Here is a 72089-nt window from a genome sequence, read left to right on the forward strand (position 1 = left end):
TTCAGAGCAACAGGAACCAGAAAGAAAACAAAAGGAAAGAAGGCAGCTTCCTGAATCTGATTATCTAAGTGAACTGACAATGGAATAGAAAAGAACAAACCTGACTCCATACTAGACCTGTTCCTTTGACTTCAACTCTGTGCCCTGCTTCCTAGGCTCAGACTTGCCGGTTCTGCACCTTTTGTAAAACAATGTTGCCAACAGCCTGAAATAGACAGCAGAGCCTGTTCCCAAGGCTCTGACCTTTAAGGATATTTACACTTTTCCATTCATATAAAGGTAACAAGTTGCAATATAGAAAACATTTGTTTTGTTGGAGGTTTACAGGGACACCATGATCTCACCCACGTGGACAGCTGCCAAGAACACAGGATTCCAAGAACAAAGAATTCCTACATTAAGAAGTTTCCAACAACCAAGCATTCCCCCTCCTCTTTTTAGTATAAAAGGAGCCTGAATTCTAACTTGGAGAAGATGGTGCTCTAGGACATCAGTCTGCCACCTTCTGGGTCAGCCAGCTTTCTGAATAAAGTCATTGTTCTTTGCCCTAACACCTCATCTCCTGATTTACTGGCCTGTCACGTGGTGAGTAGAATGAGTTTGGATTCAGTAACAATAACCAACAATATAATTAATGAGCAAATACTGAAAGTTTTCTTTGAAATGAACCAGATGCCAGCTTTCACCTCTTCTAGTCAATACTGTACTGAAGACACTGTCAGAATAATAATGTAGTAACAACAACAACAAAACAGGAGGCATAAAGATCACATTTTAAGTGAGAAAACTGTCATTGTGTGTGCACGGCATTATTACATGCATGGAAAACCCACCATAATACAAAGACATTCATGATTAGGAAGTGAATTAGGGCATGGTTACTGGAGTGAGGATCAGTGTATAAAATCAACTGGATTATTCTGCATGAGTAAGAAAGAAACAAAATTAACCTGCAAACACCAGACCAGCAAACAAGTATCCACAGGAAAAAGAACCTATACAAGATAAACTTACACAACATGAAAAAAAAAATGCTTCAGCCCACCCCGCAGGGGCTGTGAGGTCTCCCCAGCCAGGCTGGGTCCAGCCCGGGCTGCGGGGTGCTGTGCACAGGCTGGCAGGGGCCCAACATTGGCCTCCCTGTGCAGCTGGTGCTCTCACCACGCTGGCCCTGGTCAGATGTCCAGTGCCTCTGAGCCCAGGGGCTCTGGGTGATAGAAATTTTAAAAACAATCAATGTAAGAAAAACACAAAAATCCAACAGGAAAGTGAGCAGGAAATATGAAGAAAAGTAAGCCGAGGAGGTTGACAGACCTTCTAAAAGGTAACTCCCCTGATGCAGGTCCAGGTGAGAGGATCCCAGCAGGACCCAGGCCAGGAGGCCAGGAGGCAGGACCACCAGGGAGGTGACAGTGCCCCCTGCTGTGGGAGGGTCCGGGTCCAGGACTTCCAGTGGGGACTCCAGGTCTTCTGCCTCAGTCTTGGCCTCCACTGCATCGCCAAGCACAGCCTCACGTCACCACCCCCAAGCTGGGGGGGATTCTGATTGGCCAGGTCAGAGAAAGTCATATAAAATGTGGTTGTCACACAGAATTCAAACAGGGCACTGTCAGACTGTCACACAAGAGACAGGACTCAACTGTCATCAAAGCACTTCTAAAGAAGAAAGCTTAATTTCGCCCTCTAACCAGGCAAGAGGTTGCAAAATGCTCAAACGAACAAGTATCAGACTCACATATTCATCGACCGGTCACCAACGCTGGGAGAAAAAATGATCCTGTGCTGCTGAGCTGGCCCATCAGCGTGATCCCAGGGCACGGACAGGCTGATGGTTGTCTCTCCAAAGACTCAGATTCCTCGGTCTACTGCGTGGTCGTAAATAAATCAACGCAATAGAGTCAGTGGCCTGTCTGTGAGCAGGTGGACATGGGGTGGAGGGAGGGGTATAACAGACCTGTAAGCAGGTCAGTGTCACTGCATCCAGAGGTTTCACCACTCTCTGGGGTGTTTCCTCCCCTGTGATATAATCCGCATCTCCTACTTTTCTCATGTGGACCCCTCAACAGTAGGAAGTGCTCCATTCAGAGCTATGGTTACGTGCTGAGCTTTTCGGGACAGGGACTGGGTTGGAGCCTAAATGTACAGACTGGGAGAGAACAGGATTTTAACTACTCCGACCATTTCCTGCTGAATGAAACACAGGCTGAGCCCTCACATTTCAAAAGTGCCCAGTTGGTGAGAAGACCCACTGCAGGGAGGAGAAGGGAAGAAACTTCTCCTTAACCCAGGTCCCAGATGAGGAAACAGCCCAGTGACACTCGGCCCAGTGACACTCACTCAGCCCAGAGGGCCCTCAGACTGAATGTGCACGTGGGAACCCGGGCAGAAGTGGGCTCCAGGCGTCCCCTCACCTGCGCAAGGTGGCAGCGGCTCTCAGCACCCACCTCAGCACCCACCTGCCCAGCCTTCCTCACTGAGTCACAAGGGAACTGGGTGGGAAGGATTTCAGCCTCATGTGTTTGGCCCCGCGTGGGGCTGGGATTCTGCCTCCATCCGAGTGGAGTGCAGTGATGTTCATGGAATAGGGTGTGTCTGGAACCAGCTGCTCCAAGTGCGCCGTGGGGGTGTTCCCTGGCACCACAACCTGGAGGGGAGGACATGCCAAATTCTGTCTGGTAACAACCCAAATGCTTATTTACTCTTTTGTTAGCATAATAATGTTTATAGTGAAGGACTGAGCCCAGACTCAGCAGAAGCCAACCTCTGTGCTACTTCGTGACATCTCCCCGGGCCACAGCATTACATGCACTTTTCCCTCAGAAATTCCCTCTCCATTAAATCTGAGTACACACTTGACCCTTAGCAACCTCGACAACCTCCCATTTAGGTTCCTGGGGAAGGTTCTCAAATACAACATCCAGGGCTTACGATAGTGACCCCAAAGCACCCCGAATGTTAGAGACACTTCTCAGGGAAAGGTTTTTCTATTAAAATGGAGCTACTCCATGTGATGGACAAGGGCAGTGCTGTCTGAACATGTCCTGCCACACACAAGGGTGCAAATCAACACTTGGACAGGCTCAACTTGTGTTTATCTTTGTCCATGGTCCCTGCTTCTTTTTGTAAAGTCTCATAAATTTACTTTCCCTCAGGTGTTCTGACACTCTCCCTACTCAAATTAGTCATTTCTGCTCTCTCTGTTATTAATCTACTTAGAGAATGGAATAGTACTAAGCCAGATTGGGCAGTCTATTAAGAGCCAATGAAGGCAAACTTTTAGGTAGGGTCCTAACAAAGAAGTGTGTGTTACAATGAAAGTCCATATTGACAAGGTGTATCAACGACTTGCATTTACTACTGGGGTTTTTAACTCATATAGCTAATTTGCTTTTTCCCCAAATTTGCTTTTGCTTACTAACCCTACAGTTCATACCGTTACAATTTAATTCATCAAAAGCAATCACTTAATAAGCATTGTACATGGGCATGTTTGTGACCTGTGTTCTCACAGGCTGCCAAGCATGACACAAATATGAGACTAAGTTCATCAGGAAATGAGTGTGCCTGTGACCCAGGGCCACACCAACTGACCTACTGTCCTGCACCAGCAACTACAGCAGGAGGCACCGTAAAATCTACAAAATTCTTCTGCCAGCTCTAAGGTTACAACAGTACTTACAAGTTCCGGGGGCCTCGTGCTAGCCAGGGGAGCGCACACAACGCGGTACTGCGGCACTGGCCAGGGGCGGGGTCGAGATCGTCCCAGCTGTTTGGGGTCGGACTGTACACTTGGACATCTCTGGCCAGTCTTCTCACCACTGAGGAAAGAAAAGCCAACATGTATTTCTTACATCTATTTATACATGTCAAGCTTTTGTTATCACTTCCCCCAAACTTCCACTTTGTAGCAGGATAAAATACTGACCTCTTTAGACTTTGAATTATCTGCATTCAAAAGCAGATGAAAACTCTCCAAATCCACATTTAGCCAAACTTAGCCAACTAGGGCCTTGGTCTCTATGGAAGCTAAGTTGTTGCCAATAAAAACAAGGGAGTACAAGTAGTAGTACTGGGCTGGCCATAAAAGGACAAGGGACAAGGAGCAAGAGCGAGAAATTGGAAAAGAAGCTTCAGTTTTCCAGCACAGGTCATGGAGAGAGAGACAAGAGGATTCTACCATCTCCGCCTCTAAATGAGAACTGATAACACCGAGGACACCCATCTAACTGTGGCAGCTAGGTTAGCTGGTTTCAATCATTCATTTCTTATCATTCAACAGACACTGAATGTCTTCTGTGAGTCAAAGGAAAGGCAAATATAGGGAGAAATCAAAGATAACTCAGTTCTCAATTAACTGCCCCTACAGGGACTTAGAAAAACATGCAAATTAAATCCATATATTATCCCCAAACTCCACTTTACCAATAACATCATTTTTCTAGGTCACTAATCTTTTGCCAAAAGAAGTCATCCACATTTGCTTTCTTTTAGCCATCAACACATATATTTTTAAGCCAAATAAAATATTTAGAGGTATGCACCATAGACTTAAAACAATACTACAAAGAATTGTAAAACCACTATAAACTGGTTTCCCAAGATGTTAATAGCAAATGAAAGCAGAGATTTTCAATGCCAAAAAGCACTTCATCAGCAGAGAAATGTGCTATCAAGTAACGTGACCAACAGATTTCAACAACTGCCACTCAAAGCCAGTGACAAAACGCTGCTTCATACAAATTTATCGAGCACAAAGCAAAGCTCATGAACTTTTGTCAGTGACAGAGAATACTGGTAACTGTATACACATTTATATATCCTAAAGTTCTCATTTCAGAGGAATGTCATTTTTATTTCATACACTAAAATATTAACAATTGGTGGGGGTTGGGAGGTAAACTATGTGTAACTGTTACATTTTTATTCCATCATTATGAATTTCCCAAATTTTCTTTATATGTTAAACTTTACGCCACACTAAAAAGCAAAATGCATCATGAAAACGCTAAATTTGTCTGCCTTCTTACTTCCACATCCTTCCAGTGTCTGGTGTACACCCTCCATCGCCCTCAGGATAAAGGGGAACCATTGTAACGGTGTCTGGGGCATCTGGCTGCAGATTCCTATGAACGGCATCATTGGTATTCACAGGGATTGGCACCTGAAGATTTTAATAAAATGTTAAGTACTTGATTTGAAAACCTTGTACAAGAAATAATACTTTGAACAATCACTCAAAATATTAACTGAAGACCAAGTCAAGAAGCAGGTTCCGTAGTATTGGGACCTAAGGATATGCCCCCATATGAACTGTTGTTAAGAGTTGATGAAGGCCTCTCTGCACACAGCCAGCTCCTTCTTGAAAAGCCCCTAGAATGATTTGATCCCCCAGCCCCAGTCCCCCAAATGTTCCCATCACCCAGGCACTGAGGCCCCAACCAACTACCCTCCAGCAAGTTCTACAGAAGAAACATGAACTCCTTCAGTGCTACGGTACACTAGATAACTCTTGATCTCCACTTTGCAGTCTACAGCTGAAACTAACACACTTTTCCCTACAGGAAATAGTGACCAGTTCCTACAGACCACCTGCTGTGGGTGCATAAAAGAGCTTCTACTGGTGAGGATTTCACTCTGTGTGCTCCCAGCGAACGTGCAAAGTGCTGGTGGAAGGGTCATACACTGAGGTTCCTCGCGGTATTCAAAGGTTCTGAAATGCACAGAAAGCACATCACTGTGACTCTAACAACCCAGCACACACGAAGCCCAGGTTTACTGATGAGTCCTGGGAACCCTAGAACACAGGATCCCTTTAGTAGGCACCCCGCAAATACCTGTTGAAGTAGTGAATAAAGGAAAAAAGGTCTGTGATTATCGGGTACATGTCTCATCCCTCCACAAGGTACTGTGGCCTCAGAGCATAGTTTGTTTGTGTTATCCTAGAAGGTAATAAACACCTTTCTCCAAGACCAGAGACAGATAACTCCAGTAAGGATATTAAAAACAATTTAGATCTTTGGGGGAGGGTATAGCTCATGGGTAGAGTGTATGCTTAGTGTGCACAAGGTCCTGGGTTCAATCCCCAGTACGTCCATTAAAAAATAAATAAAACCTAATTACTCTCCATTCCCAACAGAGACCAAAAAAAAAAAAAAAAAAAACAAAGATTAACATGCAATCTTAAAAGTTTAGCAAAACTCTGTGTCACCCCAGTGTTTCCAGTGGAAGATGTGATTTCATCCCCATGATGGTTTACTAAAAAAGCCACAGGAGTCCAGATTCACTTACTGGTCTCGCCTCTTCCCGTCATGCAACCTCCTTCCGTATCAGGATACAGGGAGGACAGGGTGATGGTGTAAGGAGTGTCAGGCTTCAGCTTCTGCAGGACCACACTGTTCTGCTGTCCGCCTATCCTGGTCTGGAGTAAAACAGGGATTGCCAGCTTCGCTCCCTCCAGCTCACTCATCTGCTAGGAAAAGCTCTTTCTCTGTTTGAGACCTTTGTCAAGATCTGGAAACATACTCCACCGTGAAAGTTTAAAATATATCCTAGGGTAACATTTTAAATGTAAACTAGGCCCCTTAAATCATAAAAAGGATTTTAAGCCTTAAACTAGTGATCTTAAAAAGATATTTCAACTATCAAGCGGCCAGCACTGCAAAGTTCCATCCAAAACATGTCTCACAGATCTCTTCTCCAAAAAGGCATTAGTCCTAAGTGAGCTGCAAAGGACCTTGAAAAGACAGCAAAGGTCTGCATAATAGTAGAGGCCATTCAGTATTATTCTCACCTTTTTACAGATGGTTTTTACTTGATTTAGAAGCACATTAAAAAAATTCAGCAAAAGATCTAAAGCTTTTTGGTTTCCCCCTCCAAAACTTCTCCATGGCCAGTGTTACCCATGCAGACTACATGACAGGACCCCCTGCCAGGCCACAGTCAGGCAGGGCTTCCCAGTCCTCTCCCTGACTCCAGCCTGCTGGTATGAAGAGTTTTCAATATCCTCCAATTATGGAGTTTGAAGGGTTTTTTTTTTTTTAATTCACTGTTTAGGGCCATCTAGCTACCCTGTTGAATGAATATTCAGCTGTCTTGTTAACAGTCTACTGAATTCAGAGGTTTATGCCATACCAATTAAAATCGCATGAAAATGGCAGGCTGCCCGCAGTGGGTGCACATGCGGAGGGTTGGATGCACTAGCACAGTCCAGGTGTTTCCCACTGAGTACCATCCACTCAAAGAGTCAGTTTCAGAGAAAACCTCAGTGGATCACTGGACTCATCCTCATGATGAGCAAAATGAGCTACAGCAGCGAATTTGGACAACTTTAGTAAATTTGGGAGTTTGAGATTTGCAAATGTTAAAAACAGAATAAAAAAGAAATTTTTCTGTATAGCACAGGAAACTATATTCAATAATCTTGTAGTAACCTTTAATGGAAAAGACTATGAAAATGAATATATGTATATATAAGCATGACTGGGACATTATGCTGTACACCAGAAATTGACACATTGTAACTGACCATACTTTAATAAAAAAATAGAAAAAATCAGTATGTGAGGTTGTAAGAGCAAAGCATCAACATGACATTTTTGTTACTTGACGATCTGAAAGCATCCACTTAGTAGAACCAGCCTCATAAGGAAGCAGGAGGGTGTGTGCCCACTTCTCCCATCCAACTCTCCAAAATCATTCCAGCACCAGGGAGTCATCAATTTGATTATTTCTTGGACTAGCATTAAAATGCAAATATGCCAAAGAATAACAAATCTTAAGGGATTATCAGCTAACATGCTACACGGGATAAGTTTATGAGCTGTCTTCTAATTATGAGAAACAGCTGAGAGACAGTAAGAGAGACTCAGAGCAGCAGTTGGAGAGTCAGTATCACCAACAACAAAAATGCTAAGCTTTGCCTAAATCTGGCCTGACAAAGACAAAAGTTCTGTTTCTGCCATTGAAATACTAATCCATCAAATGTGTCTTTTACACATAAGACAGTTGATGGCCACTGGTTATTTAGTTTATTATTGATAAGCTATAGGACAGATTCTCAACCCAAGTGTCTCATACTAAGTTTAGTTCTTTGGAAACTGCAACAGGGCAACTCACAAGTCACACTGGGGACAGGAGAGTCTCTGATTCAGCTAAACCCACTTACTGTGCAGTACAGAGACCTGTAACCACTGCCAACATCCACCTCTGCTAACACCTCGAACATGGTAACAGGTATGACCTACTTGCTGGAGCTCAGCAAGTCAGATGAGTAAAAGGGGAAAACTCACCTCTCTCTCAGGCTAATCGAGGAAATACGGCAGCCCCCAAAACATCAACAAAATGCTAGCCCTCATCAAAAGAGGTATTTGGAGTAGATCAGAAAGCATATCCCTGTTTTTGGTGTTTTTTTTTACACTAAGTGCCTGCCATGACTCTTAATAAAGTATCACTAGAGAAACAAGCAAGTGGATGAACTGAAGACTCACAGGTGCTGTCTGGTTGCTTTTAAGAGCCCACAGAACCCCTGCTGCCCTGGGTACCGGTTTCCTTTCCAGGCTGGCCACCATGCCTCACTCTCAGAGGCTGTGCAGTGATGGCCCCACATCCTTCAGATTTACTTCCTAAACTTCCCTCAAAGGCGAGTACCATTCTTGGCTCCAAAGAAATGCCATGTTCCTCACCGGGAAACTTACTCCTGAGAGAGGGGTGGGGTCCTGACTTCCTGAGCCCACTAAGAGCCCACCTCCAAGCAGAGAGTGGGCCCACCACAGCCAGATCCTAAAAGTGGGCCAGGCTGGCTCTCCAGAGAAATCACTGTGCAGCTGTCCTGGGAGGCCAGATGGCACAGGCCACAGAAGTTGTCCTAATCAGACTAGTGAGCTCAACTCCTTGGAGACCCTCCAAGAAAGAGCCTTCAAGAACACACACAGTCCACCCAAGCAGGAGAAACCATCAGCACCGAGTCTGGAGACGTGTTCCCTGAGAGTCACCTAACTGAAGCCCCTCGTGGGAAGTGTGGGAACAGCCAGAAATAGGCTGAGAGTGAGGGACCCCTCGAGGGACTGCCTGACCGACTCTCTTATCACAGGTGAGGCCAGCGCACAGACCACACAGTAAAAAGAGCTGGCTTTGCACGTGGACTCCCACTGCCTTTCCCAGGAGAGCAACATCGACTCAGACCTGTTGTTTGCAGCTGGTGTTAAGCCCTGGAAGGGGCACATGCAGTAAACGCAACAGCCCTTCTAACAGCAGGCGCAGGAGATAAAGAGGAGTCTGCAGCCCTGCACCCCCACCATCCACCCCGAGGCCCACAGCTTAGCTCCCAGAAACCAGAGCGTTTGTCGTGAATAAACATGAAATCACCCAGAACAGGCTTTGTGACCAAAGACAACAACACCTACTTGAAAACTTGGCGATCAGATGGGAAGATGGTTATTGAGTAAAAATGACTTATATGTAAACCTGTGGTTGATCAGAATGATTAACCAGAGAATACTTTGCCTGCTAACTTCGTATTTGGTGGCCCCGTAATTCTTTTATAACTGACATGTGGCAATGCTTGAAATATGACTTCCATCTGGCCAAATGATGAATCAGTTACTTTTATTGTGTCCAGTGAATGACTATAGCATATCCATTCCAAGGGTCAATAAATAACACATTTGATTAATTTCCCTTTAAAAATCTATGATCAACATGTATATCATTCAACTCCTTGAGTAACCAAGAAACCATGAAGTTTACCTCAAATAGAAAAGGATTACAGCATTTATTCAATTTCATCGTGCAGGCACAGGATGAGAGACACTCTGTCAAAACCACAGAAAACAAATCCTATAACAAATTTAAAATACGAGAATTTAGTTTCAGAACTGGTTGGATTCTGGGTGTTCAGAATCCTATGTGACTCAAATTTGGCAAAGTTCTTTTTTCCTTTTAATATTTAATGTGAAATTTCCACCAACTTCAAAAATGAAGTAGACAAAAATAAGAGAAGCAACAGATTGCCGTAGGAAGACATTTACATCGCTGAGAAGAAATCATGCAAAGTAATCTGAACTACATAAAAATAAACACTTTGTTATTAATTCATTTACAACTCAGGAAACCCAAAGCTCACAAAAACATTGCTAAATAAACCCATGTTTATTTCTGTCTCCAGCAGCACCACTTAGGACAGCTATACTGTAAGTGCAAAGCTCTTTGGAAGGAAAGGGAGAAAATGATTAACAGCATTGAAAGTTAACTTAGACGTCATATTTCAGAAAGTATCTTTGTGGTGAGAAACCTCCAATTACGTCATCACTTTGTATGATCTGATAAAGAATTCACTGTGCTCTTAAAGCTAACCCTGATCACTGGGATAATTTATTCAACACTTATGGACTTCTTAACCAAGAGCAGAGAAAATTAGTGAGGGGAGGCCACAAGGGGGCAGGAGGGGCTCATAGACACAAAGTAGCCTCCCTTGACAGGAGCTCAGGGAGAATAAAGGCAGGCTCCCACTTGTGGAACTCCTGACCTGGGGCGGACCGAGGTGGTGGGGGAAAGGGGCAGTGTGCTCCAGGATGGGAGTGCTTCATGCTGTTCCTGTTCAGTGGGTCCACAGACCTCCCAGCCCAGATGTGCCTGGGCAGAATACTCCCCACAGCCTGCTGGTCATGTTGCCAGATGTGGGGTGAAAAATATTCTAAGTCGTTCCCTTCCAAGCCATGAGAAAGTCACACAGTCTAGAATTACTATCAGAGTCACATCTGTGAGTCACCCAGCTGCCTGCACCAATTTGACTACTGGAAATTCCTGATTAATGACATTTTTTTAAACACCAGAGCAAAAACTTGACCTGCCCCAAATGACCATTTTTTCTTATTTCACCATTTTTTTTGCTTTGGTTACCTATTATTTTCTGCAAAGAACACACAGGAAGTAAAATAAAAATAGTGATTTAATGTACATTAACCTCAAACCTGAATGCTGTTCCTTCCAAGGTGTGGGAAAGGGGAAAGGATTCTGTGGTGGTAGCTTTGAGGGAGTGAAAGACTCCTTTTTCGACGGGACTCTTGGGCTCCTTCAGGCCATGCTGAGACACCAGGGGTTTTTTTAATAACTAATACAATTACTTCACATCTGCAACTAAGAGTCTTCTTGAAGTCACAGATTACCAGGACTGCGAGTTCCAATCAGATACACTGTCCACCAGGAGGCACAGTTACTGTGAGGAAAGCCCAAAGATCCCCCCAGCTGAGGCCCCTCGGTAAAGCCTTGTCTGAAGTTCTCCTCTGATGACAGAAAAAGCAGGTGCCCGTTACATTTCCGGCTCCGAAACCACCCACAGCCTGCACTGGCAGCATTAATCACAGCAAAGAATCCCTGATGGTCACTTTATTTTTACTCCATAGGAGCCAGGTAAGTCCTGAATCCGGAGACCTGCCAAGTAGCCATTCATGGGGGAAGCAACACACTGGTGGCCAGAACACTTTCTAAAGGAGAGCGAGCACCTAGGGAGCCGCTCTTTAGTTTCCAACACAGGTCGCCCCCTGGGGCTTTTTCTAGCCCCTCTCCCTCTGCAAACCCACCGCCCCTGGGATCTGTGCCCTGCCGCCCCTCTCCACCCCCGACTCTTTCCCTGGCCCCCACCGAATCACGTGCACCCCACTCCACGTCTCTCCATGCAGCACGTTCTACAGGGTGGGGGTGCCAGGAACCGGGCACCCACCTGACCCAGCAGGGGGCCACCATGCATGCCGCCCCCACCCCTCGCTGGGAAGACTGTAATAATTACAACTTTCGGCTACCTTTAGCCAACCAGCCCAGAACAACCGCCGCTGCCAGGGGAGACTCCTTACAGAATTCTAAGCCTCGCTCAGGAACTGCCCACAAAAAGCCTCCGTGCTCCCCTTCCACTTGGAGAGCCCAAGGCCACACTCCCGGGGCAGTCTGTCAGCCCCCTGGTCGCCGCGGACGTCACACAAGGCGTGAGTGGCTCCTCCAGCCTCCCCGCTGCGCCCCGCGCCCCTTTCGCGCAGCCCAGGCTCCCGGCGCCTTCCATCCATTCCCAAGAGTGGTTGTCTACCGGTCCCCGCTGGGCGGGGAGAGAGGATGCAGTTTGCTGCAGCCCCCACCCCCTCGCGGTACCTAGCCTGAGCAGGGCGCACAGCCCCTCGGCAGCCGGCGCCCCATCCCGGGTTTCCTCGGGTCCCCCAGCTCGTGGGGCCGAGCGGAGAAAGTCACCTCTCCGTGAAGCCCTGCTTGGTGCTCGCTCCCGCACCCCTGGGAGCCTCGTGAGCCAGGGCCCCGCGCAAGGCTGCCACGGGTGCCCCCGCCACCAGCAGCCCTGCGGTGCCCCAGCTGTCCTTTTCTCCGCACAGCCCTCGCCCCGCCTCCAAAACCCCAATGGCTCCCGCGTCCCCCACCGGGTCCTAGCGCGGCTTTGGGCCGGCAGCTGGCACCTTCCTCAGTGTAGACATTCTTGGGCTCTCCAGTTCAGCAGGTGCCCGTGGACATGGCCTGACCGCACGTCAGCCAGCCCGCCCAGGGATCCTCGCCGCTGCCGCCGCTCTGACCCGCTGGAGCTCCTTGCATGATCGAGCTTTATGGATGGCGCCTGCGCACTGGGCGCCCAGGAGGCGCCACGCATGGCACACAGATGGGAAGGCCAGCAGGAGACATCTGCAGAGGGGCGGGGCTCGCACCTGGGGGAGCACCAGGCTTCAGATCCTTTACTCTTGCACGCGCATTCACGGGCATAGGCAGTATACTCCCACACGTAAGTCCTGGCAATATATTTTTGAACCAGCTCCTGGAGTAATTGAAATAAAAGCAAAAATAAATAAATGGGATCTAATTAAACTTAAAAAACTTTTTTGCACAGATAAGGATACCACCAACAAAATGAAAAAACCACCTACAGAATGGGAGAAAATACTTGCAAATGATGCGACCAAAAAGGGACTAATTTCCAAAATATAGAAACAGCTCACACCTCTTAATATCAAAAAAAAGCAACTCAATCTAAAAACGGGGACAAGACCTAAACAAGCAATTCACCAATGAACACATACAAATGACCAATAGGTACATGAATTGGCTCAACATCACTAATGGTCAGAGAAATGTAGATCAAAACTACAACGAGATATCACCTCACACCAGCCAGAATGGCCATCTTTATAATGTCTACAAATGATAGATGCTGGAGAGGGTGCAGAAAAAAGGAAAACCTCTACACTGTTGGTTGGTTTGTAGACTGGTGCAGCCACTATGGAGGACAATATGGAGGTTCCATGTGATCCAGCAATTCCACTCATGTGCATATACCCAGAGAAAATAAAATTCAAAAACATATGCACCCCAATGTTCACAGCAGCACTACTTACAATAGCCAAGATGTGGAAACAACCCAAATGTCCATCAACAGATGACTGGATAAAGAAGTTGTGAGACTATATACATACATATATATATATATACACACACATACACACACATATACATATAAATACATACATACACACACAGAATGGAATACTACTCAGCCATAAAAAAGAATAAAGTAATGCCATTTGAAGCAACATGGATGGACCTGGAGATCATCATTCTAACTGAGGTAGGCCAGAAAGAGAAAGAAAAATGCCATATATCACTTATATGTGAAATCTAAAAAAAAAAAAGGGGGGGACACAAGTGAACTACTTATTATTTATAACTTTAATGACTGACTTCTTAAATATGTGTAAGCATATTTGGCTGTCCTTTATGATCAGATTACTGCATTTTATTGATTCTTATTTTCTGGTTGGCTTTATTCCTTTGATAACTAAGTTTAAAAAGCTAAAGCTCTAATCTGTTCTTAGAACAATCAATACATATACATAAACTAACAAAATATGTGCAGTATATTGTATATATGTATTTACATGCAATATATTGTCAATTCTACCTAATAAAACTGAAAAAAAGATCTTTTTTGTTTGTTTGTTTCTTTGGGAGGGGGAGGTAATTAGATTTATCTGTTTTACTTTAATGGAGGTATTGGGGATTGAACCCAGGACCTCATGCATGCTAATAAGCATGTGCTCTACCACTGAGCATAGAACTGAATTTCTGAGAACAGTAAAACTAGGGAGGCACGCCTGATAACAGCCTGAACTTAGTGCCAGGAGGCAGTTTCCAAGCCACAGCACAGAGAAGGGGAAACTCAGAGGACAGCAGTCACAGAGTTGAGGGGTAGAGATCAACATTCACGGAGGCCAAGACAGCTAGATTTGGCAGTGCCGCACCCCTGGGAGGAGGGGGCAGCACAGAGGTCCCCTAGAGTCAGGCTGAATTCTGATCCGTGTTAAGAGGAGACTATCTAAATTTTGGGAAAGCAACAAGTTTATACTATACAGCAGAGAACTTTATTCAGTATCTTGTAGTAACTTAGGGTGAAAAAATATAAAAACAAATACATGTATGTTCCTATACGACTGAAGCATTGTGCTGTACACCAGAAATTGGCACAACACTGTAAACTGACTATACTTTAATAAAAATATATTTAAAAAAATAAAGCTGGGGAGACAAGCACCAGAGAACAGTTGGTCTAAGAAGCCCAGAGCTCACACAGGGCCAGGACGAGTTCATGGCTCCACCACCAAGAGTGGAAATGATTCCTAACACACACGGCAGCAGACACAATCCTCAGAAGATCACCACCTTAATAATGGAGCTAAATCATCTCTAAACTAACAGCTGTCCTAGACCCACCCTAACAAAGCCTAAAAACTAGCTACAAAATGATACAACTAAGTCCCAGTAACTTAACTGCATGCCAGAACAAAGTCCAGCACTATTTGAAGGAGTACAACAAAATCTGGCACCCAACAATGTATGTCTGATATCCAAGCAAAAATCATCAGGCAGGCAAAGGAAGAAGAAATTATGACCCATAACCAGCAGAAAAAGCAATCAACAGAAACAGACTCAGACAAGAGATAACGGAATTAGCAGACAAGAGCATTAAACAATATTATACTGGTATAGCTTCTTGCGGAAAAGTTTGGCGATTCCTTAAAAGGTTAAACATAGGGTTATCATACGACCCAGCAACTCCACTCCTAGGTACATACCCAAGAGAAATGAAAAGTTATGTCCACACAAAGGCCTGTACACAAGTGTTCACAGCAGCATCATTCGTAACAGCCAAAAAGGAGAAACAATCCAAATGTCCACCAACTGACAAAATGAGTAAAATGTAGTATATCATACAGTGGAGTATTATTCAGCAATAAAAAGGGATGAAGTACTGAGCATGCTACAGTGTGGATGAACCTTGAAACCACTATGCTAAGTGGGGGAAAAAAAGTAGTCACAAAAGAGCACATATGATCCATTTACATGAGGTGTCCGGAGGAATCAAATCTATAGACAGAAAGATGATTAGTGGTTGCCTGGGCTGGAGAGGAGGACAGAATGGGGAGTGACTGCTAATGGGGACAGAGTTTCTCTGAGGGGTGATGAAAATAATCTAAAATTTAGATTGTGGGTGTGGCTGAACAACTCTGTTACTAAAAGACATTGACTTATACACTTTAAGTGAGTAAATTATATACCTGTATGATTAGGTCTCAACAAAGCTATTATGAAGTTATTATAAATATATTTCATGTAGTAAGAAGGTAAAGCAAAAGGAAGCAGAGAAATGGTAGATACAAAGTAAACAAATCCAGCTGCACTTCTAGCAAAGGAAAGTACAAGTTTGGAAATAAAAAATACACAGGTTAATAGCAGAATAGACATTGCAGAAGATCAGGAAATTTTAAGAAACAACAATAAAAACTGTCCAATATGAAGCACAGAGAGACCAAGAAAGACTGAAACATAAATTAACAAAGTATCAGCGACTGGTGGGACAATATTCAGTTGAATAACACACATGTCATTGGGGTCAAAAATAGGAGAGAGGGAGAGGACAGGAGAAATAATGTTTAAGTAATGACTAAATTTTTTCAAGATGATAAAAACCATAATCCCACAGATTCAAGAAAACTTAACAAATCCTAAGCAGAATAAATATAAAGAAAAACCACATGAAGGTACATCACATCAAAATTAGTGATAAAGAAATGAATTTAAAAATCAGAGGAAAAAACACACTAAAAAGAACACTGACAGAATGAGAGCAAACTGCTTTTCAGAAACGATGTATGACAGGAGACAATGGAGGGGCGTCCTTAACACGAGAGGGGAAGGCTAGCATCCTAGAACTCCACTCCAAGTACAAGTGAAGGTGATGCAATACCACACAAACACAAACTTAGAGGATTCACTGCCAGCAGGGCTGCACTGTGAGACATGTCAAAAGAAAGTTCATCAAGTGAAAAGACAATGACACCATCTAGAGAGAATTTAAAGGAATCGCTGAGCTGGAAATTATCGATACTGGAGTAAATATAAAGATCTTTTCTCACTTTTAGTATTTTTAAAAGATAATGGTGATTTAAAGCACACTAACAATAACGTATTGTGGGGGAACATACATATGAAGAAGTAAAGGAGGACTAAATATGGAGGGAGAAATGGAAGTTTATTGTTTCAAGGACCATACACTCTATGTAAACTGGTGTATTATCTAAAGATCGGCTATAATCAGTTAACGATGTGCAAAGTCTAGAGCAACCATTGTAAAACAACAGAGGCAGAGCTCATAAGCCAGGAGTGCAGATAAAAGGGGTTCATTTAAACAACAATAAAAACTTAACTCAAAAGAGGGCAGGTAAGAGGGGAAAGGACACAAAGAACACACAGGACAAACAGAAAACTAGTCACACTAAGGGCAGCTTGAAATCCAAACAAATCATAATTATATTATATGAAATGGTCTTTTCTAAAAGAATCTCAAATAAAAGGCAGAGATGGGCAGACTGGATCAAACAGCAGCAACAACAACAAAAACAAGACCGAACACTCCATGCTGTCTACACACATACAGACACAGATTCCACAGAGACAGAGACAGGTTAAAAGTACAAGGAAGGAAAAAAGACATCCCACAAAAACACTAATCAAAAGAAAGCTGGGATAACTACATTAATATCAGCTCAAAAAACACTCAGGATGGAGAGAGACATTCCATACTAACAAAGGACTTAAGGGACCAAGAGGACAGGACAACCTTAAATGTCTGTTAGTAGTGAACTTCAAAATACAGGAAGCAAAAACAGAACAGAAGAGACATCCACAATTACAGCTGGACAGCTAAACATTTGTTTCACAATAATTGACAGAACAAGAGGTCACAAAATGAAGCTGACCACCTTGATCTAACGGGCATTTACGGAATACACTACCCCAAACCAGCATATAAACATTCTTTTCACATACACTTAAAACATTCACCACAACAGATCATGTTCTAGGCCATAAAACAACTCAATAAATTTGAAGAGAACTGAAATCATACCAAGTCGTTTCTCTGACCACAAAAAGATTAAGTTAAGACAATAACTGATAAGTCCTCCAAATACTTGGGAACTAAATAATTCACTTCTAAATAAACTCTGAAGGTCAAAGAAGAAATCACAAGATAAAATAAAAAGGGATTTTCAACGGAATGTTAAAAAAAAAGCAGCGTTATATGTAGCTAAAACAGTTGTCTGCAGGAAATTTATTCTTTTTTAATGTTTATATTAGGAAAGAAGAAAAGTCTCAAATAAATGACCGAAGCTTTCATCTTAAGTTACCAGGAGAGGAACAAATTAAACCCACAATAATCAGAAAGAAATGATAAAGAGTAGAAATTATGGAACTAAAAACATAAAAGCAATAGGGAAAAAAATCAGTGATACCAAACATTAACTTTTTAAGGAATCAATGACATCATATGTCTCTAGCCAGACTAATAAAGAAAAAAAGAAATGACAAATTATCAACATTAGGAATAAAAACAAAAACACTACAGATCATACATGTATTAAAAAGAGAATAATAAAACACATTTATGCTCACAAACTTTTGACAACTTAGAGGAAATGGAAAAATTTCTGGAAACACCCAAAATACCAAAACTCACTCAAGAAAAAATAAAAAAGCCAGTAACAAACAGCACTCTGTCTATCAAATGAATTAAATAAGTAGTTAAAAGCTTCTCAAAGAAAACTCCAGGCTCTGCATTCACTGCTGAATTTCACCAAATCTCTGAGAAAGAATACAAATCCTACCAAAAAGCAGAAAAGGGAACACTTTCCAATTCATTTTAAGAGACAACCACTCTTCTAATACCAAAATCAGACAAAGATTTTACCTTAAGAATGCAAGGTTGTAAGTTTAACACTGAAAATCAATCAATGCATTTCATATTAAAAGAAAAACCATAAGATCCTACCAATAAATGTGGAAAAAGCATGAGGTAAAATTCAGTATCTAATCATGACTTTAAAAAAGAAAAAAAAAATTTAACAAACTAGGATTAAAAGGAATTTCCTCTGCGTAATAAAGGGCACACATGAAAAACTTACACCTAACTTCATACTTAACAGTGAAAGAGTGAATGTTTGCCCTTAACACTGAGAATACAGCAAGGACTTCCCACTACTTCTATTCAAAATGGACTAGAGATCCTGGCCAGTGAAAAAAAGCAAAAAAATAAGTAAGTAAATAAGTAAATAAATAAATAAATACACACACACACACACACACACACATAATCATATATATGAATAAAAAAAGGAAGATATAAAACTTTCTTCATTCACAGATATGATTAAAATAGAAAATCTAAGAAATCTACAAAAAATGGTATTAGAATGAATATGCGAATTTAGCAAAGCTGCAAGAAGGTCTGTATAAAAATCAACTATACTCCTATGTGTCAGACATGAACAGTTGGAAGCTATAATTTTGAAAATATCATTTACAATGGTATGAAAATATTAACTACTCAGGAATAAATTCTACAGATACATGTGAAAGAGCTCTACTCTGAAACGTATAAAATAATGCTGGAAGAAATTAAAGAAGACTAGACCTAGAATAGTTCAAACAATTTTGGAAAAAAAACTAAGTTGGAAGACTTATACTGTTTGATTTCAAGACTTACTATAAAGCAAAAGTAATAAACACAGTATGGTATTGGTAAAAAAAAAAAAAGATATGTCCATCAATGTAACAGGAAAAAATGTCCAGAGATAAGCTATGTCAAGATAGATCAATGAATAAATTAACATACTAAAGTTTCTAGGTGAATGAATTGTGGACATCCCCCTCAATGAGCATGTGCATTCCCACCCACCATGTTTTCCTAGGAACAACCCCAGGCTCCTGTCTTGCTTCTAAGCCCTCACTGAAACAAAACCTTTTGGAACGGATGTGAGGATTCACACTTCATTTTTGGGCAAAGGCTCAAGACAGTAATGTCTAAAAATAATCTACTTGCTCAGTTTAATAACTATAAACCATTGCTTTACTGAATGTGAATTACGCTAGGCCAATCTGAAAAACATTAAAGAACTAAGCTCCTAAAACCAATACCACAGAAATACAAAATATCATAACAGAATACTGTGAACAACTATATGGAAACAAACTGGACAACCTAAGAGAAATGGACAAGTTTCTTAAAACATAATCAAGACTGAATAAGAAGAAACAGACCACTTGAATAGACCAATCACTAGAAATGAAAGAGAATTAGCAGTAATTAGCAATTAGCAAAAACCTCCCTCCAAACAAAAGCCCAAGACCAGATGGCTTCACTCAGAAATTCTATGAAACATACAAAGAACTTACACCCATCCTTCTCTAACTCTAAAAAGACTGAAAAGGAATGAGTACTCCTAAACTTATTCTATGAAGCCACCATTACCCTGATACCAAAATCAGAGACACTACCAAAAACTAAAATTACAGGCCAATATCACTGATGAACATACATGTAAAAATCCTCAACAAAATATTAGCAAACAGAATCCAACAACACATAAATCATACACCGTGATCAAGCTGCATTCATCCCCAGGGACACAAGGATTGTTCAAAATACACAAATCAATCAATGTGACATACCACAGCCACAAAATAAAGGACAAAAACCACATAGTTATCTCAACACTATGACAAAAAAGCATGACAAAATTCAGCCATTTATGATAAAAACTCATAACAAAGTGGGCATACAGAGAACATATTTCAACATAATAAAAGCTATTTATGAGAAACCTATAGTCAGCACAATACTCAACAGTGAAAAACTGAAAACTATTCCACTAAAATCTGTAACAAGATAAGAGGCCCACTTTAACCACTTCTATTCAACATGGTCCTGGAAGTCCTAGCCACAGCAATCAGGCAAGAAAAAGAAATGAAAGAGATCCAAACTGGAAGAGATGAGGTATAACTGTCATTACATGTGGATGACATACTGTATATACAGAACCATGAAACCACCACACACACACACACAAAATCTAGATATATTAAAGAATTTAGCAAGGCAGCAACACACAAGATTAACATACACAAATTAGTTACATTTCTTTACAATAACAATGAATCAACAAGAAAAGAAAGTAAAGAAACATTGCCTTTTAAAATTGCTTCCAAAAAATACAATACGGAATAAATGTAACCAAAGATGTGAAAGATGTATATGTGGAAAACTACAAAACACTGACTAAGGAAATTAAAGATGACTTAGAGAAATGGAAAGATACCCTATGACCTTGTATTAGAAGAATTAATATTGTTAAAATGGCCATACCTGCCCAGGGCAATCTATAGACTGAATGCACATCCCTATCAAATCGCCCAGGACAATTTTCACAGAACTAGAACAAATCATCCTAAAATTTATATGGAATCACAAAAGACCCAGAATTACCAAAGCATTACTCAAGAAAAAGAACAAAGCTGGAGGAATATCCCTCCCAGACTTCAGGCAGTACTACAGACCTACAATCTAAACAGCACGATATTGGTACAAAAACAGACATACGGATCAATAGAACAGAAATGAGAGCTCAGAAACAAATCCATAAACTTTTGGTCAATCAATATTTGACAAAGGAGGCAAGAACATACAATGAAGGGAACAGCCTCTTCAGCAAATGCTGTTGGGAAAACTGGGCAGCTGCATGGAAATCAATGAAGTTAGATGACTCCCTCACACCGTACACGAAAATAAATTCAAAATGGCTTAAAGACTTAAACAGAAGTCTAGAATCTACAAACCTCTTAGAAGAAAACATAGGCAAAACATTATCTCACATAAATCTCAGTAACGTTCTCCTAGGGCAGTCTACCCCAGCAACAAAAAGAAAAGCACAAGTAAACAAACAAATGGGACCTAACTGAACTCACAAGCTTCTGCACAGCAAAGGAAACCACAAGCAAAACAAAAAGACAACCGACTGAATGGGAGAAAATACTCGCAAATGATTCGACTGACAGAGGCTTCATTTCCAGACCACATAATCAGCTCATACAACTTAATAACCAAAAAACAAACAACCCAATCCAAAAATGGGCAAAAGACCTGAACACGCATTTCTCCAATGAAGACATACAAATGGCCAACAGGCATATGAAGAAATGCTCAGTATCTCTCATTATCAGATAAGTGCAAATCAAAACTACACACAAGTCAGAAAGGCCATCATTCAACAAAAGCCCACGAAGGAGAAATGCTGGAAAGGCTGTGGAGAAAAGGGGACCGTCCTACACTGTTGGTGACAATGTAGTTTGGCGCAGCCACTGTGAAAAACAGTTTGGAGATTCTTCCAAAGACTGAAACTAGATTTGCCAAAACATTTTAATCTTGGGGGCAGGCCAATGAGTTCCCAAAAGCCCGGGCCTCATCTGTTACTCCAACCTGGAGGGTCCAGGGAGGGCTACAGTTGCCAGGCAGGTGCACCTAAGCAGGAAGGCCATGGCCTGAGGGCCAGTCGGAGGTGCTCCAAGGCCAGTCGGGCGCCCTCCCACCTCCTGGGGCTGCTCCCACTTTCCCAAACCCACGTGTGAGCGGCGATGAAGACACCGGGGTTCAGTAACTACTAATGGCGGGGGCGATCCACCATAAACCAGGGCGGGGCCCTGGACCCCCCTCAGGGTCCTAACAGGCCACGTGGCCCGGGCCTCACCTACGCAGCCCTCCGTACCTGTGCGCCTTCCCAACGCAGCCCAGGCCTCAACCACCGGCTCCCCGATCTGCGCGCCCCCTTTACCTGCCAGGCGACAGCAGCACAGGCGAAGGCACGCGGTGGCCCAGACCTCAGGCCGTGTTCCTCCTCTGGGAGCTGGGCCAGGAGCACTCGGCTCCGGCCCAGCTTCCACACGCTCTGAGCGCGGTCCCGCGTCTTCGCGCTAGCGCCTCCGCGTGCGCGCCCCTCCCCCTGCCGCTGGCAGCACTGATGCTCGGGCTGGGGCTCCCGCACTATGGGACACTGCGAGCGGGGCCAAGAGGAGCCAAGCCCGGCCATGCGAGGCCAGGCCGTGGGGTGGTGGGGCTGGCCCACCCCGTGGCCCAGGACTGGCCAGCTGGGTTCCCAACCCCAATGCCCCCACCCAGACACCAACAGGGTCCCAGCACCCATCACAACCACCACAGGCCCCCGGCCAGGCCGCACGCCACAGTCCCATTCCCTCCACTGGCCGCCACACAACCCCCTCACCCCCCCGTCACGGCCCCCGCACCCCACCCCGGCCAGGCCTGATTCCTGACCTGATCCCCAAGACAGGGCTCCTTCTCCTCATACTGAGGTCCCCCCACACACTATGCCCTACTAGGTTCTAAGCTACAGCCCCTGCAAACAAGCTGACCCCTCATGCCTCACCCCGGGTCCCCTCACCCCTCACCCCAGGATTACCCCCACCCCTCAACCGGGTCCCCCTACTCCGAGCGCCCCTCACCCCAGGACGGCCTCCTCACACTTCAGCCAGGTGACTTCCACTCTGACTGGACCCTCACTCCTCAACCTGGCCCCCCTCACCACGGGATCCCCTCTCACAACGACTGCACCCCTAACCCAAGCTGACTCCTCTCACTCCTCATCCTACCAGGGGTGGGGCAGTCTGCGCTCAGGTCATCATAGTCACAGCCACCAGACAGGGATCCCAAGCAGTGCGGGGACACACGGCCCAGTGTCTGAGGCTCCTCCGGGGCGCCACGGGTGGGGCTGGAGGCTGTGCCAGTTCCTACCAGAGCGCCCTGCACCCCCCAGCACCTCTGTGCCCAGGGCCTCATCTGAGCAAGGGGGTCAGGGTGGTCCCGGGCCGCAGGCCACTCGCCACTGGGCCTTGGGTGGGTGATAGCACACGTGGTGATCCGAACACCAAGGGCGGCAGGCCCTGGGCACAGGGACCTGCCAGGATGAGCATGCGGCCCCAGGGAGGACAGCAGGCAGTGGTGGCATCAGCGCGTGCCCATCCTCCTCTGGCTGGGATGGCAGATCCTAGGTTTGGGTCTCCTGCAATCTGGGACACCCATAAAACTGGCTTTGAGATTCCTCCGTTTGATACAACTCCCTCCTAATGACCTCTCTAACCTGAACCAGATGGGGAAAACTTCACCCACATAATTCTGAATATGCTGACCTTGTCCACATAGTACAAAGTAGAGGTCTAGAAAACCTAATTTGAAGTCCTATTTTCCTTTCCTTAGAGTATGGCAGAGAAAATTCCTTAAACCTTCTGAGGTCACATACTTGTAGCTCTGCAAATCTGTAACATCTCCCTTCCCTGTCTTTTATTCTAAAATAGGTTTGTTCCCTGAGAACTTTCAGTGGCCTCCATTCTCCCAACTTTTTGAGGATGGTCAGCTGGAAGTCCGGCTCCCTGCTTGCATTCTCTGTGTGGCTGGCAAAGTCATTCCTTCCCCTGTGGCCATCCCCACACAATGGCCTCCATCTTTCTATTCATCAGAGTCACATGCTTTACAGCTTAAGGACAACTAACCACCTAAGACCAGAATTCAATCTCTTGTACCTGAAGACCCTTTGGTCTTCTGCTTCCTCATTAACATTCGTGCTGTGAGGGACCCCAAATGGATTTGCTTCCTGAAATTATCTTTTCTTTCAGACTAATGTTGATGAGAAAAAAGTCTTGTTTGCAAAATGGAATCAGAGCTTCTATGTTGATGTTTTCATTTAGATTATTCTGCTCTTATTTCTTGCTTTCTGCTTAATTCAGTATTGGGGACAGTCTGAGGAAAATGTCTTCAGAAATAAACACTGACACAGTCACACCAAAACAGATCAGGAGACTTTCACCTGCTGGTGTGTTGTTTCATTCTGCAGAGCACCTGGGCAATTACTAGAATCAGGGAAGTGTGGCTTTGAAAATAACTGTTACAGCATTTTTCACTAAGCTATACAGCTTTTACCATATAAAGATGAAATGTTTCAAATATGGACTCCAAGAATTGTAAAGAGCATCAGCTCACCTCTGGCTGCAGAATATGACTTTCCCACTCTCTCTGTGATTCTTCTCCACAGGTCTTACAACACACACTTTCCAGAATCTGCCCACATTTCATCACCCACTTTTGCCCTAGTCTCAGCCTCGTCATCTCCTGCCAGGACCTCTAAATAATCTCCTGAGTGGTCAGCTTCCCCTCTCACCTCCTCCCTACAGCCCATGCTTCATACAGCTGCTAAAGTGGTCTTCACAGGGTTTGGCCAACTTTTTCTCATAGGACCAGATAAACGGTATTTCAGGCTTTCAGGCCATATTATCTTTGTTACAACTACTCAACTCTGGTGTCATAGTAAGAAAGTATGAAATCAAGCATGAAACTAGCCACTCACTGAGCATAGCTCAAGGCATGTGCACGGCTGTGCTCCAATAAATTTTATTAACACAAACTGAGGGTAAACCCACTGGGCAGAGTTTGCCAACCCCTATTTTAAAACTATCAGAACCTGTCACTGTTGCTGAGGCCCTCATTCGTCTTCCTGTTCTAGGCAGGATAAAATCTGCACTGCTGGTAAAGGCTTACCTCTCTTGACCTGCTTCTTCACAACCCTAACCAGGCACCCTCCCCACTGTGTCCCTAACAAGATCTAACTCCTCTAACCCTCCAGCTATAACTTGCCATGCTGGGCTCTCTCTGTCTCCTGAGACCTGGTCCACTCCCATCAGCACTTGGCTGGGGTATTTTTGGTTTCATTTTTAATCAGTTGGGTTTTAATTCAAGCTCATTTCTGCTGAAAGCTTTTGACTCTCCTGTGGAAAATACTGTTCACCATCCCTGTGGTAATGACTATTATCTCTTTTACAGACTCACTGTCTTCAGAGTCCTTCATTATTTCAAGTGATCTTATTTTGCGTATTTCTTTGTGTTATACCACTACAAAGAACATCAGCTCTGGGAAGGCATGGATTTTGCTTTCCTGATATCCAGAGGCATCCTTGAATCATAGTTGGTGCACAATTTATTGTTTGCTGAATGAATGAATGAATAGATGAGTGCAGTTTGTTTAGTGTGAGTGCAGATTCTAAGTATTAAGTATTGATAGAGGAAAAAAATAATTCCCTAAAGGCGTGATTGAGCCAAAGTAAGGAAATGATGTGGAATTTTTTTACATCTTACTTGTATGAAACATTAGTAAGTAGAGGTTTAAATTTCTTCAAGTTTTCTGTCAAACCAGTTACGGCTTTAGCAAGCAGCAGAGTTTAGCATACATAGTTTTTTGTAAAATGATAACTTACTAAGGGATTAAGTGGAGTTGCTGAAACAAGTGTATTTTAAGAAATGTCTCTCTCTGGTGTCATGTGTCAGACTCAGACATATCGCTTGAGTTCTGTCTTTCTACAGAGCAGGGCCATACAAAGTAAATGCAACACAAGTCACATGTATAATTTACAATGATTATAACCACATTATAAAAAGTAAAAATAAACAGGAGAAATGACATGTAATAGTATTTTTACTTAACCCAATCTATCTAAAATAATATTTCAACATGTATTAAATACAAAAAGATTAATGAGATCTTTTTGCATTCTTTCTTCTGTACTAAGCCTTTGAAATCCAGTGTGTGTTTTATACTTAATGGAACATCTCAATTTTGTCTAGCCATGTCATGCTTGATGACTAATTGTTACTGTACTGGACCAGGCAAGACTATAGCTGTTTGCCTGTGTGACTATTGTTTAGAAGCTATAACAGGCTACGTCACTTCAGCCGTGTCACTTGAAAACTTCGGGACTCCACCTTTTTAGTGATGTTAGCTTTGCTAATAGAGGAAAATTCTCTTTCTTCACTAATCTGTCTGTGAATCTCCCAATATAAGAAAGATGGTCTGATCATAAAGGGCACATTATGGCTTTTCAGGAAAACATTAATAACAATATCATGTGTTTAACTGTACATTGAACATGCCCCAAGTTATTATTCAAGGCTAAATTTCATGGTACAAACTACCCAGCTTTTATACATCATTCACGGCAAGGTGTTACACATTGAAAAATCCTCACCAGAGAAAAGAACTTCTGTTCACAAGATCATCTTGAGAAAAATCTGACTATGTAGTAGGAAAGCCTCTTTTGTCTTGATACCACTAGACATGTGAAAATGTTCTCCACCAAGAACACTGGCATTTTCCCCTTTATAAGGTTTTTTTCAGTCATTCGTCAGTGTGCTACATATCATTTTTCTAAATAGTATTGTCAAATTATATTGAAAGAGATACATATGGAAAAAACACAGAAACCCATTCTGACAGAAGTGGATTATTATACTTACTTGAGGGTAGGTGGTTTTTAGTTTAATTTCTTATCCCCAATTTCTATATACTATGGTTGTTTTCATGGTATATTCAGAAGGTCTTGAGCTATTTACAGCAACCTAGAAATCAGACCTGGGGACAAGGGAGAATAGCTGGGGAGCTGAAGACAAGTGCATTTCTCCTTGCCACTTGCATGTGGGGCCACTGTGCGTTTGAGAACTGTGAACCACAAACATGCCCGCTAGATAGAAAAGGGCTCCCTTAGCTTCTCAGCCTGGCTTCCTAAGTCCTCTTCTCTTCCTTTCTCTCTGCTCTACCTTATCTGCCCTCCCTCTGCTTTTCTCCACTTGTGAGACCTACAGACATGTAGCAACAGCTGAAGGACAATAGAAGCTAAAGCCAAGTGGGAAATCATAGTGTGTTTGGGCATAAAACATTGAAGGAATTTGCTGTATCACCTCTTCACACACAGAGCCTATATTGTATTTGATATTATTAGCTTGTACTATTTTATTTTCAAAGTAGCTCAGTATCAGAAAGAATTACTCTGGCTATGAAGCAAAGACAATGTGCCAGTCTGTCTCCTTCCTCTCTTCTTCCTTTCCCCATCTTGCCCCTTACCGCCCTCATTCTATGCTCAGTCCCAAAGGACTTTGGTATTTATAATTCAGAATCTATTTGTTTCTACAAACAATAGCCAGGAAACAATGCAAGGATCAAATCTGGCAAGAAAAAAAAACTCTCTGACTGCCATTTAACAACAACAACAACAACAAATCAACAACAACAGAATCCCAAAAATTCTCTAAAAATTGAATTTGAGGACACTTGCAAACAGTTTTTCTATAAGAAAACTCGACAGGATTTTATTTAAATCTGGCCTTTTCTATTAGAATATTTTATAGTCTTTGTTAACTTAATCAAACAGTAGGCAAACAAGCTGTCCAGAACTGTGTGTCTTAATCTCTTCTGTAACAGTTATTAACATGACATCTAAAAAAAAAATGACTTGAACATATATGTAATAAATATTACTTACACTAGAAGCAACCACAAATCTCTTTGAAATACAAAGAAATCCCACATACACTAATACATCAAGGGGAAAAAAATCCTGATTTGGCTTTCAAAATCATCAGTTTTATCCCCAGGAAATAGGTCCAATTTACTGACAGCTATAAGCTGGACAGTAAATTAACTCTATAATATCATCTCTGCTGTTGTTAAACTATGGGTCCCATTCAAGAATCATCGTCCAGCTGTTCCACGAAGCCCACATAAAGATACACCAACCCTGAAAGTAACCTCTTTCCCAGTTTTTGCAAAGGCACAGGATTTATGGGGATCTATTAGGGAAGCCAGGCTAATAAAAACAGGAAAATACCCTAGTGCTCTTGGCAGTGCACTGTGCTTATATAAACCTCTTAGAAGATATAGGCTAAACATTACCTGACATACATCTCAGCAATGTTCTCCTAGGGCAGTCTACCCCAGCAACAGAAAGAAAAGCACAAGTAAACAAACAAATGGGACCTAACTGAACTCACAAGCTTCCGCACAGCAAAGGAAACCATAAGCAAAACAAAAAGACAACCGACTGAATGGGCGAAAATACTCGCAAATGATTCGACTGACAGAGGCTTCATTTCCAGACTACATAATCAGCTCATACAACTTAATAACCAAAAAACAAACAACCCAATCCAAAAATGGGCAGAAGACCTGAACACGCATTTCTCCAATGAAGACATACAAATGGCCAACAGGCACATGAAGAAATGCTCAATATCTCTCATTATCAGATAAATGCAAATCAAAACTACACACTGGTCAGAAAGGCCATCATTCAACAAGTGTTTAAGCTTCTCTGTCCGAGGTGATATTCTTGCTCTTCAGTGAATGAAATTCTAGGGGAAGCTAGCCAATAATGTTCAACAATGCAGTCTATGGAGCGTGACTAGGAATAAATAAATCTGTCCAATGAAAAGTTTGTTTCTAACAAGTCCTATTTTCTCCCATGGTTTTCTCTGCCCTCAAACTGCAAATGTCTATAGTAATGACAGTCATCAAATTCCTCCTAAGAGCAGAGTGATGGGTATGGCAAAACAGGACTGACAGAACATTAGAAATAAAAGCATGTCTTTCCTTCTTACTTTTTAAACCTTTTGTGATGTTCTTTTCTAGAGCCAAATCTTCCATTCCATAAGGAAAAAAAAAAAACTTCTGATATGTAAGTTGCTGAAGTAATTACTTCTTATAGCTATTTTTTGAAGAATTGAGGATTTTAGATAATAAAAAAGATTTTGATCTATTTTTTTCCTTTTTATGATTTCACTATTATTAGGACCCTGAGTAATATAAAACTGCCTCCTCCAAATTCCGCTTTTTAATTTAGGATAGCTAGGCCTCTAGTCTGATGCTTGTTGTAGGCAGTCCTTTCTGAAAAGATTAAGATTAGATGGAAAGACAGTGGAAATCTGTAAAATTCTCAAAACTGAGAACAATGTATGAATCCATTTATTAGCACCCAAAAATGAGAAGGGGTGTAATTCATGCTAAAAAGAATAAAAGGAATAAAAATAATTCTTAGCAAATGTAGTAATTTTTAAGGGTTGATCCAAAGAACGTATACACAAGAAAATTATATAGTTAAAAGACTCATGTTGATTCATAGGTGATTGAATTAAGGCAGGTTATCAAAGGAAAATTGTACAGCATCACAATTCAAAGATAAAGCCCTGAAAATTTAAGAAGTTTAATAAGCTTGGAGATGACTCATTTACAAGTAAAAACCTGACATCTGAAAACATTACAATGATAAAAGGAAAATTTGATTGAAATAATCTTCCAGTAGGGTGACGGCTCTGATATGTTTGGAGGGTTCTAAGTTTTGAAGCCTACCATAGGATTTAAGTACACAGCATCTTAAAATGTCAGAGATGTTAGCAGCTACTAGAAAACCATTTTGTAGCATCAATAATGTGCACACACAGCCACTTCTCAGAAGCAACACCTGGAAGAGGTCCTAAGGATGTTATGGACATCTGTTTGCTTTCATTTGCTTAGAAACCAAGACACAGAGTTAACTCTCAACTTTCCCAGCTTACCCCTTCAAAATAGTTTTTGAATCCTGACTCCTCTCTAGCTAGGTTATCTGGGATACATTTGCTAGTCTCTGCACCTCAGTTTCCTCATTTTAACACAGTATCTACCAATAGGATTGCTAAAAAGATTAAAGCTCTTGAAAGAGGGCCAGGCATGTCGTAGTTTCTCAACATGATGAGAACTTAGCATTTGCTGTGGTGTGGAGGTGGCCTTTCGTTGCTTCACTACCTAGCAGAAAAGATGGTTTGGGAGGGCTGTGTGTCAACGCACCCAACTGGAGGTGCAGAGGGAGGTGAAATTGATAGTTTCACAATCTCTGACTTATTCCCTTGTGTTTCAGACAGTGTGTTGAATTCTCAGGGTCTTATCTAAGACAGAGAGAAAATTTAATAGTAATGATACAGGATGAACATTTTCATGGCAAAAACTGAACCAGAAAAATACACACTGATTCTAATTTTATTGTAGATAAAATTAATTAGGTAAGCAAGAATATAGATTGATAGATGATTGATAGATAAATAGATATAAAGTTATATTTCAGTTATATCACAGGTAGTTCTTGAGATATGGAGTATTTGATCAGTTAATATATATGCATGCACGTTAAAATTGGTAAGCATTAATATAATAAATTCCATCTGCTATAATTACAGTCTTATGTTACAGCAGGGATTACCAACAACCTTATGTTGTACCAACTACAGGTTCTCAATATTAGGAAAAAGAAATAAAAGCTAATACATTTCTCTAAAAAGTTAACTGCCAAACACTGCAAAGCACCTCCTTACAGGGGTAACATTCAAGTTGATTAATACAATATTTTTTCCCACAAGTGGAATCATGTCCCTATAATTCAAGGATCCTGATGAAGTAATGGTAAAGTGAAATTTTTGGCAACTGGCAATATAGCCATATTATATAGATCACTTTTGTTATGATTTGTCAAAGAATCTTAAATTTTCTCCTAACTAAACTTGAACAAGCACAAATTATAGATCTCTTTCCATATTCTCTGCAATAACATTTGCAGTAAATTTAATTTATACTACTGTCCCAGGAATCCAGTGCTATACTGTCATTGAGATTATTGAAATGGTAGTTCTGCTAGATGATCTAGCAATCCAAATGGCAGAACTTGGACCAATCTCGTCTGTATTAAAATTACCTTCTCTGTAAGAAACCTATCTTTCCTTTTCATTCACAATTTTGCCTCTATTTTGAGCTTTATGAATAATTGCTTTTCTACTAATCAAAAACAAATTCTAGTATACTAGATACACTACAATTGATCACTGTAAATACTAATGTACTTATATAGTACTAACGTACTACTGTGGTGGGGCTCCCATGGGCCGCAGGACCACCTGGCCCACAAGGTGCCAGGGACCCAACTCCACTTCCCCTTTGCAATTTACACCTGAGCAATATCCAGCATGACATGTCTGAAGAACTAAAAGAAAGCCAAGACCACTGACATACTGAGTGGAGGAGAGCGGCATGAAGTGGATAGACAAGGAGGCAGGGACCAGATCACACAAGGACTTGTAGGCTGAGGGGAGGAGTTCCATTTTCATTCCAGGTCTGGTGGGAAATGACAGGGTCCAGTTTGCATATTTGAGAGATGCCTCTGGTAGCTCGCTGGGGATGGGCTGGACAGAGGCAAGAGGGGGAGGGGACATCGTGTCAAATTGGACCGAAGGAGGCAGAACTACGGAGAGAGTAAAAAGATTAGTGGTTGCCAGGGGGCTGGAGAGGTGGAAGGGATGAAGAGGTGGAGCACAGAGGATTTTTAGGGCAGTGAAATGAGTCTGTATGACACTACACAATGGCAGCTACAAGTCATCACACACTTGTCAAAACCCATAGGAATGGGTTCAGCGCCATGCGGGAACCCTCCTGTAAACTATGGACTTTGGGTGATGACGTGTCCATGTAGGTTCACCGACTGTAACCAGCGTTCACTAGTGGGGGTTGCTGACAGTGGGGGAGGTGGTGCCAGTAGGGGGAGAAAGGGTACACAGGAAATCTCCGTACTTTGTACTCAATTTTGCAGGGAACCTACCTAAAACTGCTCTAAAACATAGAGTTCATCTGTTAAAAACATTAAATTCACCTGTTTCTGTTCACTTGTAAAAAATGTGGCCATAAGTAAAGGTAAACTTTCACGTGTGGCTCTCATCGTGTCTCTCCAGGCTAACACGGAGTGAGAAGGGATGGTGGTGGTTTGGACTAGGGCAGTGGTGGGAGAGGTGCAGTGGAGAAGGCACAGCTGAGATGGGTCTTTGGAGAGAGCACTGGCAGCTCTTGCTGTTAAACTGGATGTCGGGGGTGAGGGAGAGGAAGGGGAGTATCAGAAATGGTAGCGTTGGTTCTGGCTTGAGCACTTGGATGCACGGTGGTATCACTGCCTTGAATGGGGAAGACTTAGGGGAGGCGAAACTTTGGGAGGCAGGCGGGGGTGGAGAGCTGCATATTCCTTTGGGACAAAGTGACTTTGAGGTACCTGTAAGATGCCAAATAGCAATGTCAAGCGGACAGTTGGATGTCTGGGCCTGGTCCTCAGGAGCAAAGTCTGGGGAGAAAATCTCAATTTGGAAGCAACCACTTGGGAAAAAACAAGGTCCCTCCTCTGGGTCTGAATCTCACCACAGACAGACAGTCAGACACAGATGGACAAAGATGTCAGTGCACACCCGTGCTCTCCCAGTTACAGCAAAACCTTCTGAATATGCAAATGTTCTCTCTGGACAACCTGTGGTCTCTGCAAGTCACCAATTCTGCCACTTTGCTCCCCTCCCCCCAGCCCCTAAACTCCCTTTCTGGGTTCCCACCTCCCAAACTTCCCTGGCAAAAACTATGGCACAGAGGCCCACCGCAGACAGCCTTTGCCAGTGAGCTGTGGGTCAGGATGTTTGCACAAATGCCTCACAGCATCATTTATCTTGAGGGATGTCAACTCAAAAAATGTTAGTTCATGTCAGTTGCTGGAAATGCCAAAAATCAGCTTTCTTTCATCAGAAAATGGAATAATTAACTTTGCAACTGTGTCCCAATCTGCTAATTAATGGGTTTTCCCCATGTGATTTGTTACACAGCGAGCAGAATAGCAGCCTGGGCCCCTGGAGGATTCCTGCCTCCCCTCCTCTCCACCCTCGGAGTCAGAGTTGGAAGAAGTTACAGGAAAACCAGTGGAGGAAAGCAAGGCTGGAGGAAAACGCTGCTACTTAGGGACCGAGAGTTCTCCTTTTCCTTTCAAAATCCATCTCTCACCACTTGGCTCTCCCACATTGCTGTCCCCAGCTGATCTCAAAATTGTGGTGGTTAGTCTTAGTTGACGGGCTCAGCCAACACCTGTCACCCAAACTTGGAGGTCAAATCAGATGCCTCTCTCCCTCACCCGAGATGGTAGGGGGCAGTGGTTAAATCCTGGAGGTACACAGATGTGGGCTGCAGTGCCAGTCTGAGTTCCTACCAGCTGTGCGCCCAAAGCAAAACACTCCCCCGGCTCCCCTGCCAACCACCTCATTTCTAAAATGGGATTCGTAGTAGACCTACATCAGCAGGTTATTGGAAGCTTAAAGAAGATGACAAACACAAAGCCACGGGCATGCCGTTTCAGACGTGGTAAGTCCTCAACAAACAGGGCTATTAGTGCACCTCTTACCCCGTCTCCACCTATACTGCCCCTGACATGGCTCAAGCTCCTCCTCTGTCCACCTCTTCAATGAGGGTCAGTTCATCCCCACTGTGAGTGCTAGACAAGTTTTCCCACTGTGCAAATGTGAGCATGTGGTGGGCTAGACTACTGGTCCCAATTCTTACTCCACTGTATCAGGACTATCCATCCATACCCTTTGCCTGTAGCTCTGCAGAGCCTCCCGCTGTAGATGGAGTGTACTGCCCCACACCACTGAATGTGTCGAGTATTTTTAAATTTTAATTGTGGTAAAATACACATAAAATTCACCACTTTCTCCTTCAGCAAGCTACTATCAACATTGGCTGCTAATAGCTTTTACCCCCTCCTTTCTCTGGAGAATTGCCATTGCCCAAACAGGATCTGCCAGCTTGTAGCCAGTGATTGACTGACAAGGGAGGGGCCTTTCCAAGGGCCTTAAGATGGGACCAAGGCCGGGGTGCCCTTTTTGCCTCTCCATTGGACCATGTTGAAGTTGACCTCCAGCTGACAGCACATCCTGACTTAATATTCTTCATCTGCTTTATTGTGTTTCCTTAACTTTCCTTCTCCTGAGAGCAGTCCCCTGCTAAAACATTTTCACAATAACCCCCATGAGCAGTAACAGATGGTTGTCTTAAGCCACTGACTATTGAGGTGTTTTGTTACGTGGCATTATGAACTGATACAATTAGAGCACATAATACACGGAATTCTATCCAGCCATTAAAAACAATGATGAGGGCTTTACATATTGACTCCAAAACAAGTCAACAAGGCAATGTTGCTTGAAAAACAAAGTTGGCCCCAATAGAGCACATATAGCAGCATTTTTCTGTTAAAGAAAGTTAGTATGTGCTTCCATGAGAGATTCAGGTACAGAGAAATGTCTGGCTGGGACTTCAGTGGTTAACAGTGTCTATTACTGTGTGGTGGGATTATAGACAATATATTCCTTTTGTCTTTCCACTTATTTTATACCATTTGGTGTTTAAATTGAATTTTCTTTTTTATCTGAATTAAAGTTCTTTAAAAAAATATTTACCAACTTAACCATATTTAACCATACACTTTAGCAGTGTTAAGTACCTTCACATCATTATGCAACAAAACTCCAGAACTCTTTTCATCTTGTAAAACTGAAACTCTATCAATTGACCAACAATTCCCCATTTCTCCCTCCCCTCACCTCTAGCAACCACCATCCTACTTTCTTTTCTGTCTCTATGGATTTGACTACTCTAGGTACCTAACATAAGTAGAGTCATACAGTATTTGTCCTTTCTTATTTCACTCAGCATAATGTACTCCTGGTTCATCCATGTTGCAGTCTGTGTCAGAATCTCCTTCCTTTTTAAGGCTGACTAATATTCCTACTGATGTTGGGCTTAGCCATGTGACCTGCTCTGTCCAGTGCAATGTTAGAAGGATATGATGCATGCAGGAGCTTTACATGTGCTTGCATAGCTTAGCTTGGTTTCATGTACTCTGATGAAATGCCATGTGAAAATTAGGCCCCAGATAGCTGCTGACTCTTCATCCTGGATCCCAAAATGAAGACACAGCAGACCTGAGCCCAGATGGAAGCCTGGAGTCCAGCCTGGCCCAGCCAAACCCAGTCAAGGTTAACTAAAAGTCAGATGACCTGTGAACATTAAAATACATCTTTGGGATTGTTTGTTAATGCAGCAAAAACTACTCCCCTGCAATGCCACCTCTGCCCAGAGCCCTTCCTCCCTGGGTGCATTAAATGTGTACTTCCTGAATAGAGATGGAGGCTCTCACCTTAAGAGAGCTCTTGATCACCATCTTGTCCCTGCTATAGGCGTGCCTTCTCCCATCACAAGAATACCACCAGGCAACTCACAGACCACAAATGCTCATAGACTAAATTGGGATGTTTAAATCACGATGTTCATTAAACCAATTAAGACACAAAGCAAAAAAAAATCAAGAAAAAAAGATTTGAGGTTGGTTGGCACATTTAAGATGGGGTACATCTTAAATGGGTGGGTGGAAGGACCAAATGACCCCAGAACCCTGAGGTACGCAATGTTCATATGTCCTGTCTCTCTGTCACATCAGCCTTCCCTGCTGATGTATGGTTCAGAGGACCAGAGTTAAAGTTTCAGCAAGGGGGTCCAATAGACAGAAGGTGCTGGGGTCACACACATGAGTCTATTGAAGAGATAAAGTCAAGTACATATGCCTAGACCCTGCTGCAGCTGGACCACTCACCTCTGAACAGCCATGGGTTTTACCTGCATGTCTTGGACAGACTGTATGTTGGGGCTGAACAAGACCAGGATTGGTAACACCAGTAGGTGGTCAATTTAGGGAAGACCTAGCTGTCAAATGACAAGTGACACAATCATGACGTGGCCTTTCCACCCATTTCTATTTATGGTACTACTGTCTGTTCTATCACATATGTCATTTCATTTATGATTAGCCGTTTACTAACATTCTTACTACCTATATTTTTAACACATCTTACGAATTCTGCCTGAGTCTCACAAGCTCATTCATGGTGTATACTTGAAATATCCTCTAAGTTTTGCCTCTGTTGCATAATGCCAAGTGCTTCTTATGAGGTTCATCCATCTTTTTGTTTTCTTGTCCTTTTAGAAGAACTACATATTCTCAAATAATACAGTAAATATGCAATACATTTTTCAAACTACCCACTTTCCTGCAACTCTACCACCCAGCCTTGGTCCAAACCGCCACCATCTTTCACCCCACTGGCCTCTTAACTGCTCGCCCTGCTGCCACAATGACTGCCTACAAAGTAATCAGAGGGTGGCTTCAGAAAAGGAAAATCTCTTCCTGTTCAGACTGGCTATAAAGTCTAAACTCCTGAGTGGCATTATGACCTACTGTGCTACAATGACAATTGCCTCTCCTCTCACTTCATGTCCCGCCATTCCCATCTCCCCACACTGTGCCCTCTCAGCACCAGCCCCATCCAGAATGAGCTCCTTTCCATGTACCTGCTCAACTCACTCCATGAATAGATACATCTTTTTCAAACTGTCCTTCTGTCCAAGTCTGGGTGGGAGGAAACGGGGATTGAACCTGTGATGTATTTCACGATAGACACTTTAAGAATTTAGGAAGTTATCAGACCAGATGTTCAAAATCTGCTCTCTTGGGGACAATTCTCATTCATGTATTCATTTAACACGTATTTATGAGTGCCCACCAGGTGCCAGGCACTGAGCAGGTGCTAAAGACAGGCGGATGAGTAAAACAGACATAGTCTCCCAAATCACAGGCCTCTCCAAGAATACCCCATTCCAGGCCCCATCCTGCTCTGTAATCTGGAAGGTTCACCCCCGAAAGCAGCGCCTGCCAGATGAAAGCAGGCTCCGGGAAGCTCTGAGTACTCATGGCCTCTAAGCCCATCTTGCACTCCACTCTTCATCCTGCTCCCTGGCTTCTGGCCTCTGGGTCTATTTCCTGTTATCAGCCCACTGCTTGGATTTCTGACTCTCTGACTTCTGATTTCCCTCATAAATTCAAGCCCCAAACCAGGCCCAGGTATTGCAGCCTTGACCTCAGCATCAGCACCCGGAAGTCCACCCCACCAGTCTGGAAGTCCACTCCACCAGTCTGGAAGTCCAAGGCACCAGTCTGGAAGTAGTTTTGGCCTCACTCTTCCCTGCGCCTCTATGGGACAGTGCCTGCCTTCCATGAACAGCGTTATCTGTGGGCTGGGCTGGCTCTCTACTTCCCCTCAGGCCCATGAGCCATTGTGCCCCGCCACTGAGGCACAACTCGGAAGCACCATCTCTTTGGGCTCTTTTTCCTGCTCTGTCTGAACTGAGCTCATTTACTTAAAATTAGTTGGGAATGAAAAAAGCCCCTAGTTTATCAGCATGCTGTGATTCCCCTCCTGCCATCCCCCTGCAGCATGATGGATTGCCTGGTGCTGGGACACAGCCCCAGTCAAGGAGTCAGCAAGCTCCACATGGTCCCCAGCACAGACAGGGAGGCCCAGTCCTGACCATGATTCATTAGCTCCGCAAAGCCTATTGAGCGGAGTTCCATCAAGACTGATGCTTTCTCCTTGTAACAGCATTTCCAAAAAGTTTCTATTACATTTTGATTATGTTTATAGCATCTCGCTGGTCTAGGGGAAGATGCAATCTTGTTCCCAGTGTGTGTCTTCGTGGGCTGTCTCCGTACCTTGCATGGCCCTGCCTGCTTGGCCTCTGTCCCTGAGAGCCCCTCACTTGCTGGGCAGTGAGAAAGACCTCTGTTGCCTCTCAAGATCAGGTTCGAGGAAGCCAGGATCCACTCACCTGGTGCCCAAAGTCCACTCTGTCCACTCTCAGGCAGCTCTGATTTTTGAGCACAAACCCCAAAGGTGTTCTAAGGCCTGGTAGGTAAAGAGAAAACCGGAGAGCACAGATGTTTCCTGAGGCCTGCTAGATATCGGGGAAGGAACCATGGCACAGTACAGGGCCTTGTCAAATGTCTGGTAAACTCCATATTTAAATTGTGTGTGTGTGTGTGTGTGTGTGTGTGTGTGTGTGTGTGTGTGTGTGTGTGTTGTATCATAGGTCATCCCACAGGGGATCTGAGTGATTTACAGGAAATGGTGAAAAATGAATAAAGAATAAGAATTAGGACCAGGAAAATGCAAATCAGCTAAAAATGTTAAGACCAAAAGTAAAAAATAAAATATATATACAGCAATATATATCTACTTTATTTTCTACTTACATGAGATGACGGATGTACACATGTACACTAAACTTACTATGATAATCACTTGAAGATGTATGTAAATCAAATCATTCTGTCATACACCTTAAACTTATATCATGCTGTTTGTCAATTATATCTTAATAAAGCTGGAAGGAAAAAAATTAAATTAAAATAATACATATTTATATAATATATAAGTAAATATATATCTAAATACATATTATTTTAAGTTTATATTTTATCTTAATATATAATTACTAAATATAATGATAATTTATATATATATATAAAGTAAGATCCCACACAGCCTATGCTTCGGCTTTTAATTTGGTCTGAGTTTCCTGATAGTCAAAGAGAAAAAGGAAACAAAATTAGTTACTTAGGTCTTACTGTCATTAATAAAAGAATGAAAAAAGCCAGTTCCCCAAGGGACTCTTAGGGTTTCTTCAATTGTGAGTCTAAAGGAAATTTCGTATTAGGGAGTTCTTAATTACGACTGTAAGAAATGTGTTAAGCCAGTTAAAATGTTTCTCATTCTGACACTACTGACATTTTTGGATGGATAAGTTTTGCTGTGGTGGGGTCCATGCAGTACATTATAGAGTGTTGGCCTCTACCCACTAGATGCCCCTTGCATCCCCCTCCTCAGCTGAGACAACCAAAATGTCTCCAGACACTGTCAAATGTCCCCTGGGGCAGAGTTACTAGATTTAGCAACGAGAAATTCAGGATGCCCAGTAAAATTTGCGCTTCAGATAAATAACGAAAAATATTTTAAGTATGCCCCATGCAATATTTGGGACATACTTATACTAAAGAATCATTCCACTTTTTATCTGAAATTCAAATCTAACTGAGAATCCTGTATTTTATTAAATGACCCCTCCTGATAAACAACATCTTTTGGTGGGAACAAGATCCCCAGGATACACTGCAAGGAGCCCACTCCCTACATCAGATTTTTTTAAGTGTTATAATAGTGAAAATGTGTTTTCCCCCCAGTGCTTCTATTTATTTACATGTAACCAACAATTTGTCTTCTGTTTCATATCTTTTTTAACTGTGAAACCCCACTGTGAAGTATCTTGCAAATAAGTTGTACAAATGTTTTTATCAAAAAAAACCTCTGATTGATTAAACACTGAGTTAATGCCCTCAAGATAGCAGATAATGGAGCCAGGGGGTTCCAGAAAGCTCTTTCTTGTAGCATCTATACAACAAGAAGATAACTCTACAATGCAATTTTTTAAAAGCAATTCTTTGTAATTCTAAATAATATCCTTCTACATCATTTTCTGCTTGATGCAAGGTTAAAACCTAGAGATACTTCACTACAACCTGCCCCTAGCCTACCTGCCCAGAATCCCTTGGCAAAAAGGTAACAGGTGAGTTTCACCTGCTGGCTTGGAATGACCCCATGCTGGGCTTCCTGTGGCCATTGGGATTACCATCTTTAGAAATAATCCATTCTCAAATTAATTCTAAAAACTGGCTAGGCATTTAGAAAGATAGCAAGTTGGATACCTCCCTCTGTGTTCATTCCAAAATAAATTTTGGATATATCAAATATCTTAAGCATAGAAATGAAACCATAATAGTACTAGGGAAAAAATACAGGATAACTTAGAATGTCAGAAAGGGAAAAGTCTTTTTGTGTTACTTTCTGGACAAGATCCAGGAGCTGTTGAAAAAAACAAAAGATTGAGAGATTTAACTACATTAAAAATGTTTAACTCTCTGCACAGCCAACAGAAAAAAAAGGAAGGCAGCAAACTCTGGAAATAATATAAGCAACATAAAATAGAGAATTAATTTTTCCATTACATAAAGAGGCCCTCACAAATCAATAAAGGGAAAAAATAGAAAATTAGGCTTGAAAAAAATTAATGGAGAGTTCCCAGAAAAATATAAATGGCTTTTAAACACATGAAAGAGTGATCAACCTCTCACAGATACAAATTAAAACCATAATTTTAAACCTCTTTGTATCTATCAGATGGGCAAAGATCAAAGTGTTTAATAGCATGCCGGCGGTAAGAGTAGGAGGAAACAAAGACCGTGTTCTTGGGAACACGTGCGCTGGTGCTCGCCCGCGGGAGGCATTTTGGTAGCATGCATTCAAATTTTAAATTTTGAACTGTTTGTTATTTTTTTTATCATGTGTACGCATTCACTTTTCAAAGTGAAGCGCTTACAATTTTTTAATAAAAAATGCCCAATTGTGCTTAAGGAAATTTACCTTATGGAAACAACCAGAGACAGGTGCTAAAATTTATGCTCCAAAATATTTATTATAATATTATGTAGAATAATGAAAAATTAAAAACAACTTCTATGTCCAATAACAGAAGGTGGGTTTAAATGAATTATGGTATATCATACAGTAGACTATTTTATAGCCATTAAAAATCATATTCATAAAGTATGATTTAGGTCATAAGGAAATGATCATGATACATCATTAAGAGAAAAAACTTAGGTATAAAATTAGGTACAAAATGGTGTGATCCTGATTTTTTAAAACAGACACAGAGAGAAATGCCTGTGAGATAGGAAGGCTATTTCCCAAATGTTAGCAGCCATGTTCTCGGGGTTGTGGGTTTGCAGGTAATTTGTAGTCCTTTTTCATACTTTGTATAATTCCACATCTCCTATGAGAAGATATTAATTTTATAATAAAGAGCATTAAATTTTATGTGAAAAAAGAGAAAATTCCACTGGCTTACTAATGTGTAAATGAAAAATAAATTCCCACTAAGATGAATACCATGGAATACTACTCAGCCATAAAAACTGACAACATAATGCCATTTGCAGCAACATGGATGCTCCTAGAGAATGTCATTCTAAGTGAAGTAAGCCAGAAAGAGAAAGAAAAATACCATATGAGATCGCTCATATGTGGAATCTAAAAAACAAAAACAAACAAACAAACAAAAACAAAGCATAAATACAGGACAGAAATAGACTCATGGACAGAGAATACAGACTTGTGGTTACCGGGGGGGGGCGGGGTAGAGGGTGGGAAGGGATAGACTGGGATTTCAAAATTGTAGAACAGATAAACAAGATTACACTGTATAGCACAGGGAAATATACACAAAATGTTATGATAAATCACAGAGGAAAAAATGTGACAATGAGTGTGTATATGTCCATGTATGACTGAAAAATTGTACTGAACACTGGAATTTGACACAACACTGTAAAATGATTATGAATCAATAAAAATGTAAAATACTTAGAAAAAAAAAGATGAATACCAAGTTCCCTAGACTCTCCATGAAGCTTAGGGTCTGCCTTTATTAAATGAAAATGCTGGGTTCTAGTGGGGGACTGTTTGGGCACCAGCCTCACCTTGGGTAAAAGACTCAGGCATCGCAGAGAGGGCCATGTCTCAGTCCCAGGGGATTCACAAGAGGATGGGGAAAGGGGAGGGCAGAGGTGCTGGCCCCATGATATTACCTGGAACTCTTCCCCACAGGTTCTGGCTAAAACCACTAAAAACTATCCCCAGAAGAAAGCTAGAATAGCTCCTCCAAGTCCAACAAATCATCAAAGCCCACCACACCCAGGCAGGCCTCCCTGATAACACCTCCTCTGCTTTCTTAGGACAGTGTGGCACCACTCCTCAGATCCCCCATTATTTACTGTACTATAAAAAGTTTTTACTTTATTAATAACAGCTAACATTTATTTCACAACACACACTATGCTAAACACTTTATATTCATTAGTCTGTTCAACCTTCACAACAACCCTAGGACGAAGCCTCTATGTAAGTTGTATAGTTGAGCAAACTGATGCCCAGAGGGATCCAGTTACTCACTCAGAATCTTACAGACAGTAATGGCGGCACCAGGACTCAACTTAGTTCAGTTATTTCAAAGACCATCATTTCAACCATGATGAAATGCTGAACTCTTTAATGATGTGCTTCTCAGAATCAGAGACTTTTGCTTCTGGGCAGACCCTGCCAACTATTCATATCTCCTCCTGACCACAGCCACTGAATACTGCCTTGGGAAACTCTCAGCCCACATCACATGCATTTCTCAGACTGTCATTCAAGGTGTCCCAAGCTTCCTGGCCCCATGACCTCAGCTAAGCCAATCATGTTCATTCACTGGAGTCTCCAAAGGGTGATGTAGAGAGGCGCCCTGATTCTTGTAACTGGACTCTCCATCCTCGGAGCTGAACCTACTGACCTCATATGCTCCATAAAATTCCTGGTTTTGCTTGAGTTAGCCAGAGTTTGCTCAATTTAGTTTGCAACCTAACCCTACCTGAAAGGAAAAGTTCAAGAGTAAAAGACAAAAATTATCAACAAAATAAAAATTTAGCAAACCAAATTCAGCAACATGTGACCAAGTGGCATTTATCCAGGAGTGCAAGTTTGGGTTAACACAGAAACATCAATCAATGCAATACACCATATTAATAGAATAATGGATAAAAACCATGATCATCTCAACAGAGGCAGAAAAAGCATTGGGAAAAATCCAATACCCTTTTATTAACAAACCAGAAATATTAATAAACTGGAAAACCCACAGCTAGCATCATACTTAACGGTGAAAAACAAAACGCTTTTCTCCTAAGGTCAGAAACACAACAAGGATGTCTGCTCTTGCCACTTCTATTCAACATTGCACTACAGTCTCTACTCAGGGCAATTAAACAAGAAAAAGAAATAAAACACAAACAGAAATAAAGGAAGATTTTCCAGATTGTAAAACAGGAAGTAAAATTTTCTGTATTCACAGATGACATGATCTTATATATAGAAAACCCTAAAGAGTCTACAAAAAATTTTAAAAAATATAATGAGCTCAGCAATTCTGCAGTATATAAGGTCAATGTACTAAAATCCATTGTATTTCACACACTTGCAATAAACAATCCAAAAATAAAATTAAGAAAACATTCCATATCAAAAAGTATAAAATACCTGAGAATAAATTTAACAATGCAAGACTCATATACTTAAAACTACAAAAATATGATTGGACACAGTTAAAGAGGGCCTGAATAAATGGAAAGATGTCTAATGTTCATAAACATACTATTGTTAATAAGGCAGGATTCCTCAAATTGATCTGTAGTATCCCTACCAAAAATTTCAGATGACTTTTTTGCAGAAATTGACAAGGTGAGCCTAAAAATATATATGGAAATGCCAAGAGAGACAAAAACAATAGACAAAATAGACTAAACCATCTTGAAAAAGAACGATCACACTTCCCAATTTCAAAACGCACTATACAGCTACAGTAATCTACAGTTACTGACATAAAGACATAAAAACCTGCGGCCCGGGCCGGCTGGGTCCCCAACCCCAACATCCCCACCCCGCCACCGACCAGGTCCCAGCACCCAACTAATACCACCAGCGGCACGGGCCAGGCCACAGCCCCCAGCCCCACTTCCTCAGCTCACCTCCGCCCCATCCCCCGTCACAGTCTCCCCACCCACGGCCAGGCCTGGTCCCCAACTGGACCCCCAAGACCGCTCTGCTTTTCCTCACACGGAAGGTTCCGCCCCCACACTCTGCCCCTTGAGTCCTAAGCTACAGTCCCTACAAACCAAGCTGACCCCTTATGCCTCACTCCAGGTCCCCCCACCATCCAGAGATGATCCCCTATTCCCGGGATTACCCCCTACCCCTCATCCAGATCTCCCCAACTAAGAGCGCCCCTCACCCAGGGACGGCCACGTCACTCCTCAGCTGGGTCACTCCCACTTCCCAGAGGCCTCTCACCCCGCAGCCTGTCCCCCGTCACCACAGGATTCCCCCCTCACTGCCATTGCACCCCTACCGGGGCTGACCCCCTCACCCTGCCAGGGGCAGGATGGTCTGGGCCTGGTCACCATGGCGACAGCCGCCAGATGGGGATCTTGTGCAGTGCGCGGGCACACAGCCCCGTGTCCTGTGTCTAAGGCTCCTCAGAGCAGTGCACGGGAGGGTGGGGTGGGTAATAGAGGCACTAAGAATTGCCACCATGACGCCCTGCCTACCCAGGGCCTTATTTGAGCCAGCAGGTCAGGGTGGTCCTGGGCTGCACACTGCTCAACAGTGGGCCCTGGGTGGCTGATGGCCCGGATGGTGAACCGGACACCAAAGGCGGAGGCCCTGCGCACACGGACCTGCGAGGGGGAGGGTACGGCGATTCTGGGGATGGACAGCAGGCAGCGGCAGCAGTGGGGGCTAGGGGCGGCCCTGCTAAAGACAATCAAGTTGCTCCCATCACCCCCAAGGCCTGGCCTGGGGGAGGCCTCTTCTGCTCCAGCTTCATGGACCGCACTTCCCCCTGTCAGCCTCCTCCCGGGAGGCGGGCAGGGTGTGGTCAGTGGAGGCTGCAGTGGCGATGGTGAACTGGGGCTGCCCCTTGAGAGCACGGGGATTTGATCGCATTTCCCCGTCACTGTCACCACCCCGGCACACTGACTGCACCATGCCCTCCTCCCGGGAGCAGACTGACCCGTAACCTGTGACCTGCGGATGTGGGGCAGCAAAGGCCGCCCCCAGGACAGGACGCGGGGGAGATGGGAGCAAACCGACAGGCTCCCAGGGGCAGACCCCTCTCCCCGCTGCCGTCGCTGCCGCCGCCCCCGCACCCCGACAGCACCACGTCGCCTCCCAGAAGCAGGCTGGCCGCGAGTCGTGCACCCCGCGAACATAGGGGAGCAGCGGCCACCCCAGTCCAGGCAGCGGGGGAATAGGGAACAAACCCAGGGGCTCACACAGGGAAGCAACCATCCCCCCGCGGCGGCCCCGTGAGCGCACCGCACCCACCTGCTGGGAGCAGGCCATGACCCGAGGGCTGGTCAGAGGTGTTCCGGGGCCGTCCAGCATCCTCCCACATCCCGGGGCTGCACCCGCTTTTCCAAACATGGGTATAAGCGGCAACGAAGACGCGGGGCTCAAGGACTACTAATGTGGGGGCTGGGGGGGTGGGGCACCACGAGCCAGGGCGGCGGCCGGAATCCGCCTCAGGGTCCTAAGGGGCCGCGTGGCACGGGCCTCACCTCTGCAGCCCTCCCTGTGCGCCTCCCCAAGGGTACAGCCCACGCCTCACCCGCCGGCTCCCCGACCTGCGCGCCCACAGGAGCGCCCCCTTACCTGCCCGGCAACGGCACTCGGCGGCCCAGACCCCAGACCGCGTTCCTCCTCCAGGAGCTGGTCCAGGAGCACTCGGCTTCGGAGGCGCGACCGTCCAACACGCTCTGGGCAATTCCCGCGTCTGCGCATCTGTATGTCCTCGCGCATGCGCGCCCCTCCCCCCGCCAGCAGCGCGGATGCTTGGCCTTGGCTCCTGCTGCAAAGGGAAGTGGGGACTATAGTAAATGCATTACATTTTATTTTTGTTATATGAAATGGAGTGGAATAATTACAAGCAAAATAACATTTGTCACATAAATGAATGTGATCAAGGTACTCATTTGTATTAGAAAAACACTAAGAGATTTTTTTTCATATTTCAACATGATGTAGCATTTTACAAAACTTTGAAAAGAATTTTCTTAAAATGAGAATTGACTATCACATCACTTAAATACTGTTTTTCAATGTGAAATCGAAGGAATTTTTATAAAATGGCTTGTGAGATTGTATGAAAAGTTACTTTCGAACTTACATTCCAAGTAGCTTTAAAAAGAGTAAGGATGAAATATTTATACTTATTTGGTGAGCTGAGTACATAGAATTTTTGTATGGCCAATTTCATTTAGACAATTTTTAGTATAATTTTAGGATTTTGATGTAGTTTTCAATGTATCACTTATCATGTACATGGGGTTTTGTTCTTCATTGGCTCTTTGGAGAAAAAAGTTAAAGTTTTATTCATTCATGGATTGATCCTAACTTGTTTGTTATGTTATTGTATCACAGATGTTTTCTAGACATAGTGATATAGCCTAAAATCTACATCACGTTATTTTTATAAAAATAATGTAAAGTGACAGACTGATTTCACACAATAGAAACAAACTTTAGCATCACAGTTTTAAAAAGTCTTTGTAAGTATACAGTAAAATCGTACTTTATTTCTTTATAGTCAAACAAAAGATCTCTGAATGAAGATTCAGAGATTTCTTGGTTTTTGTCTAAATTTAAATTGCCCTCTACTGTCACAAACATGTACTGCTGACAAAGAGAAAATTTGACAAGTATGAAATCAAAATCTAGACAGCGATGGAAGAGAACCAGGAGCGGTAATGGCTCTCTGCCCTGGGGCAATTCAGTTTGTAATGTTCAAGCAGTAAATAGATGCACTCTCACTCCAAGTTAAACGTTACTTAAAATTATTTGTAAGTTTATAAACTGTTGCTTCATTGCTTCTTTTCTTTTTCCTTCGCTTTGGTTTTAAAACTGACATTTCACTTTGGCGTCATTTACATTTTACTATAATAATCTGAACGGTGCATATTGCGACTGTCAGGATAAAAGTTAAAACTACCCATATCCTGATATTTTTATTTCACTCTTGAGGAATACTGTTTAGACGGCTTTTCCCCCATCTTTTTCAATATCAGAACATTTTAATTTTAACTAGGAATTATATGTACTTAAAATGAAAAATATTCATCATTACTCTGAAAGAATAAAGCTAAGTAATCAGTTGATACAGTGTGAGGGAAAAAATCCAGACTTTTAAAAATATCATGCATACAAATGGTTGCCTATTTAAGTTCACTCTTAAAGAAGGTATTTAAACATTAAGAAGACAGTTGTAAGCGTGCTCTGTGTGTTTAAGTGTAAGCTTGGTACAATCTTTCAATTAAAGTCAGTGACCTCCCCCCACAATTTTTGCCATAAGAAATTCAGGCAAGTCAATAATGATAAGTTGTATTTTGCAATGTCCTACAAAGCTGTGAAACTTGAGGTTAGTGACAGACATAAGTGAACAATTTTCAAAATGTTTACTGACATGTTTTATTAAATCACTGGATGGTATATTTTAAAAAGATAATATTTTGATTGAATTTTAACTTTTTGTAATAAAATCAATAATTCGAAGTGAAATTAAAGAGGCACTGATGTAACTAAGGGATAGGAAAGCTCACAAGTTGTCAAGTGTCCAGCACGTGTAACAGGTCTTGGCTAACTAGCTCCATGAAATACTTGGTCTATATTTCAAGCAAGAACAAACTAGAAATATAAATAATAAGTATAAAAATGAATAAAAATGATAAGATGTACAAATAAACCCTTCTCTTTTTCTTATGAGAATTGTTACATATAGAAGAAAGTATGAATTGTGGAAAGTTGCCTTTCTTTAATACATCAATAGTAACAAAATATGTCACAATCATTTAATAAAGGGATTATTGTAAACTTTCTACATTCCTGGGAATCAGCAGAGAAATCTCAAGGGACAGATCATTAAATCTTCTTCCTCAGTGTTAACCTGGACCACAGCTCAGGAAACATCTCTGAGGGTGCAAGACTCTTATTAGAAGCATGTTTAGGAATCTCTGTTTTTCAAAAACCACTTCTGCAGAAAACAACGGGGTAGTTACCAGGCATTTCTGGAAACCATATGTAACTGAGGAGATTCAACTCATTAGAAATATGATAAATTATAAATGGTAAAGTCTGAAAGGGGTAAGTTGTGGGGGAAATAAAAATTAAATATGGGAAGTGTAATGCAACCATTAGAGATTACTCAGTATATATTACTTTATTTTATTTTATATTATGCTTTTTGAGATAAGGCAATTTACCACTATTTTTTTATGCCTCACTTTATGGGGAAATGCAAAAGAAACAACTGGGAACAAAAATATACGAACTGTGGTTTTTTCTTACTGCTATTGATACTTTTTATATTATTATTTAAATATGCTGATATTCATGATATAAAATGTATTTATGGCTTCTTCATCAGCTGTCATTAATCCTCATTACTTTTTTCTTCCTGAAAATGATTATTATGAAAATCATGATTTTTTTCTTCAAAATCTTTATCTTTCCTTGATGCAGCACTTTGCTTATTTGCCAATGGATTCCAAGTAATAAATACAATGTCTTTCATTTGTGTAGTGATCCAGACTTAGCAAGTATTTTCATAGTCAAAATTCCATGTGCTTCTCCCATGGATTCTCTTTCCTAGCTGACAGATATTTTATTGATTGATAATGTATTCGTTTGACTTTGTGAAAAATGAGGTTTGGTAATTGGCTAAAAGACAACACATATATTAGGAGATTAAAATAGGTTTAAAGCTCAGATTTGGGGACTCATAGTCTGGCACTCATTTATTCACTCATTTATTAAATCACCCATGTAGGTATTATTTTTTTCAACAAGCATTTGTTTAACCTACTTATATCAGATGCTCTTTCAAGTACCGGTCATTACTGCTTGTTGCCTGGAAAAACCTTTCCTTGCCTAGGGGTAAAACAGGAAAGTTTATTAGGGCCAGCTGCAACCCAGGGCTCAGGAGACAAACATTTTAGGATAAGTTACTTTTAACTAATTTCCGTTCTTTTTTACTCTTTCCTTTTTGTTTTTGAAAAATACTGTCCTGGACTCTCCACTTTGGAATTGATGCCTATTATGATTCCATAACATCTAGGCCCAACTTTGCTTCAACCACTTTAGACATCCATGCCCAGCGCTCAGAAACCTGGACGTGTGGACACTTCTCCACCGCTGATGTCACGACCACACTGACTACACACAGCTTATCTGGGAGGGGAGTTCTCTGTCTGGAGCCAGACCCATGTACACCTGCACTCCTGAACTCCCGGGGATGTCAGCTTCCTCTGTATTTACCTTTTTTTTCTTTTCACCTCCTCTGTGCTTTCCTAGGCTAGACTTTCACCCAGTTGCCCTTTCATTTTCTTTTCTATAACCTCTCCTTCTGCTCACCTCCGCCATTGATTATATCATTCATATGTGACACTGGGCAAGTTCACTTAACCTCAGTGGGTCTGGTTTTGTTATCTGGATAAATAGAAATAATTTTACTTACAGAGCTGTGGTGATCACTAAATAATGCTTTTAGGAGTGCTGGACTCAATCCTTTTTTTCTGGTAGTTATGTCCCTGTCTCTAAACAAGATACTCAAACTGCTATATCTTGCTTTACAAATTTAAGACCTTATATGTTGACTTCCTGCTATAGAAGTTAAGCATTGAGCTTTCTTACACCATCTTCAACATCTTAATTACATATCAAACATTGAGTTAATCAACAATCAGTGTTTGCATCATTATGACTTATATAAATGTTATTTATTACTAAGCCAAGTAATATACTGGGATGTCATATCTTTTCTTATAGAACTATTGCTTTTCCTAAAGACATTAATTGATTTCTTTTTTATGTGTTCAGGTTTTTTTTGTTTTTTTTTTACATTTTTTATTGATTTTTAATCATTTTACAATGTGTCAATATGTGTTCAGTTTTTATGTACTTATTGCTACTTTCTTCCCGACTACCCCAAAAGTCTTTCAAACTCTATCAATAATTTTCACAAACACTCAACCACAATTTCAAACATTTATTTCTGCCTCCTGTTCTCCCCTCTGCCACCCACCTACTTGTGTCCTTTTCCCCTTTGCCCTCCAGTCCTCTGTTCCCATCTGGACCTATTGGTCTCCAGGCCTGTTACAAGGTTTTCATGGGCATTCTTTTCTCTACCCTCTTCAACCCCAGGCATGAAATGCCCTGGTTTCTTAAACCCACGTCTTCCTCTTTCTTGACTGACTCCTTATTTTATAAAGCACATCCTTTGGTAGCTTCCTAAGAATAGATGTGTAGTGGGTAAAATGTTTGAGCCTTCATGACATAAAATGTTACATAATACCTTATACCCTCAATGGATAATTTGGCTGTGTCTTGAGTCCTAGGTTGACTATAAGTATCTCTTTAAATTTTAAAAATATTGCCCTTCTGTTCTGTTATCAAGCATCGCTATGGTTAAGTCTGAAACCATTTTGAATTCTGAGCTTGTCTCTGTCTCCCTGTCTCTGTCTCTGTCTCTTTCTCTGTCTCCTTCTCACTTGTCTTTATTCCAAGTGTACTAAAAGTTCACAATAATGTACTTTGGTGTAGGGTCTTCTTTCATACAGCATGCTGAGCCTTCAGGAGCCTCAGTGTAGAAGTTCACAAACTTCATTTAGGGGAGACATTGCTACATGAGCCCTTTGATAATTAATCCTTTCCATTTTTTCTATCTTCTCTTTCTGATTCTCCTAATTTAAAGCTCTGGGAGCCCCTGGATTGACCTTTTTATTTTCCTACATTTTCTTCCTTCTTGCCCATCATTTTTTCCCTTTCATTGGACAACAAAGTTACTTTTGAACATTTTAAAGAACTTTTTAGGTTTTCGGGGGGAGTGAAATAAAAACATCATCTTTTCCCCCCAAGAGCTCTTTATTGTTCTGTTTCCTTTTCCCAAGTATCCTATTGATATTTTATTGGTGTAACAAATTTTCTTATCTTTATGAAGATAATAGTTACAGGTCCTTGACGTTTTCCCCTGCTGCCAGCATTGTCTGTTTCACTGAGTTCCTTTTCATTGTCACTTTCTGTTGGTTTGTTTATTTCATTGGTTGGCTTTTTGGCTTGGTTTTTGTTTATTTGTTTGTTTGCTTATTTGTTGTGCATTTTCATCACTTTTATGTGGAAGGCCTTCCTCAAATACCTAGTTATCCTGGATTGCCCATTTGTTCCTTTTAAGAGTAAAGCACCAAATATTGCTCTGAAGCACTGTGGACATGGGCAGAGACTCAATTGCTGGGTTTTACTTGGGGTAATGAAAGGACATGCCATCCTTGTGGATGGAATGCTCCATTTGTCTGTCTCTGGAGAGATTTTCTTGGGAGCTACTTCATTTCTCCACAAAACGATCCACTAATCTGCCACTGGAGGGCCTCAGGAAAGGGATACATGCTTGGATGCTGGTCTCCTAAGGTAACAGGGAAAGGTGCTGAGGGTCTCACAGTGTGTTATACAGATTGTTCCTAATCTGCTTTTGGTTCCATTTCATACCACCTTACTCTCCCCAGATCTGGGTGTCCACCACCACTGCTCTTGTCCAAGCCACCATCTTTGCTCATCAGAATGCCCACAATCAACTCCCAACTGTTTGTTCTGTTTACCTACTGGCCTATGCAAACTTGGTTTTTTTTACATTTACATAAATTTAATGACATATAAATAATGCATACATAAAAGATAGTGTTTTTAATTTAAAAATCCACCAAACAATAAAAATATACATGTGTACTTAAAACATCAAAATTCAACAAAGGCCTAGAAGAACATACACAAAATCTATGATATATTTAACTTGCTAGAAAGAAAATAAGATAGGAAAAAAAGAACAAAATGGACTTCACTTCCTCTTTTGTTAAAAAATATAAGAACTTGAAGTGAACATGTAAGTATGTTAAAATGTAAGTTCTCAATTGGACATTTCGATATTGTTTTCTGTAAATTCCTTTTTCCATTTTTTTCAAAATAAAAAGAAAAGAAACACAGAGAAGGGCAGATAAAGAGCAATAAAATAAAAGGGAAAGTACCCCTGAGCCAAAGATTGCTTTCAAAATTTAAATATATTCTAGGCATAAATAGCTGGTAAAATATTTTAATTTCATGAAAATAGTCTTGCTCTATTTCTGATTTTATTTGGAACAGTTCTATGTGCCTCCACACTGTACAAAATCATGAAAATGTAAATCATATCATGACAACCTGTTTAAATTCCTCCAATGGCTTCCCAACATGTTTAGAGTCAAATTCAAATTTGTTTACCATGACACACAAAGCCCTACCTGACCTGGCCTCTAACCACCTCTCCTACCTCCTCTGCTGGCATCCTAATCACCCAGGTCCCTGTGCTGTGCTTCCATCTGTCTGTCAATCACAAGTTCTTTCTCACAGGAAGCCCTTTGCCTTGGTCCCTCCTTTGCCTGGACAGCTTTTTCCCAAGAAGTGAACTTGGCTGGAACCATCTTGTCATGCAAGCCTTTCCATATATGTCTACCTCAGAGAGATTTCCCTTGACCAACTGATCTGAAGGGTCCCCCCCCAAACACTTTCCATATCACCCCATTGTAATTCTCTCCACAGCACTGACCACAATCTGATCTTCACTATGTGTTTCTGTACTGCTTTTTCTTTGTTGCATCTCCCTTATCCCCTATCGTCCCCCCAGAATATAAACTCTACAAGTGAAGAAGCCACGTTACATCCCCAACTCCAGGTACTGTGTCTGGCACATAGAGGGTGTATTAGCTTTTTATTGTTGGGTAACAAGTGTCATCATTTTAGCAGCTTAAACCCACACCTATTTATTAGCTCACAGCCCTGCAAGTCAGGCGTCCAGGCTCAAGGCGGATTGATTCTACAACCTAGTCAGGCCATTAGAAGCCGAAACCAAGGTATCAGCCAGGCTGAGTTCTTGAATGGAGGCAGTGGAGAAGAATCTGCTTCCAAGCTCATCCAGATTGTTGGCAAACTCCAGCTCCATGAGATTATAAGATTGTGGCCTCCATTTCCCTGCTATCAGCCAGGGGCTCCTCTTAGCAACTAGAGGCCACCCACATTTCCTCCCATGTGTCCCCCTCCATCTTTCAAGCCAGCAACAGCATTCCCAATCCTTCTTGTACTTTGAATATCTGACTTCCTCTTCTATAACAAGTTGGAAAACTCTGTTTTCAAAGGATGTCATGTGATTCAGTCAGGCCCACCTGGATAATCTCCATATCTCAAGGTCAATTGACAAGTAATATGACCTACTCACAGGAACAAAATCTGTCATATTTCCAGTCCTAGGGATTATGTAGGGATTACACGTACACCAGCGGGTAGGGAATCTCGGGGCCCAGTTTAGAAATCAGCCTACCACCGAGGGCGCTCTACAAACATGTGTGGAATGACAACAAAAATGACTAACAAATGTGCTCATCTAAAAATCATACATAACCTCATAAATGTTAGCGTTAAAGGAAATTATGATTCATCAAGGGGGCCCTGTGACATCATGAAAAAGTTAAAGTGGTATGATTTGCCGTGGTTAAAAAACAGACCATCAAATCAAGATTATTGTTTCTTTAAGTTTTGGGGCTCAGAAAGATAAACTCTAGTTAGCTGACAAAGGGAGTTTTAAAAAGACAAAAACAAAAACAAATAAACAAAAAACATAAGGCTAACTGGTAAGACTTGGTTTTCATTTGACTCAGCAACTTAACTACCTCTTGACTTTGGGCCATTTATTTTAACATGCCCAGTTCAGGTATCTTCTTGCTAAAATGAGCAGTGATTTCACAGGTGGTTGTGATGTTTAAACTATCAGGTTCATGTACATTAGCTGTTTAGAATGACAATTCACAGATCTATTTCATGCAGATAAGGTTTTTCAGTGGTGTTGCAGGGTAATAGAGAGGGGTAGGGGGATGTTCTAGTGTCAGGGAATTACTCTGTCTGTCTATCTATCTATCTATCTATCTGAATCACTTTGTTGTACACCTGAAACTAACAATATTATAAATTTTGTAAATCACTATACTTCAATTAAAAATACTTCATTTAGATATGAACATCTCAGCACAGCAAAGGACCCCTATCATGAGGGACATCATGCAGTGGAAGTAAATTCCAGTTCTGATGCTTAAAAGCTCTGTGACCCTGGACAGGTTTACATAATCTCTCTGTGCCTCAGTGTTCTCATATGCAAAATGGAAATAATAATTCACCAGAGGGCTAACAAAGGGAGTGACCCGCCCGCCCACCGGGTAAGAGCTCAGCTCCTGACCCAGTGTTAGGAGGGGGTGCGATCTGATAGCCAACAGCCACTGGGAGCAGCATAGACGAGGGCACAAACAGAGCCTAAGCTGAGCTCTCATGTGTGGAGCCAACAGGAAGAGGAAGTGGCGATTACACCAAACAAAGTGAATGATTGTTCCTTGGAATTGACAAGCAGAAGGCATAATCCGAGGGAGGGCTGGGAGTCGAGGAAGGCGGTGAGTCAGGCCAGGGGTCACAGAGGTCAATCCATCTTGTCTAGATTTGTTAGTCGGGCTGAAGTATCCCAGAGGCTTTGGGCCACGTGAGGATCTCGGGCAGCTTTAGGGGCAGGAGTTATCACACCGGAACTGCTAAAATGTTTTCCAGAAACGCCATCTAGCTCCTTTGCCAAGGTCAGGTAGAGCACTGGGACTGCACCCTGTTTGCTGTTCTGCGGAGACATGGGGGTGGGGGAGGAGGAGGAGGAATAAAAGCCAGGTAGGCTGTAGCCTGAAGGGACACACTGAGCAGCAGACCCCCTGCCCCAACCCCTTCAGGCAGAGCCAGCTCCTCCCCACCCACCGTAAAGAAGAGGCCGAGGAGCCAGAAGATGAAATGATATAACCAAGAGAAATTCTTCATGATCTCCATGTACACAACGCCAGGGTCCACGGAGTTCACAGTCACACCTGTGAGAGGGAGAAACAAGTTTAGTGCAAAGCGCAGTGAGAGGAGGAAAGGGTTAAACATGGCTCTAGGATGCCAAAACTTGTTTTAAAGCTAAGTTGATATTTCTTGGCTCTTCAAATGTCAGTCCTTACCTACCAAACCTATCACTCGTCATTGCTGCCATACCAAATAATTTACAATTGCCTGAGCATGTCTTGCCTTTCTTCCTGCCACACATTTTTTCTAAGCCATTACCTCTGACTGGGATCCTCTTTTATTCCTCATGCACCAGGCAAAAACTGCTCACCCTATAAGCTCAATTCCAATGTCTCTCCCACTAGAAAGTCTTTTCCATTTTGGAAGTAAAGCTAAGGGCTTTCCAACCATGCTTTCACAGTTCTTTGTATATCCTTCCTTGAACATATCACATGGCTCTGATTTAAAAAAAAAACAAAACCATGACTATTTACTTGCAAGGCAGGGATGGGTGTATGTGCATAGATATAGATTATGTATTTTATATGGGTGTGTTTGTGCTTGATGCATAGGAATCATTTAATTCATGTTAGTGAAGCTAAAAGAGAAGGGAGAGGGAAGGTGGAAAGTAGTAAGTTTTATAGTCAGGTATTTTTAATGCTACTGAAACATAGAAAAGGGAAAAAACATTACTATATTTGGTCTAGAAAGGATGGGGAACAGAAAGATTCGCTAAGTAAATAGCATTTGCTTTCTCTGGAATGAACAAACAATTTCTTTTTTTTGGTATCTACAAAGATGTAAAAGCACAAATACCCTGTTGAATCTCTTTGTTCATATTTCACTCTCATTTTTTTCTCTTTTTCCAAGTAACTTCTGCTCTAAATGAGATAGAATTTCTTTATACTTAAAGCACAAACTTAATGTGTCTCTTCCTCAGGGAAGGAGTGAAGGAAGTTCTCATTAACCTCCTGATTGGTGTCACCCAGAGTGTCACACTCTCCACTTCTAGAAAGTGCCAAAGAGAGTTGGTCAGATGTCATAATGTTAAAAGAGATGATTTTTGAGATCCTCCTCAGTCATGTCTCCACATATTTCCCATAAATTTTGGAATAGTTTATGTCCATCATCAAACTAAAGAAACAAAACATGCTTGAAGCCAAATATAAATGTAAATTCAAACAATCATTGCTAAAGGACTCATATCTTTGTTTTATCGATGGTATTAAAAGACAGTCTTTTTACTTATTGTTTTGAAATAAAATGTACTCTTTGTAGAAAAGGAACGTGGCAGAGTAATTAGATGAAGGAATATAAAGGTTTACCTCTCAATGTGGAAATACATATTTTAAATACCTCAACATATAATTATATATAATACCCCAATATATAATATATTTGCCATTCTAGTGAATGATAGTCTTTGATGGTAAACTCAAGGTTCTTGCCATTTCTAAAGGTTTTTTTTAAATTTTTCTTCAACATATTACTTTTTAAAGCCAAGATTAGTATTTATTTTCAAGAAAATCATTTCTGCTACTAATTAATTAGCTGCTATAGAAGAAAAAGTGTTTTACTGAGTATTGATGCAGGAAAATTAGGCTTTTGGGGGCTGGAGTTTCTGATTAGGCTGCTCTACTTCAGTGTATTTAATGCAGATACCCACCAATTGCTCAGCAACCTTTCCACGGTCAACTTCATAAGCGTCTTTCCTGCAGAAGGTCAGTCCTTTCTTACCTGCCCACCACTCCCTTACACCCACCTGGTAATAATGAACCCAGTTCTTCCAAATCATATATAATAATCACATGGGATAGATGTCAACTTATGATAAATGCCTCAAGAAGGAGCAATCAATGATCTTACCACAAGCTTCACACTCCTCCCCAAAATACACATTTCTCAAACTGCTCCTATTCTTTCTTTTGAGGAGAAGAAAACTTTACAATTAACTAATTCAAACTATAAAGTAACCATTCTAATATGCATATTCTTTCAACCAGAAAGGTATTTGTCTTATTTGTCAAGAGAACCGTCTTGAGAGGGGAGTGCCTAATCCTAAACAGCGTCTTTTTAGTAACATCTGGGCACACAGAGAGAAGACTGCAGGGGTAAGTGAGGATAGCTCCTTGGTTCCTTTAAAATCTTATCAATATATATAAAACTAGCATTATGTATAATTAATACTTTAGGCATTAAAAAAGGAGGAACACTTAAAATTACTAAAAAATGATGCACCCACTGCCCTCCCCCAAACTAGAAGCCCTTATAGAAGGAAATAGAGGATAAACATGAATACATTGAGAGAGTCAGGGTAAGCGGGCCTTAGGGATATGATGCGTAGGTCAGGATAAAGCCTTCTCTTATTTTTCCTTTCAACCATGATATGTATAAAGGATAACCTTACCAGTTCTTTTCCGTTACTTCTTTCCCTTCTCCTTACAATATCAAATATTGTAATTATAAAATATTTTTTGGAGAGAAAAGGGTGTTGGAGAATGGAAGAAAAGGGAAATGCTGCCCTCATTTGAGAAAACACAAGTGAAGGAGTAATTTATGTATTCTTAGATGTTCCTTCCTCTCTTTTCCTTACTTCTGTTCTAGTACATGCAATACAAATTACAGTTATATATATTATGATCATGTTTTTACATTGTTTAAATATATCTAGACAGGTACGATTTCTTTCTTGTATTTAAAATGCATTTAATACTCAACAAATATTAATTAAACATAAAATAAAATGTTTATATTTTTGAGAAATAAAAGATTAGTACATTCATTCTTCCCTCTTATTAAACATCCAAAGGAAATTGAGAGATACACATGTTTAAGATATGATTTCTACTTTCAAAAAGTCACTAATACATATCATTTATAGAGATAGCAAAGCTCTGAAAGTGAAGGAGTTCCTCATATTACACTTTGAAATATAAGTTATATAGTATCACTTTTTCCTAACAACATCTCTAAATCTTCTGTAAGAACGGGCAGCTATGGCACAGGATTTTGTGCGGAAGGAAATGAAACAAATGTGTGTTCAGTTGCAATGCATTTGTTTAGAGGAGACCCATGGTGATGTATGCTTCTACTTTAACTAAGAGGTAAGAGCTGCTACCAGAAGGAGGTCTCACAGTGCAGGATTCTAGGAGATGGTTTTAGAGATGTGTGGAGGGACAGCCTATCCCTTTCTCTTATTCTTATGAGAAGTGACAAGGATGCCTAAATATATATTCTTGTGAGTGGTGTGTGTGTTTGTGGTTGGGCACATTAAAATACAAAATGACACCTAGCACCCACCACCGTACATTGTTGAGACTTCCAAAAATGTATGAAATGGAGTGATAAGATGCCGAAGCTCCGTTTTGCAACTTCATTTTAATCAACTAGGTGAAGCAAGAACTGGCTCTTTAAGAGAGGGAGAATATCTGCAACACTCTTAAACCCTGTACTTACACATTTTTCCCCTTGGCATGAGCTTACTGTGTTTTCAGCAGTAAGAAATGAAATGTCTATTCTCTCACATTCTGTGACAAATTGTGAAGATATTTCATGTAACATTCATAGATTTTTACTATATAATATATATGTCATAACACATATATAACATATGTGTGTATCATATGTAATATATATAAATATATGTATAGTTTTGTCATGGTTGATCAACAGTACACTCCATATGCTTTCTAAAACTTGGTATTTTCTATATGTCATTTAGATAAAGGTATTTTTGGTTGTTTGACATGTGGGTTTAATCAAAATTTCAAACAATTCAGAATATGAGTTTTTTCCTGCATATAAACATCTTAACATTAAAACATATTTGGTTAAATGTTTGCTTTATAATCATTTATTTACTCATAGTAAGTGCAGATTTAGTAGAAATATCACTAAATCTTGCTATCATCAGTTTCAGCTTAGATTGCAAGTATTTATTCACTCACTTTGCATATGAAATCATTAAGGTCACTTTAATCTGATCAGCAATAACAAATCTACCTGCAAAGATTAAATTTGGTGTCCCTATTTAATGCTTAGAAATTTAAGTAGAAATATATAATATAAATATGTCAATATGCCAATCAAATCAGAAAGACAATTTAAATTCTTAGTTCTATTTTTAAATTGATATGGGCCTAATTTATTTAATTAATTCATGACCATAGAAAATCTGCTATTCGAATTACTGACTTTTTAAACTCTACCAAGATTAACTTATTTCACATTTTAATACCTCAGATATCTGGATTTGGGTGACAGCATTTTTGCCTTGTCATGTCATTGTTTAATGGTAGAATGTTTTTTATCTTAGAGGTGCATTTTATGATTAAGAGTGTCTTATATTTATTTAATTAGATATTTAAAGACCACAATTTTATGTAGTTTCAACATAAATGCAGCATTTTAATTTAAAATAAAAACTTTGTAAGACCAGTCTAGACATACTCTTTAAAACTAAATTACAAACTAATTTTTTTCAGGATTTGTCCATTTATTCTAATCAGAGAGACGATTTTATTTTAGGTAACAACTAATTATATTTTTCTACAATTTAAGGGCTACTTTCTATTTTAGTTTATTCATCTCTTGTATAAGTTGGTTATTCATAGTATACACACATCCACCAAATTATACTATTAAATACTAAGCTGTACAGATTTAGGATACTGGTATTTATACTGTTTAAAATGCAAAATACTTATTTCCCAACTATAATACACTAGCTGAAAATTGTAGCATGTAACAAAGCAGAGGCTTTGTTTCTCTTCAACCCCTCATAATTTAAGTAGTTTTCAAGAGTCCTCACTTGTTGACACTTTCCTCTAAGTTTGATGTAATATTAAATAAAAGAAGAAATATGACATAAAAATTTTATTACATAATGCTAAAATGTATACATAGGCTAATATCTAAATGACTCAAATAGAATTGATGCATTAGTTGTATTTAGATTTCATTTTGATGTTGTTTTGTATATTTTTGCACGTCTCATGTTCAATATGTTACATCTTTCTTTGTTATATAATATCACAGAATTATTCATGTAGAATTATTTTGTTAATTAAACTTTACCAAATGTTTTATTTAAAATACTAAAATTAATGGAACATATATATGTTCCTTATACAAAATAACATGCCAAACATAAATATCTAAAGGCTACTTCTATGAATATGCAATTATCTTTAACATGTATAGCTGTATGCATTTTGGGCCATCCACTCGTATCTCTAGTAGCATATTCTGTTTTTCACTTCTGTGATGAGTTAGACAATTACAGAGCAATATAGCATAATTAAAAAAATATATGACTAAAATTTTAATGAAAATGAAATTCAAATTCAATATTTATGTGAATTTTTATTTGGTACACTTTTATAAATGGCTTTACATGAATGATGTTTAGTATCTTCAGATACATTGTTGAAATAAAAAAGCCTTCAAAAACATAATTTTTATTATGATGCATCATAAAATCCAAACCTAATATTATAGAACTACTGTTACATAAATTTACTAATTCATATGTATAATATATGTCATTTCCATTATCATAATTCCAAAGATGACATATGGTTATGATTTATAGAAGCATGTCCTTATATATAAATCATTTCATTTTTGTTATATTGCAAAATGTTTTGTTAAAAAATAATAATAAAATTATGTTTTAGACATGTGTTTGTATTGTAAACATCTAATTTAAAAATATATCTCCAGCAATTTAATGACAGGGTGATCTAATTGTGATGAACTACATCTCGTGTACATGATTTGATTTCCAGTGAAGAATGGATTTTCTGGATGTACATTTTCTTCCTAAATTTGGGTTGTATGTCTTTTAACATATGCATGTAATATTGTGTAGCATACTTAAAATATTTTAAAAGAAAGTAAGCTCTTATAGTTAGTTTAATATTGGATTAGCTATATTATATTTTTAACATTGAATTGTTGCTATATATATAAGGCTTTATCCAACATGGGCAATTACCTCATAAAACAGTTATGTATGCAAAAATGATTGTTTTGAAGCTGTTAAATGGTGAATTTTGACAATTTAAAAACCTGTGTTTCAGACACTGCCAATTTTAAGTGGTACCAAAATTAGTATTCTGAATTGGTCTACATTTTAAGTAAAATGGTTATGCAATATGTAACTGTATAGTGATAGATGACTGTATTGCCTTTTAAAGGAAATCAATGTTATTGTTTATAGTTCCACTATATATATATGAAACATATCTACCTAAATTTAGATGCACTTCTGCCTCCTGCCATTATGGGTATAACAACTCTTTACAGAAATTTGAACATTTTAAGTAAAATCCATATCACATTAACACTGTAAACTATCATGCTTTGGGAATGTTGGCAAATGTCTTCAAGTATCTCTTATGCAAATAAATCTTCAGATTCCACACTTTTTCAAAGTGATGTTTTTGAAAGTTCAAAACAAAACCATCAGTTTTTCTTTGGTTTGGAATTATTCTTCACTTCATTATACTGTTTAAAATATTTACCATGGTAAAAATTATAATCATGTTTTATTTGTGAAATGTATTTTATTATTGTTAATATTATATTAGAGCTATTATTAAGTTCATTCATCCATTTAGTTTTTCTTTTGAGGAATATTTCTTGAGCATCTACTATGCACCAGTTCTAGATACTAGAGGTTCATCGATGAATGGAATTTATAAAACTCTCTCTGCCTTCAGGGGGCTTGCATTGTAAAATGGGGAGGAAAAATATGTGCACAACATATAAGTAAGACAAAGACTGTTTAGAAAAATACCTGGTTGAAATATATAGCTAGACTATGGTTATTGAATCAATGGGCTTTTTCAATGCTTTACTCAAAAATTACACCCTGCTCTGCATTTAGGTAAGAGAATAGTACTGAATCATCACTACCATTGGCCAAAAGTACAACACTATTATTGAAAGTTTTAAGATTGGAATTGCTGGCAAATCCTTTATCTAAATGCTACCAAAGACCAATTCTAATTCACAAATTTGGTCAGGGGCCCCTCTGGAGTCTTCAAGAAAATGGGTATTTGGAATTGTTCTGCAAATCTTGATTAGTTATAGAAGGAACCTAGATACAGTCCCAAGAATTAGCACAGGATTATTGACCCAAATACAGGAGATTATTTAAGATTAATTGTAATGAACTTTGCTGATGGAATGTAATAAATAGCTATTCAGTTTACTTCCTTGTTAAAGGTAGAAACACTGAGATTTGAGACTGATTATACATTTCATTATTTTTCATACTTTTAGATTGCTTTTAGTAACATATGTCTATAGTTAAATGGCTTCCTTCTTTAAATTAAACCTGAAAGCCCAGAAATTATGATAAAGTTAGTTCTAAAGTATTAGTTTTTCATCATATCACATCTTCTTTTCAAACATGAGAGGTGCAATTAAATTCCTCAGGAGAATAATATGGGCCAGGTAACTTTTTATAGTATGGAGCATGAGGACATCAAAATATCTGATTTACCATGAGATCAATTACTGAATGTTAATATAAATGTAGTTATTGCTTAATCATGTGATTTAAAAAGCCTTTACCAAATATTACCTTAGTAAATATTACTGACCAATTTGCATGATAAACATGAATTTAGTAGGTTTTAATCTTCACAAAATAGCTTGGATAAATATTCAATGGCAACTTTTTTCAGATTAATGCTTTAAAATATATTAAAAGTTTTAAAATAATCTGATAATTGTCATACTTCATTACCCATGGCTGCCTCAAAATATAATCATTTAATTCTTTTGAATTTCTAAATCAAATTAAAACAAGATATGACAATCCAGGCAGGAAGAATTGTTAACAGCCACGTGCTCTTTTTCTTGCTTGTGAATCAGGGGTCCCAGGTTTGACTTCCTTTTTGAGTTTAAAGTAGAAACCATAATTACTAGTCCTACTAATCATCTGCCTATAGCAAAAAAAAAAAAAAAAAAAAAGGAAAAGAAAAAAGGCAAAGCATGATCAAACCACATTATATGATACAGCTATTTTTTCTCTTGTAAAGTGGTTAAAATATTCCTATGTATTTTTGTCTAAAATATCTAATTATTCATTGTGGACAGAATTTTGAAATTCAGTGCATTGAGAAGACAAGTGTATGCAATATGTACCACTCACGGGCTTTAAAAGGTGCTCAGAAGTTTTCTAACCGGGGCCTGACTGTTATTCCTAATTAGTAGCTGTTCCTCCAAAATTCAATGCCTTTTTTTCTCATTAAGCATTTTAGCTATCAGGATTCCTCTAAATATGTCTTCATTCAGTTTTATGCTTTTATTATAAAGTTCCTTTTTTTTTATTATGTAAGAATTATATACTACCAAGGACAATCTTTGAAAAAGTTTAAGTGAAAGGAAAAATAAAACTTTAATTTCACAACTTTAAAACAATTTTTAAATTATAGTGAAATTTTAATAAAGTTAAGAATGTGGAGAATTACTGTAACATGAGATATTTGGAAAATCTGAACCATCTTTGACGCTAGTTTTGTATGAATAAAAGTTCTATGCTATAGTTAATTTTCAATCATTTCTAAATAAAATGATTTTAACATTTTAATTAGTTGAAAATTGGTTAATCTCAAGATTTACTTAAAGCTCTGAAAAATACTACTCAATTTTCAAAGCAACCTACTAAATTCTAAAGTATATGTAGCACAAGACATTGAGTGTTTTATCATGGCTGGCTACTTTCTGGCAAATGAGGTTAAGACAGACTTTACATAGAGTAGTTATTTCAGAGTTTCATTTTTTATATCATTTTATTTTCATTTTGGCTTTTATTTTAAATTCTCCTTTCTTCACTTGTTGTCTAAATATAGAAAATTTTGATATTTCCCCAGAAATTATGAAGCACTATAACAAGACTATTCAAAGCATACTTTTGAGAAAAGTGTGGTTACATAGTTACACATTCTGTCAAAACTTGTCACTTGCCAGGCGTTCGTTGCTAAAAACTATCTATAGATAAATAATGAAGATTGATTCAAGGCCATATAAATGGCTTACTATTTCACTTTTTCTTTCTAATGTGTTTCTTTTTTTCCCCTGAAATCCACTTTTATTCATGTAAAAAAAAAAATCCCCAAAGGATAGAGAAAGAATGTGACCCCTATTTCCCAGAGCTCGCGGTCCCCACCCGGTGCTCCCCGGAGAAGTGAGGGTGATGATGCCCACTCTGGGGTGTGGGTGTCATGGGGGCGAGGCTCTTCCGGCCCAGAGTGACCCACCAGGCACCTTCCTTAGAAGTGAGGGCAGGAAGGAGGGGCGGGGGACTAACAGGGCCCTAGGAGGGTGAAGGGAAGGAGTTAATGTGGGGTGCTCACCCCAGCTTAAAAAAATAAACTTTCTAAAGATAAAAAGTTAAAAAAAAAAAAGCATCAGTGTCTGGGCCTCCTGCCCTCCTCCCAGCGCCCACCCTGGCCCTGTGGCCATAGAGTTCACATCCAGTTCAGAGATTCATATTCTTCTCTTGGCTCTCCAAGTCAGCACCAGACAGGTGCCGCTGCTCCCGGGCACGTGACTATTGCTGGCACAGGCCACCAGATGCGTGTCCCCTAGTCTCTCAGGTGTCTTGCCCAGCAGATCCCCTGGGGCAGCCTTGCCCACTGCTCCTGACATATCTGGGCCAGCAGGGCCAGCAGCTGGGGCTCCTCTTCCACCAGCTGTTGTAGGCCCTGCTGCTGCCCTGCCCAAGGCATTCGTGCCGCTGCTTCTGGGCCGCCTCCAGCCGACGGATCGAGTTGACTGACTCAGTGATGTGCCGCCGGTTAATCTCTGTCAGTTCCGCCTCCTTCTTATTTTTCTCTCTTGTCTTGGCCTCTGAGATACTGTTGTGGTGCTTCCCATCCAGGATCTTCTGCAGTTCCTTCTTCTCCCTGTTGTTCACCTCCTTCAGTCTCTTGAGCTGAGTCATGTGAGCATCCATGACGACCTCTCTGAGCCGCTGCTGAGTCTGTCTCAGATGCTCCAGTCTCCGCTCGGCATCTAGGTCCACCTGGGCTTCAGCTCCAGCAGACACTGCACCTGTTTCTTCTGAAACTCTTGATACAGCTTCACCTCTTCGTCCTCCCCGCCTAGGACACCTGGCCGGTGCCGGCACCTGCCCTCAGCCGGAGCTTGGGCCAGGCCATCGAACAATCGCTTAGTGAGGGTGCCCGCCTTCCGCTGATGCTGCTTGCACAGCTCCCACAGGTCTCGCTCCTGCCGTCTCCAGAGCTTCACCAGGGCTTTATGGCCTCGGAGCTCAACCCATGGGACCAGGGCCACCTCTGAGAGGATGCTGGCAATGAGGTCGTGGCGCTGACGTGGGCTGCTGATGGAGGCACTGGTGGGGGAGGTGGCAGGGCCTGAGGGCCGGCGGAGGGAGACATCCAGGGGGCTGGGTGTAAGATTTGGGGTCAGCTGGGGCCCCAGCTGCTGAGGCTGGGTCTCTTGGCATGTCTCTGGGCCAGCCTGAGCCTCACTCTCCCCAGGGAGGACGGCCAGCTGCTTGGCTCTGGTCCACCAGGCCAACATGCTTGATGGGGTTGATGAGGGCCTCTGCGACGTCCTGGTGGTCATCAGGGATGAGTGGATGCCTCGGTGTAGATGTGCAGGGCTGGCAGGCAAAGCGACTGGTTGGCCTCGTTCTGCAGGCAGATTTAGTGGTACCCTGAGCGGACGGCAGAGATGGGCAGGATCCGGTGCCCCAGGAACCTGCCGCCCTTCTCAAAGGCCGCGATGCGCAGCGAAGCCAGCGTGGGCAGCACCGCCTTGGGGAAGTCGAAGGGCTCCTCCTCCCACACTGGGTTGAACGAGTTCCCCTGAGAGGTCCGCGTAGGGTACTTGGGCCGCCTGTCAATAGGGAGGCCAAACATACCCACCTCCATGTAGATGCCCATCTTCCTGTCGGACAGAAACTGATCCGAGATCACCTTGACCCGTAAGGCATTGGCCACGATGCCATCCACGATGACCTCGGTGAAGGGGTCATAGGACTTGTCCGGCCGCTGCACGAACTCGAGTTTGAGCAGGTAGCCACTGCACCCCCTGTACTCGAACACGCCCGCAAGGAGTTGCATCGCTACATCCAGGGTCTGAAAGTTGAGTGCAATAAGCTGACAGCCCACGTTCCAGAAGAGCTGAGGCAAATAGTTGGACAAGTCCACGCGGGTGCCCTTGAGGTAGATGCGACGCTAATGTGTTTCTGATGGTATGTTTTTGTGTAATATCTATTCATAGTTGGTTGATACAAACCAACCATCAGATCCGGTTGCTTCACATTTTAGTGGCTTGTTTATGGTTTGCCTCTTCATGTTGATTATCCTTAAGGTAATAGAAGGGAATATAGTTTATTAAACTTATCAGAAATAAAAACAAAATTTAAAAGAAAAAGTTAGCATGTAGTGCTACTGTGTCCCACAGGTTCTTCTACAATGACCCACACAACCTCCACTGGTGAGTCAGAGGAGCACAACAGGACTGCCACTGGTGTTACTGCTGTTGCCAGCACATCTGCAGATGTTACTGTATCCAGTGGTACAGCTGTCACCATCCATAGAATTTCCGAGGAACAGCGAGCGCAAGTTACGAATCTCAGAAATTCAGGTCTGGACCCCCACATATCAAAGGATGGACCCTCTCCTCATCAAGCAGATACACAAAGTACAAGGAGAAGACCAAGAAATGCTGAACAGATAGGAAGAACTAAAGAGCTTACAGCTGTAACTCATAGACTTATTGGATGTTATTTTACTTGTGCCCATTTAGTTACAGCCAAAGCTATATTTTGTTAATGATTCTAATTAGAGAATGAGCTGAAACAAAGCCAAGGTGTAGGAAGCAAAAGAAAAAGTTAAAAGTAGCTGAAAATTATAGACAGTAACAGCAAGAACCTAAATAATTTGAAAGCACAAAAATTAGAATAAAACAAATCAAAGTGCAATACAAATGTTAGAGGGAAGAGGGGGTAAAAATAGAAAGAAAATAATGCATAAAGGATAGTAAAAATAAGTACTAAGAACCTATTGCTTATTACATACCAGTTATGATATTGAGATAACATAAAAATCAAATAGCCATTTTCTATTAATAAGTGCACATATTTACCCACTGATGATTTATCTTATGTAGTAATTTTCAGAATTTGCATGAATTTTTTATGTCACACAAATGCTAATTAATTATTGAGAAAATAGATAATTTGATTGGAAAAAAATGGAAACATTATGTCTGGTGAATATCTTATATAGCTTACTGTACTATTTCTGAAATACCTATTGCCTGACCAATGATTTAAATGAGAATAGATTTCTCATTTTGAAAAGGTGACAGGTATTCATTAATATTATGGCTCCAAATTTAATTATTCCTTAACTTCCCACTTTAATTTTTAGAGATTAAAATACCACAGAGCCAAATCATATATTGGTAATTTTCTAGTCATTAATAAAAAGCTAAAGTTAGGAAGTGTGGCAAGCATACTTTTTTCTGTTTCTTGGTAGCAAGTTTCCATGAATAATTTAGGAAAAAAATTCAATGTAGTTTCAAAAAGTAAAGAGATGTTATTTGTATCAATATATACATCAGTGAAAATATTAATTCTTTGAACCTATTTCAAGTACAAAATATCTACTCCAACTTCACTTCCAATTAGTAATAATATATTCTCCATAATGGCTATGGTTTATGTAATATGTTTAGGCATGGTTTATATAGAGCATCATATAAGTAATGGAAAACCATTCAATGCTTAGTACACACTAGGGAGAAAAATCAAGGCATCTTCACATAAGTTGACTGAAAATCATATGTAAATATCTCAGAAGGTTATTTTCATCAGAATTCATACTGAAAGTACTTACTTCAATGCTCTTTAGTAAGAAGCATTCTAAAATGAATTCTTAGCATGCAGTATGCTCCTTAAAAGGGTTAAATTGATACCACCCTGCCTCTCTATTCATTCTCCTACCATGAATATTTCCATTTACCTGGCTATAGGGACATTATAAAATTTATGATTTCCTTAATCATGTAGACAGATCTTCTTATTACCAGAAAATAAAAATGTGTAAATATTATGAAAATATTGATTAAGAAACAAGCTCTTCCGTTTAGTGTTTTCACTCTAGACAATTGCATGAACTAACATCGACAAACATCCCTATATTCATTTTATTACCCACTGAATAAAAGTTGGGTAATTTGGAGACATAAGTTATTATTTATCAACTAATAATACAAATTCTGCTTTAGCCAAAGTTTGCCATCAAGTGATGTGAGAAACTCCGGGGCTACAAATCAGTGTTTCATAAAATTTAGATTGAAAAGAGAATAAGTAGTTGTCAATTATTAGATTAAAATGATTTGAAAATTACTCAGTCTAAAATTTTGAATTATAGTCAACTAAATTTCAATTAAGCATCAAGTTTATATCCTAGGTAAATTCCAAATCAGTGCTCAAATTTTTCAGTTGTTGTCATAATCTCCCAATGCTGTTTGATACCATTTAGAGCATTTAGACTTGTTTCACCCATATTTTTCTAAAATAGTGTTTCCGAATATGACACTAATTCAATGGTGCCCATCTAACTTGGAAAAATTATTTTTCAATTATTGATATTTAAATTATGTGTATGGAAGACATTTTAAATGTTATACTCATTATTCAGTGAATTACATTATTATACTTCCATCAAATTTTTATTTTAATTAAGTTTGGTCCTTCTGACTCTTCTTCAATAACCTACTACTATTTCAGTGATTTCAGTTGGCTTGTTACCTGTATTTGACACTCAGTGTATTAACATTTTGGGCCAAAATAAAAAAGTCAGCATTATAAGTAAAGGAAACCTATTATCCTATATCGATTAGGCTTAAAAAATACTCAATGTACAGCTGTATTTTCATACGTAAAACAATCTTTAAAGACTTGACTCTTAACAGGACCAAATTTCTAAATTGGGATTGGCTGACATGAAAACAGTATTTATTTTAAAAATTATTTCATTTCAACCAACATGCCTTAAATGTCTACTCAGTGCCAGGCTCTGTTCTGTGAGAAATAAAGATAAATAATACAATACTCTGTCTTTAAGAAATTGAGATAGAGTGGAAGAGATAGAGAAATCCACGCTAGTGGGACAAGGATGATTTTATAAAGCTCATGGCTGATCAGAGTACTAAAGGAGTTACAGGATGCATATAGGCAGTGAATTATTTGACATTTTAAATGAGTCAGTAAAGATAAGATAATATAAAATTAATTTGCTTAATTTTTCTAGATATTTTAGAGAAAAATAATTCTTGTTCCTCTTTTCCATTCTCCACAATGTAGTCAGAATTAGCTTTTAAAAATGAAAATCTGATCGTATCACTCTACTGCCTTAAAGCTTCCAGTGGTTTCCTAGTGACGTTGGGGATAAAACCAAGACTTGGTGGTAACCTGTGGGAACCGCCATAATCTGGCTTTTTGCCCTTATCTCCAAATTCATCTCATAAGACTCTCACAATCATGCTGTCTTTTTGGCCAAACAGAATTGCTTTTAGTTTGTTCAGCACACCATGTTCTTTTCCACCTCAAGCCACTCCCATAAGCTATTCCTTCTTCCTTTCAACCAGATCATTCTAATCCTCTTTTCAAGTTTAGCTTAAATTGTCACCTCCTAGAAGTTTAGGTTTTCCTGTTACAACTCATCATTTTAAGCTCTTTGAGGAAAGGAATGGATGGGTCTTGTTCATGCTACATTCCCAGTGTCTAGAGCAGCTCCTGACCCATGGACATGTTTAGATAATATTTAATAAACTAATGAATATTTATAATGTCACTAGCTAGATATTTACTTAAGTTACTTAAAATCTTAAAATTCTCCAACGTAATCAAATATCTACATTATTTCAGTATTAAGGATAACTACTTCAATTTGTCACAGTTATAAAAAGAGCAGTGTTTTTAATCCCTTTGAAAGGCAACAGTATTCTCATTTTATTATATTACTGATTTTATTATATTACCACTTCAAAATGTACAAAATAGAACTAGATATGAAGGCCTTGCTTGTGGTCTTTTTACATTTATACAATCGAAGGAAATTCATAAACACAAGAAAACTAAAGCTGTAAAAATAAATTTCATATGAATAAATACTGATGTAATACAATGGATGCTATTTTATTGAAATTAATTACCAGCTAAAGCATATATTTGATGGAGATGATGACAGCATAGGTCCTTTGGTGTCTTAAAGTGCATAATGTTTTGCACTGTGATAATTTAGTATTTTTCATCATTTTTCTCTATTCACTATGCAGTTAAACTTTCATTTTTATGATGTCTTTTGATCACTAATTCCTAATTTGTCTAATCTCAGTAACTTGAGGCAATTAAAGTACTTACAGTTTACCCTAATACCACTATGAGCACAAAGAAAGTATAGACACTGAAATTGCACATAGTATTTGTTACTTGGTACTTGTGAATGTGTGGACTCAAATCTGTATATTAATTTATGATAAATTAAATCTTAAATCACCATAATTAGTTTTTATAAATAATAGTTGTGCAATTAATGAATAATTTGGAAAAAACTTGGGATATTCATCAAGGATATATTCAATTCACTATAGAGTGCCAGTCCAATTAGTTTTCCTATAGTACTATAGTTAAAACATCAGTAATTCAAGCTGTCTTCTTAAAATATTTTTTTTCAGTTTCTGCTTATTTGCAGTAAAAGAAAACCCTTTCCAGTTTTCTCCATTGTCTCTGACAGCAAAGTGAAAAGAAGTAAAAGAGAAAAATACTAATAAATTATGTTAACATAGATCTACTTTTTTTTTAAAGTCTACTTTGTTTAATGATGTACAAAAAAAGTGTGAGTAAAACCAAAAGTAAATCAAACATTATCACGTTTGTTTATACCACAATCCCGTTTTCCATATTAACTTTACTATTCAACCAACAGAAAGTAGGTGGCAATTTAGGGACTGGGAAAGAGATAAAACCAAAAAAACTTTTCTAGCATGTTTATTCTACACTGTGTATAGCTGTGCTCACAGAGATGGCTTCTCTTACCTCTCTGCTGTGAGGAATTCAGTTGTATATGCACAAAAGCTGAGGGAGACTAGAAATGGGTCCATATCCAGGCGCATTGTCATACAGTTCAAACAGCGGTGCAGCTACTAGCTTGTAATTTTTAGGAATTGCAAACAAGGCTTTCTCTTGAAGTTGAACCAAACACAACTTCTTATGTTCCTTAGGTTTTGCAATGTGTGCAGGAATATATGGACACTGAGGAGGTTCAAAATTTGTTCTCCACCAGTTACCAATGCAGTAGTCAGTGACCCAGTCTTGCAGGACTCCATCTTGACGATCCAGTATCTCTGTCATTAAGCATTTTAGTCCTTCCACTTCATCTTCTCTGGGGTTAAGCTCACCACCAGGTAATTTGAAGAAAGCTGTTGGCAGCTGTGGCAGTTAACACGTCGGGCAGACGGTGCTCATGGACAATCAGAACCCCTTCTACAATCATTCTCATGCCAATTTTATCAAATCCCTCCCTCAAACGCTGACATCTGGCTGCAACAGAGCTGCCCTTCTCATAGAGAGGCTCTTTTATACCAAAAGTTTAATCGGTAAGAGGCTACAGGTTCATAGCACGCTCCAGGGTGAGGGGCTTGGTCTGCTGGACGTACTTGTTGCCGAACTGGTTGACCCCGGGGCCAGCCAGTCTGCGAGCGACTGGGCGGGACCACGGACCCGCCGGCGAGTGGAGAGGGGGAGGCAGGGCGACCTTCCCTGCGCCGGCAGCGGTCATCTGCGTCCCGCTCAGCAGCCGCCGCCCGCCGTTAAGACGAGAGCGCCAGCTTAGATCTACTTTAAACGGTGCATTAACACCAGGCTTCCCTTTATTAGTGTCCAGTAGTTCACGGACTGGATTTTAGTCTCCACCTTTGTCGCTTAATATGTGTGAGACCCTTTGCAGGTCACCATGAAATTAGGGCCCAAATTTCATATCCATAAAAGAGTGTCATTATTACATTAGGGTTGTAATGAGGATTAAACGTGATGTTGGGTGGAAATCCCAAAAAACACTCTCAAGTATTTTTTCCCATTAGAAAGATAAAAACAAATAGCTGATTAGTTTTGAGGTCACAGAACGAGGCTGAGCCTGTTCTCTGCCCTTTGTTAGCTGTGTGATCTTGAGGAATAACTTCAGCTCTCAAATCTGCAACTTCTTAGTAAATGAGAATACCTACCTCGTAGGTAGTTACGTGAAGAAAGTTTAGCACATTTCTGAATTGTGTTTAACAAATACTAATTTTTTTTATTATTTTCACCAAATATGTTTTAATTCTTGCTATGTGCATGACATTGTGCTGATAGGAATATAAAAATGAGTAGTGCAGGCTGACATCAAGTAGTCTATATAACTTTAAAAAAGTAATTATAAGGTTATTATAAGAAACACTGCCACAG

At 40.6% G+C, this 72089-nt stretch overlaps 1 long non-coding RNA gene and 2 pseudogenes across 1 annotated transcript; all 3 read right to left on the minus strand.

Annotated features, from left to right (window-relative positions):
• Positions 1-2567: 2567 nt before the first annotated feature.
• LOC116278319 (uncharacterized) lies at positions 2568-45432 on the minus strand. The gene is made up of 5 exons (XR_012059277.1): positions 45326-45432; positions 6289-6418; positions 5028-5161; positions 3680-3818; positions 2568-2644 (listed from the first exon to the last, which is right to left on the minus strand). It is a non-coding gene; the product is annotated as an uncharacterized lncRNA (long non-coding RNA).
• Positions 45433-64085: 18653 nt separating this feature from the next.
• LOC140685397 (1-phosphatidylinositol 4,5-bisphosphate phosphodiesterase beta-3 pseudogene) lies at positions 64086-66170 on the minus strand (annotated as a pseudogene).
• Positions 66171-70703: 4533 nt separating this feature from the next.
• Positions 70704-72089, minus strand: part of LOC140685431 (cleavage and polyadenylation specificity factor subunit 5 pseudogene) — a 15027-nt pseudogene continuing 13641 nt past the window's right edge.

The sequence above is a fragment of the Vicugna pacos genome, chromosome 15 (genome assembly GCF_048564905.1).
Source record: "Vicugna pacos chromosome 15, VicPac4, whole genome shotgun sequence".
NCBI lineage: Eukaryota > Metazoa > Chordata > Mammalia > Artiodactyla > Camelidae > Vicugna > Vicugna pacos.